The sequence below is a fragment of the Mustela nivalis genome (genome assembly GCF_964662115.1).
Source record: "Mustela nivalis genome assembly, contig: HAP1_SCAFFOLD_1506, whole genome shotgun sequence".
NCBI lineage: Eukaryota > Metazoa > Chordata > Mammalia > Carnivora > Mustelidae > Mustela > Mustela nivalis.
In genome coordinates, this window is record NW_028135158.1 from 152 (window position 1) to 72,240 (window position 72,089).

General features: G+C 38.7%; 1 protein-coding gene and 2 pseudogenes across 3 annotated transcripts; 1 reads left to right on the forward strand and 2 right to left on the reverse strand.

Moving 5' to 3' along the window:
• Nucleotides 1-4,075: 4,075 nt before the first annotated feature.
• Nucleotides 4,076-41,452, reverse strand: LOC309857877 (ankyrin repeat domain-containing protein 26-like). Its single transcript, XM_082750607.1, has 13 exons — nt 41,103-41,452; nt 39,027-39,141; nt 38,702-38,875; nt 36,042-36,148; nt 34,239-34,376; nt 32,088-32,155; nt 21,572-21,608; nt 16,074-16,149; nt 13,508-13,565; nt 13,201-13,400; nt 8,308-8,431; nt 7,948-8,006; nt 4,076-4,554 (listed from the first exon to the last, which is right to left on the reverse strand). Exons 1-13 carry the CDS (start codon nt 41,345-41,347, stop codon nt 4,324-4,326), a joined length of 1,632 nt encoding a protein of 543 aa, XP_082606733.1. The 5' UTR covers nt 41,348-41,452; the 3' UTR covers nt 4,076-4,323.
• On the reverse strand, nt 20,135-21,519 carry LOC309857878 (RAD51-associated protein 1 pseudogene; annotated as a pseudogene). Its single transcript has 2 exons — nt 21,495-21,519; nt 20,135-21,228 (listed from the first exon to the last, which is right to left on the reverse strand). The product of its transcript is annotated as an RAD51-associated protein 1 pseudogene (transcript).
• A 29,738-nt stretch (nt 41,453-71,190) lies between the features above and the next one.
• Nucleotides 71,191-71,619, forward strand: LOC309857879 (H/ACA ribonucleoprotein complex subunit 3 pseudogene; annotated as a pseudogene). The gene has a single exon. The product of its transcript is annotated as an H/ACA ribonucleoprotein complex subunit 3 pseudogene (transcript).
• The last annotated feature ends 470 nt before the right edge of the window (nt 71,620-72,089 follow it).

Genomic DNA, 72,089 nt, shown 5'->3' on the forward strand with positions numbered 1-72,089 from the left:
ATCAGAGCCAGTACAGAATAAATCTATATTAAATGAATAAACAAACAATCTTGGGTCCCTAGCAACCAACTCTGCTCATTACTTTACAAAAGGCATCAAGTGGGAATTATTCTACATGAACTGTTTTACGTTGCATGTATTTATTTTATAGTTTTTCTGTTCCATATCTTCCTGTAGGTGCTTTGTTTTAAAAGTCCTGCTTCTTGGATCCACAAAGCTCATGAGGAAGTAACAGGAGCATGTCACTTGTATAAGTAAATAAGTTTGAATTTATTGTCTGTATTCACTACTCTAGGAGATAATTGAAAATCTTTTGAAAATATAGTGTTAGTTCTACAAGTAAAGAAAGAACATAAAACTACAGGGGTGAAAAAAATACTGTACAATTTATTAGTACCAATCTGATCATATGACTGATGAAAGGCCCTGAGTTAACTGGTACATTAAGTAGAGCACAAATTAGATATGGTTAATCAATAGGAGAATATCAGGAGAATATTATTTTTAAATGATATAGTACTCCTGAAAACCAATATTCCACCTATTCATCAAAATTAATGAAGGGGGGCGCCTGGGTGGCTCAGTCAGTTAAACGGCTGCTTTCAGCTCAGGGCATGACTGGGTCCTGGGATGGAGTCCTGCATCGGGCTCACACGTCAGTGAGGAGTCTGCTTCTCCCACTTTTTCTCTCAATCTCTTTCAAATCAATAAAATAATTAAAAATAACAACAACAACAACAACAACAATAATAAAGGGGCATCTGGGTGGCTCAGTGAGTTAAGTGTCTGACTCTGGATGTCAGCTCAGGTCATGATCTCAGGGTCATGAGATCGAGCCCCGCATCAGACCTCATGATAAGCATGAAGCCTGCTGCTTAGGGTTCTCTCACTCCCTCTCTTTCTGCCTTCCCTCCCTGCCTCCCCAATTTCTTGCTCTCTAAAAAAAAAAAATAAAAATAATAAAACAAGGAGATAGACAATGCGTACATAGTTGAGAAGATGGTACTGTATACTAAATTCTCAGTGATTCCCATTATTGCTGGGAAAGCCAACTCTAAATAAAGTTGTAGAGAATATAGGAAATATTTTAATATTTGGCTTGGGAAGATGCTTTTTCTAGTAACATTGAATATAATTTGACCAATACTTGTAAATTTAAAGCTATAAATATAAGGCTAAGAAACTTTATTTTCAATAAGCAATCTTTAGACCTCTACCTAGTATTCCCAGCTGGGCACAAACATCTAAATATAATCCTGCCACCCACTCTCAAGTGAATGCTAAAAAAAGCCTAAAAGAAATTATTTTCTCCTAATTCTTTTCTTAAAAAATATTCTATTTATTAAAATTTAAAAAATAGGTATTTCAGAATTAGTGTCACACTTACTGATAATAAAAATTTTAACATTTAGGGAATAATCCTGTAATTCTATAGTTTCCAAAAGGAGTTTGGTTTGGTAGATCATATCAGTCTTTCAAGGTTTTTTGGAAACAGCTATCCTATCAAAAAATTAAATATCTTTACAGAAAAAAAGCCATAGCTTCCAAATCGCAATGAATAATAAATACCAACATAACCTCTATCTTTGATGTCCAATAGACCTGAGGAGGATGAATATGTGGCTATGATTTACCCCATGTCTAGCACTCCATCTGCTTTCAGTATTCTTTGTGGTGCTGCTGTGATTAAATCTGTTCTAGTGCAAATACCCTGAGGCCATCACAAGTGAATTCTCTGGAGTTTCCTGCTCAACTCCAAAACTTCTCAGCTAACGTGCCTTTCTTTTTCCCTTTTCCCATCACTGTCCCCTTCCTCAAAAATAATTTCTGAAAAAAAGAAAAAAAAAGTAGTTTCTGAGGACACGTGAATCGAGCCTCAGATTGCACATCCGGCTCTTGATTTCAGCTCCCATCATGATCGAAAGGTCCCTGGATAGAGTCGCACATCTGCCTCCAGGCTTGGAAGCCAGTCTCCTTGAGGAATCCCTACCCTTCTCATTGCCCCTCCCCTGATCACTCTCTGCCTTTCTCATTCTCTCTCCATAGAATAAATACAGAAATCCTTACAACAGAGTTACTGCTGGAACTATGGTATTGATTTTTCTGCTTTTACACCCCTTTTATTATGGATTACTTCCACCATTTCTCTCCTCCTTATTTAGCACTGATATTTTACATTTATGACAACTCCTTCTACATCCCCTTGCTCCTCTCAAGCTGAAAACATGCTTACAAATAAAAAGAAAATAATGATTTCCTTCATCCTGTGGTGCTTTGAAGTATCCAGGGCCTTTCCAGGTGTCTGTAGGTGGTAGTCTACACCCGTGCGATGCAGCACATGGCCCAAGGACCACTGGCATTCGCATCACCTGACAGGTCCGAATGCAGGATCCCAGACCTGTGGTCATACTGTTCATTATTTTTTGAAAGATTTTATTTATTTCTTTGACAGACAGAGATCTCAAGTAGTCAGAAAGGCAGGCAGAGAGAGAGGTGGAAGCAGGCTCCCTGTGGAGCAGAGAGCCAGATGTGGGGCTCAATCCCAGGATCCTGAGATTATGACCTGAGCTCAAGGCAGAGGATTAAGCCACTGAGCCACACACGCGCCCCTCACCATGTGCATTTTTAATAAGGTCTCCGAGGATTCAGTAAAATTGGAGAAATTCTGGCCCATACTGAGTCACTGCCACATTCTGTTACCTTAACTTCAACTTCTAGAGCAAGCCTCATGTTCGTCACTATCAATTCTTCAAAAGTGGAAATGTATTAAAAGTCATTAACTTTCTAAGCTTCCCTGATCCCCACGAACTGACCCTGCTCTCTTTCTCCTTCCAATTCTCTTTGTACTCAATGATACTACTTAGGAAGTACCACTGTTTTATAAGCCATTAAGTAAAGTAATTCAGGGGGCGCCTGGGTGGAGCAGCGAATTGGTCATCCAGCTGTTGATTTTGGCTCAAGTCATGATGGCACCATCTTGGGATTGAGCCCCGCATCGGGCTCTAGTCTCAGAAGTGAACCTGTTTGAGGCATCTCTCTCCCTCTCCCTTTGCCCGTCCCCCTAATCACTCACTGTCTCTCTCATTCTCTCTCCCTAAAATAAATCTTTAAAACAGAGTTATTTCTGGATCTATGGTCTTGATTGTTCTGCTTTTACACCCATTTTACTAGGGTTTATCTTCACCACTTCTTTCCTCTTTATTCAGCACTAGTATCTCACATCTATTACCTCTCTTTCTGCATCTCCTTGCTCCCCCCTAGCTAAAAACATGCTCACAAATAAAAACAAAATAATGCTTTTCCTTGATCCCATGGTGTCTTGAACTATCCACTGGCCCTTCCAGACTTTTCTGCAGAAACCCCTTGCTACAGAGCACATGACACAGGGACCACAGACACTGGCATCACCTGAGAGGTCAGAATGCAGAATCCCAGACCTGCTGCTCACAATCTGCATTTTTAGCAAGGTCTCTGATTACTAAAGTTGGAGAAATTCTAGTCCATACTGTATCTGCTACCACATTCCTTTACCTTAACTTCACCTTCTAGAAGCAAGCCTTATGTGCATCACTATCAATTCTTCGAAACTGGAAATGTCTTAAAAGTCGTAAGCTTTCTAATGGACTTCTTATCATGGCTAAAGTTTCCTTGATTTCCCCCGAACTGACCCTCCTCCCTTCTTCCTTCCAATACTCTTACTTTGCACTCAATGATACTATTTATGAAGTACCACCATTTTTATGCCATTAAGATACACACACTTATTGGTGACTAGAACATCGCTCTGCATCATCAACTAGGGCAGTCCTGAATGTCTTCCCAACCATGAGGAAAGCAGTAAGAGCAGGAAAATTTCGGTATCCTACTCTGACAGGTTTTGGTACTGGAAGCTCACCTGATATTATTCCTGCATTTCAAATAGTCTGCTCCTCATTTAAAAGAATTATTTTGGTGGGGTTATGGACATTGGGGAGAATATGTGCTTTGACCAATGCTGTGCAGTGTGTAAACCTGGAGATTCACAGACCTGTACCCCTGTAGCTAAGAACATATTATATGTTAATAAAAAATAAAAAAAATTTTAAAAAGAAAATAAAAAATAAAGAATTGTTCTACTTTACCACCTTCCACTCTGACAGCTGCTTATTGTCCTTCATTTACTCCCCGTATTCTTGACTTTCTCGTCAGTCACCCTTTTTATCCTTTCCACTTATTTCCTGGCGTTCCTTTGGTCTTAGAGTACCTTGACATGGAACCACTAAGTAAGCTCCTTTGTGGCACCCTCAATTTCATGTGTTACCGACACTGACACCTGATAAGACTTCAACTTATCACCTTTTCAATCTTTCTCTTTATCTCTAATTCAATAGATGATTTTCTTTGGATATTGAAATATGTCAGTGCTCCCATTTTACACCAATATTTTATCAAATGACTTTTTAATAAAATACAAGTCTTACCTTCTACTTGCTCATTTAATGTACTTTCCCCTTTCTGATCTGCATGCCCAGATAAATGATCAAGGTATGTCTCTGGGAGACTCTCAGAATTACTCTGTTAAAATGAACAACAAAAATGAGTTGCATAAAGATTTCCTAATCCTTTTCTAAGAAAATATCTGAACTTCCTACTTTCATAGTAATCAGACTCACAAATAAGAAAAGCATATACTGAAAACCAAAACATTTTAAAAACTCATATATGCTTTCTAAATTAAATATAATGTTTAATCTTCATTTGGCCACCGGCTGTAAACTGAGCATCAAATGCTAGAGTAAATATTTTCTTGGACAGAACACTGACTTATATGTACATTTCCACAGGAACTAACAAAACACCTAACTCTCCTTTGCATTCCCCACCAAATTAAAGGATATTAAAAATATGTATTTAAATAAATTCTTTAGTAAGTATATTTGCTACAAATTTAAGCTGTTCCGAACAGCAGAACCTTTTTCCATGTAAAAATAGGACACCTGACATAAGAAACCTTGGAGTAGATCATGTTGAGTATAAAGAATACAGTGTGGTAACTGCTGCTTCATTTGTATAAACAAAGGCTTGGAAACTTTATTGACAGGATAATGGTTAAATGCAATGCCAAAGTAGGAAGAAAAACTTTTCATGAAATTATGTTTAAATAATAGTAAAAAGTTTTAGATATAGGTATGAAACTCTCCAAAAAGTATAATAAGCTTTCATAAGGGAATAATAAGAACATTTATTTATTAATTACCTAAAAGGTACCAGGCACTTATTTTAGTATACCCATTTTCTTTTCTACAAACAACAATAATACCAATGGTTATGACAATGGGGTGGATCTTCCTGCTTCCTGGTCATTCCAAGACATTAGAGTGAAATGATGAACAGGTGTGATCCACGGTTCTGTCTGTCTAGAATGTCTAGAAGGTCTCCAAGACCTTCACACAACTGGTCCTTCTCATCCTTTACTTGACAGCTCTTGCCACACTCAGAGAGATTGTTTCTGACCAACAAAATTCTGCTTGTATTCTCATCCCCATTCTAACTGCAAACTCCCCCACTGTTCCCTAACCTAACATTCCTATTTTCTTATATGAACCACTAACAGTGACTTACAGTGGGTTGTTATTCTTCATTTTTCTGCATCAACCACTACAGCCTAACCCCTCAACTTGTACAGCCTGGTATATAGCTGGTATTCAATAACAAATATATTTAAGTTCAAAACACCTAAAATAATCTCACTGAGGAGTCACCTATATGGCTCAGTCAGTTAAGCAACTGACTGTTGATTTCAGTTCAGTTCATGATCTCTGGGTTGGGAGATTAAGCCCCATGTTGGGCGCCATCATGTGCACAAAGCCTACTTGGGAATCTTTCTGTTTCTCTTCTTCTGCCCCTCCTCACCCCTCTCACATGCTCTCTCTTTCTTTTTCTCTAAAAGTAACAACAACAAGCTCACTGAGGAGGTCTCAAGTACCAAGTCACTATACTAGGTATCGACCCTAGCACAATGCAAGGGTTAAGGGCATTGATAGCCGTGCAGTCCAAACTTCACATATAACTTTGGATTCCCCCAAAACTTTACTCATCTCCTATTGAACTTCCTACTTCAAAAGCAATTAGACTTAAAAATAGCAAAAGTGTATATTAAAAACCAAAATATTTAAATAGAAGACCTTAGATCTCTAGAGTAGAGATCATTAGATCTGTAGATCTCATCTACTTCTTAATCCTCATTTGAATATTGACTCTGTAAACTAAGCACGGAAGGTCAGAGTAAATTATAACCTAATGCTGACCTTATCAATAACGTAAAGTCAATGAACACATTTTGTATGTCCTATATATTATATACTGTACTCCTACAATATAAACTAAAGAAGAGGTTATGAAGAAAATCATAAGGAAGAGGAAAATACATTAACAGTACTGTACTGTATCAAAAAAATCTGAGTGTAAGTGGACAAACAATTCAAACCCATCTTGTTCAAGGGTCAACTGTATACCTAACACAATGTCACTGAAATTTAACATAGCCCAAATTAGAAATCCACCTGCCCATTCTAACTTTCCCCTTCTTTTCTTAACACTACTGCTATTTATTTTATTGCCCTTCAGAAATCTTCACATTTCAAAAAAGGGTCCTCGATATTTAGTAAATCACTAATACTGCTGTGATCATTTTTGTCTCATGTTTCTATAGTGCCCTTAACAGTTTACAAAGTGTTTCCATACTTGTTCATTACACATACCTGAGAGGTAGGTATTAGAACCATTTTTATGAATGAGGTCTGTGACATTCAAACAGGTTAAACAAGTTTTTCTGGGATCCCACAGCTACCAAGTGACAGAATCTGGATGCCACTGTATCTTTTGACTTCAAACACAGTGCTTGCCGTACTGTATAGCACCTACCTGTCCTAAGAGATCAGGCCCTTTTAAGCTCCCTCCATAGTCTGTCACCTTAGAAAAGGTCATCGTTACCTTACACTTACGTTTCTGTAAGTAAGGCTGCCACAAAGATACTCAAGGCATACTATTTTAACTATCTGAAATAGTTTTTACCTATTGAAAGCACCACTAAACCAGGGATGCCTAGGCATTTCTGGGATAGAGCCCCAGAAATGGGGAGTGGAGAGCCTGCTTCTCCCTTGCCCTCTGCCCCTCCCCCACTCATGCTCCCTTTCTCTCTCTCTCTCTCAAATAAATAAATAAAATCTTTTAAAAAATAAATAAAACACCACTAAACCAGTGGTAATAATACCACTAATACCATTATATTACTATAATTTTTATTATAATCACAATGCTCCTTGTAAATCTACTTAACAATCCAAATATAATAGTTTCAGGGGCCCCCCATGGTTCAGTTGAGCTCTGTGCTCAGACTGGAGTCTGCTTCAGATTCTCCCTCTCCCTCCCACTCACTAACTCTCTCTCTCAACTACATAGATACACACATATGCATATACATACATACAGATAGATAGATAGACAGACAGATAGATAGATACACTTTCAAGTCCCAGGTATCATCTTTTCAAATTCCAACTTGTGAAAAACTAAAATCTAAACTCTTTCTAGATCTCATTAGGAGTTTTGCACATCCATATACACCACAGAATCATATATCTGGCCATAAGCTGGCCTGGAGTAATTCTTTGGTTATTTAGATAACTTAATTTCAAAACACAAACTAATTCCTAATCATGTCTAAGCCTCCGTTTTCTGCAATACTACTACTACACAGTTTTCATTAGGTTAAGTTTGTAAATTAATAGAACTATATTTGCTGGATTATTATATTTAGCACAGAAATATTTTATCAATTACAGGTAAAAAGTATAAGGAAATAGTTTTTATAGGCAAATGCAGAGATGAGAGTGTAAAGTCTAAGCATCCCTTTTACGTTTGAAAATCACTCCTTGCTTTTATTTTAAAATAATAATAAAACGGTACCTCAGAATCCCAAGGTGATTCTTCATTTTGTTCTGCAAATCCTAATGCTGACAGCATAACTATAAAATACAGTCACAGATACATTAATGAGAACGTGTATTATGAATTTTAAACGTATATACAAGCCTATGCCCCCTTCATGAATACTTCAATAAAATAAAAGTAAAAGCAGTAAAGATTTTCAGAGGGTTGAAGAATTTTCAGGAACCAAAAGCTGGTATACTTAAAAAGAAAGACAGCAAAAAGAAAAAGAAAAATATCTTAATGAAATGGGGGAACATAACTGGATCTACATACTGTGATATTTCTTATACTAGCATTTAGGCCTAGAAAAAAATGTGGAGATGTTCACTAACTTACCATGTCTATCATTTTTACCTGCCCTGTCAGCAGAAGTCAAACAGTCATTAATTGTTTGTGCTTGTGGAACACTTTCAGTGATACCATCGTCCTTTGTTCCAATCCCTGGCCGCTCCTCTCCTTCCTATAAAAACAATACAAAACAAAAGCCCGACTTCAGAAAACATCATATCAATTCACGTGCTCACCCACTCACTCAGAAAGACAAATGCGTCCATCAAGTCATAGGCACTATCCTGGGAGAAGCTGGAAATATAAATAAAAGAGACTGTCATGTATCCTAGTAGGGGTAGAGATGGACAAAAACGAGAACAGAAGAGTATCATTTACTAGTTCTACAGGTGAAGTGAATAAAGCACAGTGAAGGCACAAAGGGGAAAACAGTTGTATATGGGAAGCTCAGGAAATGCTGCAAAGGTAGGGCTGTATCTGGAGAGAGAGACTACACAAAGACAGTGTGAAGGGCATTCTAGAAAAGGTAGAATGAGCAAAAGGATGACGTATGGAATAACACAGTAAGTGACTATAGCTACAGAAGGTGGCAAAACTGGAACACAATTTTTGGGAGTGGGATAGAGAGACAGAATTGGAAAACCAGGACTGAAACAAAAAAGGCAAGTGTGATGCTGGAATATAAACTTTCTCCTTCAGGTAATGGGCATCCACTAAAGAAGCAGAGGAGTTACATCACCACAAATATATTCTAGAAAGGTCACTCTCATAGCAATGTAGAGATGAACATAAAGGAACCCAAGGGGCACTTGGGTGGCTCAGTGGGTTAAAGCCTCTGCCTTTGGCTCAGGGATCATCAGGTCATGATCCCTGATGCGGGTGATCGAACCCTGCATCAGGCTTTCTGCTCAGCGAGGAGCCTGCTTTCTCTTCTTCGCTCTGCCTACTTGTGATCTGTCTGTCAAGTAAATAAATAAAATCTTTGAATTAAAAAAAAAGGAACCCAAGCCAGAAGAGGATTTCAAATTATAGGACAGAGAGAGAGGGAATTATATTAAGATATGAAAAATGGGAAGCAGATACAAAATAGTGCATGGAGAGAGTGACTGAATGTGGTGATTTTTTCTTTTTTTGCTTTTTAATATTTTTTAAAGGTTTTATATTTATTTGTCAGAGAGAGAGAGCACAAGCAGGAAGAGAAGCAGGCAGAGAGAGAAGCAGACTCCTCGCTGAGCAAGGAGCCCAATGAGGGACTCAAGCCCAGAGCCCTGAGATCCTGACCTGAGCTGAAGGCAGATGCTTAACTGACTAAGCCACCCAGGTGCCCCTTTTTCTAATTTAAATTCAATTAATTAACATATAATGTATTATTGGATTCAAAGGTAGAGATGTGATGTTTTTTTCTAAAAGATTTAATTTATTTATATTTAGAAGGAGAGGGTGTGCATGCAGGTGGAGGGGCAGAGGAAGAGAAACACAGAGAAACCTCAAGTAGACTCCCTACTCAGTATGGGGGCCGACCAGGGGCTTCATACCAGGACCCTGAGATCATGACCAGAGCAACACCAACAGTCAGATGCTTAACCGAGCAAGCCACCGAAGTGTCCCTGGATGTAGTAATTTCAGGGAAGTTTGGAGTCCAGGATTTTTCCTACTTCAGTGTTTCAGTGGTGCTATCTACTAGGAAGGGGAAAACAAATGACAGAGCAAATTACAGAAAGCCAGGGAAGAAGAAAGCATCAGAAACAATGTCTTCAATCTGGGACATACCAAATTTGAAGCACCCCAGAGCCTTTTTTTTTTTTAAAGATTTTATTTATTTGTTTGTTGGAGACAGGGAGTACAAGTAGAGGGAGGGGCAGGCAGGGAGAGAAGCAGGCTACCCGCTGAACAAGAAGCCCAATGCAGGACTCAATCCCAGCACCCTGGGATCAAAACTTGAACCAAAGATAGATGCTTAACTAACTGAGCCACCCAGACATCCTGAAGCACCCAGAAGACTTATGAAGAAATTTCTAGACAAATACATTTGGAGTAGGAAAAATGACTTTACTCATGATGTTAAAAAGATAAATATCGGGTGCCTGGGTAGCTCAGTGGGTTGAGCCTCTGCCTTCAGCTCAGGTCACGATCCCAGGGTTCTGGGATCGAGCCTCGCATTGGGCTCTCTGCTCAGCAGAGAGCCTGCCTCCACTCTCTCTCTGCCTGCCTCTCTGCCTACTTGTGATCTCTGTCTGTCAAATAAATAAATAAAATTTTATTAAAAAGATTAATAAAGATTTAACTGCAAAACACCAAGATTTTGTAGGAATACTCATTTTTGAAAATTAATCTTAAAAGAATTCTATTATATAAAAGAAATAATAGGATTTTAAAATTCTGAGGCATTTTTAAGTACTACTATGATATATGAGAAAAATATAAAACTCTATTTTAAAATTCACATCATTTTCTTATTCCACTGTGAACAGCATATTTCACCAGTAGGTAATGACCAGAGAAAGAATCTAATATTAAAAAAAATCATGATCGGGGCGCCTGGGTGTTTCAGTGGGTTAAGCCTCTGCCTTTGGCTCAGGTCATGGTCTCAAGGTCCTGGGATAGAGCCCCGCATCGGGCTCTCTGCTCGGCAGGGAGCATGGTTCCCTTCCTCTCTCTCTCTCTGCCTGCTTCTCTGTGATCTCCATCTGTCAAATAAATAAATAAAATCTTTAACAAATAATAATAATTATGATCATCCAAGTTGAAGGTTTTAAAGTCTCCAAATACATGTGTCATTATCAAGCAGGACCCAATATTCACATGAGGAAAGAAGAAAGGGACATAAATAAATAAAAAAAAAAAAATCACCAGCATTTCTGGATTTCAGATATGAAAGAATTCACATGATAAATTTAACAACTATGGAGCTCCTGGCTGGATCAGTGGGAAGAGAGTGTGACTCTTGATCTCCATGCTGGGTATAGAGATTACTTAAAATTTTTTAAATTTAAAAAGAACCCCCCAAAACTAATAGCTATGAATACTAACGTTTCCTGATAATATAAAATGTATCCACTGTTGGAGATATTTGAAAAAGTAAAAATCATCTTCCAGAAATAATTCTGTATACTCTGTTAGCAACCTTTGCTTCCTTATGATTCTATAATGACAACTAGTTCATATTAGGAAAAAAACTATAAATTGTTAGTTTATTCATTTGATCTGTGTGCATGTGTCTATTGCAGATACAATTAAAAATAAATCAGAATCAAAAAACAAGATGTTAGGGGCACCTGGGTGGCTTAGTGGGTTAAAGCCTATGCCTTCAACTAAGCTCATGATCCCAGGGTCCTGGGATTGAGCCCCACTTCAGGCTCTCTGCTGAGCAGGGAGCCTGCTTCCCCCCGCTACTCTCTCTGCCTGCCTCTCTGCCTACTTGTGATCTCTGTCTGTCAAATAAATAAATAAAATCTTTAAAAAATTATATTTTTTCTTTAAGAGTGTTGCACCTTAAAATTTATTTCATTTAATGGATAAAGATTAAGAACCTCACTTACATAGTCATAAATTTCAGTTTTGAGTAATGAAAAGACTACGTAAGGTGTTTACTTCTCTCCTCTCTTTATTCTCAAAAAGATCTAAAACTTTCCAAGATTACACCACACAGTACATAAATTAGAAGCCACAAGAAAGAGCACCTGGTTGGCTCAGTTGGTTAAGCATCTGCCCTCAGCTCATGAAGGTCATGATCCCAGGCTCATGGGATCAAGTCCTTCATCAGGCTCCCTACTCAGTAGGGAGTCTGCTTCTCCACTTCCCCTCCCCCTGCTCTTGTACTCTCTCTCACACACACAGAAAAATAAATAAAATCCAAGATGCCCTTCAACGGATGAATGGATAAGGAAGTTGTGGTCCATATACATTATGGAGTATTATGCCTCCATCAGAAAGGATGAATACCCGACTTTTGTAGCAACATGGACAGGACTGGAAGAGATTATGCTGAGTGAAATAAATCAAGCAGAGAGAGTCAATTATCATATGGTTTCACTTATTTGTGGAGCATAACAAATATCATGGAGGACAAGGAGTGTTAGAGAGGAGAAGGGAGTTGGGGTAAATTGGAAGGGGAGGTGAATCATGAGAGACTATGGACTCTGAAAAACAATCTGAGGGATTAAAGTGGCAGGGGGGTCTGGGAGGTTGGGGTACCAGGTGGTGGGTATTATAGAGGGCACGGATTGCATAGAGCACTGGGTTGGTAAAAAAAATAATGAATACTGTTTTTCTGAAAATAAATAAATTGAAAAAATTTTTAAAAAAAGGATAATGGCCAAAATTCAAAATTTATAATAAGTCTGATTAAGGCCTAAAACAGATTTCACTTTGCATTATCTATAAACACAGGTTTTGCTAAATTACATATACAATATCACACTTTATCAACTTAAAAGAATAAAATTTTCTTCCACTTCTTCATAGAAATAAGCTGTAATCATTCAGATGAGTGAGCATTTTTTTTAATTACCTGACTCCGTTTTCTTAATTCGCACTTAAAATAATTTCTACCATATTTTATAATGTAGAGTATCTGCTGTCCCGTAGCCCCACAACTGCTATTGTGTTTTTATAATAATCTCTCTCAACTCTGCAAGCTTTACAGTCATATAGCCCTTCTTAAATGAATTCTTTCCCTTCACCTCCTCCCTCATCTTCATATTCCATCTATAGCTGTTCTTTCCAGTTGCTCTGTAATTCTTTCCTCCCATAATGGCATACCTAAGAACTGTTCACTCCCACCAGACTTTATAAATCTCAATCCAATTACCTCTCTTCCAGTATGACACTGCTTTCTCTTATGATCTTGAGGACTTCCCTTTCTTCCTAAGATTCTTTTCATTAGAAGGATCAAGACGATAAAATATGAACGGGGAAAAAGTTTAAAATGAAACAACTTACCTTTGTAAGACCAAGGCCTAACGATGTGAAAGGAGGTTTTAGAATAGAATCAGGCGATGGCAAAGCAGGAGGAGAAGAGTCACAGATGTCAGCAGATGGTTTGGAAAAAACACCAACTGTATCTTCACATTTGTTTTCAGAATTATCATGCTCAGATAAAGTTTTATCTCCTGGTGATAGAAGGCCAAGTTCTATTTCCACTTAGTAAAAAAACAAAATAAAGAGTATATGAAAATATCTGTAATTTCAAGTTACTAACACAAGAATGGACAAAAATCAGTGCATAACAAGTCTTCAAACAGCTTACATTTCTTGAAAAGCTGAGAAGCATTCATTAATTTTCTTAAGTTTGGTTTTGAGGTGTTCTAGAAAAGAAATTAATAGTATTAAGGATTACAAATAACACATTTGGTAAAATAATTATAATATTCACCATTGTCAAATGAGCACCATTACACAAAGAACATGGGTTTTGGAATCATTCAAATGTAGATTCAAATCTCAGTTCTGCCATTTACTAGCCTACATTTTCTCCTGGGGTTAGGATTATGAGAGATGCGTGTGTTCCAAAATTCATTGTTTATGCACCACACCCAGTGCTCCATGCAATACGTGCCCTCTTTAAAACCCACCACCAAGCTCAACCAACCTCCCATGCCAGCCCCTACAAAACCCTCCAATTGTTTTTCAGAGTCCATAGTCTCTCATGGTTCTTCTCCCCTTCCAATTTCTCTCAACTCCCTTCTCCTCTCCATCTCTCTATGTCCTCCATGTTAGTTCTTATGCTCCACAAGTAAGTGAAACCATATGATAATTGACTCTCTCTGCTTGATTTATTTCATGCAGAATAATCTCCTCTAGTCCCATCCATGTTCATACAAAAGTTGGGTACACATCCTTTCTGATGGAGGCATAATACTCCATCTTGTATATGGACCACATCTTCTTTATCCATTCAACCGTTGAAGGGCATCTTGGTTCTTTCCACAGTTTGGCGACTGTGGCCATTGCTGCTATGAACATTGGGGTACAGATGGCCCTTCTGTTCACTACATCTGTATCTTTGGGGTAAATATCCAGCAGTGCAACTGCAGGGTCATCGGGTAGCACAGTTTTCCAATGTGGCTGCACCAACTTGCATTCCCACCAACACTGTAAGAAGTTTCCCCTTTCTCCACATCTTCTCCAACACTTGTTGTTTACTGTCTTCTTGATTTTGGCCATTCTAACTGGTGGAAGGTGGTATCTCAATGTGTTTTTGCTTTGAATCTCTCTGATGTCTAATGATGATGAACACATGGAACTGGCACAAAAAGAGACACATAGACCAGTGGAACAGAATAGAGTCCATATATGGACCCTCGACTCTATGGTCAAATAATCTTCAACAAAGCAGGAAAAAAAAAATACAGGAGAAAAAAGACTCTCTATCTAAAATTCTAAGCTCACAATTAAAGAATAGTAAAAAATAGATTGTAACCTTCTTTCTCATTTATTTCCCCAACATAATTCATTTGCACTTATAAATCCTAAACATGAAGAGGGAATATAAATTTTTAAATTATGTATTTGAAAAATTTTTTATATTTAATTATGACATATTATGCACATTACATTATTTATATAACATTCCATTATACAGAATTCCATCTGTCTGCTCATTAATTCACATTCAAAAAATATTAAAATTAATTCTTCAAGCAAGCTTTTACTCTAGGTGTTCCAGGAGATGCACAATTATGTTTCCTAAAATCCAATAGCTTATAATGATGCAGGAGCTTTTTATTTTATTTTATTTTATTTTAAAGATTTTATTTATTTATTTGTCAGAGAGAGAGAGAGGGCGAGAGCGAGCACAGGAAGACAGCGTGGCAGGCAGAGTCAGAGGGAGAAGCAGGCTCCCTGCAGAGCAAGGAGCCCGATGTGGGACTCGATCCCAGGACGCTGGGATCATGACCTGAGCTGAAAGCAGCTGCTTAACCAACTGAGCCACCCAGGTGTCCCATGATGCAGGAGCTTTATCATGAATATTTAAATAAATATAAAGTGACTAAAAGTTTGAATCTTAGAATCTGATACAAAGATTATGAGTAGATATTTTTGAAAAACTGTAATATAAAAGATTTCTGAAATTAGACATTTTACCATATGGGTATGAAAAGCCTCTGCTTCTAGTGTTAATTATTTTTTTAGGCAAAACGTGTATTCTTCACTTAGATAAAGAGTTTTAACTAAACTCTTTATGGAATTATTTTGAAAACACAGTAGAATGTGTTAAGTAGAATTTAAATTTCTAAATTTCCACAATTTCCAATCTTATTTTGGTCTAAATGTAGAACAAGGGAAAGAAATAGCAAAAAAAAAAAAAAAAAAAAAAAAAAAACCTTTCATAAAACTGTATGCTACCAAAATAAAAAATGTCCAAGAAAAAACTATCTGTAATAAATAACTGGGTCCACTAAAGATTCATTTAGGAATGAGTATTATAAAAGTCATGTTAGAAGAAAAGAGAAAGAGAGATAAAGAGAAAAAGAGAAAGGAAAAGAAAGAAAAGTCATGATAAGATAATTTAAAACTCACAGTAAGAATCCTTATCCTTGACCAAATGTCATATTTCCTCCATCATGGGAAAGCTTTTCCCAATATAATTTTCCTGTCATTATATATTTCCAGCCCATTTTTTCTAACTTTGATATTTAACAGAGTTAAAAAAAATTCAACTTGTCATATTTCTATAAAGTGGTTTGTCCTGACCAACTTTCCACTTCAAACATAAAATGATGATAGGCAGGCCACTGCTAAGTTTTAAGAGAAAATAATACACAAAACTAAATTCAGAGCAGAAAAATTAATTTCACAAGAGAGTATATTACCTTCATATTGAAACTTAAGTCTTCATCATCTGATGTAGGCCATGAAGCATTATCATCACCAGGTTTAACAGAAATACTTTAGAGCAAAAATATACAACAAAAACAAGTTAATGAAAAAGAAAAATCAAGTGAAAGGTCATCTATTTATTTATTGAATAAAGTTTCTTGATGTAATTGAACTTTAGCCTCTGTTTTTGTTATTAAGTTTTTATTTTAATTCCAGTATCACACAGTGCTGTATTAGTTTCATGTATACAATATAATGATTTGGTAATTCCATCACCCAGCGCTCAGCACGACAAGTGCATTCCTTAACCCTTAGCTCCTATTTCACCTGTTGCCCTACCCATCTCCCCTCTGGTAACCATCAACTTGTTCACTATGGTTAAGAGTCAGTTTCTTCGTTGTCTGTCTCTCGCTTTTTGTTGTTTTATTTTTCTTTGCTCATTTCTATTGTTTCTTAAATTCCACATATGAGTAAAATCATATGGTATTTGTCTTTCTCTGACTTAACTCCACTTAGCACAATACTCTCTAGTTCCCTCTATTTCACTGAAATGGCAAAACTTCATTCTTTTCTATGGCTGAATATTCCATTGTATATATATGTGCCACTTCTTTATCCATTCATCTCTCAATGGACACTCAGGCTGACTATTATAACTAATGCTGTAGTAACCATAGGGGTACATGTATCCATTCAAATTGGTATTTTCCTATTTTGGGGCATAAATACCCAATAGTGTGATTACTGGATTGTAGGGTAGTTCAGTTTTTACCTTTTGGAGGAAACGCCATACTGTTTCCACAGTGGCTGCATTAGTTTGCATTCGCACCGATAATCCAAGGGGATACCTTTTTCTCCACATGCATGCCAACATTGTTATTTATGTTTTTTATTTTAGCCATTCTGACAGGTAGGCAGTGCTATCTCGTTGTAGTTTTGATTTCCATTTCCCTGATGCTGAGTGATGCTGAGAATCTTCTTAGGTGCCTGTTGGTCATTGTGTGTTTTCTTTGGAAAAATGTCTGTTCATGTCTTCTGATAATTTTTAAATTGGGTTGTGTTTTTGGTGCTGAGTTCTATCAGTTCTTTTTATTTGTATACTAACCCTTTATTGGCTATGTCATTGGCAAATATCTGCTCCTATTCCATAGGTTGCCTTTTCATTGTGTGGACTGATCCCTTCACTGTGTAAAAGCTTTTGATTTTGATGTAGTCCCCACAGTTTGCTTTGCTTTTACTGCTCCTGAGGCAAGAGCAGTAAAAGCAAAAATAAACAGAAACAGACCCAGAAATACAGAGAATTCTGTATCACCAGAAGAGAATGGGGTGGGAAGATGGACAAAATGGGTAAAGGGGAATGGAAGGTTCAGGATTCCAGTTACAGTAAGTCACAGGGATACAAGTACAGCATAGCCCTACAACAAGTGCAGGGCTCAGTGGTACCCTCCAAACTTTTAAATCTTTAGCCTATGAAAGCAGATTCCCACAACAAGCACAGCATCAAATGATCAAGAGTAGAAGCCATTTCCTGCTAAACTGAAAGTCATCCTTGTAATCATCGCAATGTAGACATGTTACCAACTACCCAAATGAAGCTCTGTTACTGATTTGACAGCCAGTCTTAGCCCACCAAACTGTACAAGTACATGGGAAGGACATCAGAGTATTAGAAAAAGAGGTGGAGTGAGGAGACCCCTACCTTGGGCCATATATCTGTGTGCTTCAGAATCTCCATTCCCCCATTACTCGAGAGGATCTAATCCAAGATTGGGCTGGAAGTAGTAGTAGTACAGCATTCCTATATGCTGTAAAAAGCCTTCCCTGTGGCTCAAATGATTTTAATACCTCTCAACAGAAAACCTGAAGTATGCTAGTTCATTCAATTCAACCAACCAACAAAAAAACTGCTCATGACTCTCTTGAACCCTCTATTTTAATGTGCTTTTCTAAACTCCCAATATCCCATATCCTTCATTCCTTTCTGTGTGTGTGTGTCCCTCATTTCTGTAAGCCATCTTGATCTAACTTATAAGCCCAAATATTCTGACATCTTTTCTAAAACTCTTATTCCCATCCAACCCAGTGTCATTATTCTTGAAACTCGACCTCTCCTGCCAATTCCTTCCTTACGCACCTTCACTGTGTTCACTAGACCCACTCCCCATCTTTCTATTATTAAAACATTCACCTATTAAGATGAGGAAAAAAGGAAAAAACCTGAATGTAAATATCATTTCTGTCACTTATCATATCCAAGTAAGTCACTTTAGTCTCTTCTGCATTTCAAATTCTCCATTTAAATAATCACTTGGTGAGGATGTTAAACACAGGTTGTAGAACCAGAGGGTATTTTGATTAATTCATCTCTAAGATGCCCTAAAATCATGAAATTCTATGTGCTTTTGATTTTGTCTACAGAAAAACAGAGAATACTTAGCTGGCAGAAAGGGAAAAAATTAATGGAATAAAAGAAACACCAAGAAAAGCAGAGAAGAAAGAAAAAAGAAAAATACAAGAAAAGATTATAGAAAAGTCAAGAGAGAAAAGGAAAAAAATCTACAAAAAAAGAAAAGGCTTCAAGGAACTGGTCAAGGGACTAGTCTAAAGGGAAAACTAGACGGGGAAGTCAGTAAACAGGAATCATTTAGAAATATCCTCTAAATAGATGATAAAATTAATTAACGTATCATGGCCTACACCTAGATTACATATCCATCACTTCTGGAAAAAGCATTCATCTCAAGGAGAGCAGACATCTCTTTATCTAAGAACTTGCCTGATTAGGTCATGCTTATGTAAAAGCTATGTACTATGGCCATAGGTAATGAGAGCCATTCTAAAATCTTGGACAGTAAAAACAAGAGACTAGTTGCCACTGCACTAATTACCCCTAGTTATCACTAGTTGTCAAATATAATAGAACAAATGCTTGGACTAACCTGGTTTCTTAGGAAAACTCTAAATCAGCAAACACATAACTAAATCTGACTTTCTGAGCTGATCTGACTGGGATCTGTTCCTTAACCTCAGTGCTGCTGAGGGACAAAAGAATTGATGTGGGAGTCATGCAGGCTGACAGTCAATTCGTGGGTCTACTACTCTTTTTTTTTTTTAACATTAAATGATTTGTTTATATTATGATACTTCTTTTTTGTTTGTTTGCTTTTTTATTTTTTAATTTTTTTAATTTTTTTTAATTTTTTATTTTTATAAACATATATTTTTATCCCCAGGGGTACAGGTCTGTGAATCACCAGGTTTACACACTTCACAGCACTCACCAAAGCACATACCCTCCCCAATGTCCATAATCCTACCCCCTTCTACAACCCCCCCCCCCAGCAACCCTCAGTTTGTTTTGTGAGATTAAGAGTCACTTATGGTTTGTCTCCCTCCCAATCCCATCTTGTTTCATTGATTCTTCTCCTACCCACTTAAGCCCCCATGTTGCATCACCACTTCCTCATATCAGCGAGATCATATGATAGTTGTCTTTCTCTGCTTGACTTATTTCGCTAAGCATGATACGCTCTAGTTCCATCCATGTTGTCGCAAATGGCAAGATTTCATTTCTTTTGATGGCTGCATAGTATTCCATTGTGTATATATACCACTTCTTCTTGATCCATTCATCTGTTGATGGACATCTAGGTTCTTTCCATAGTTTGGCTATTGTGGACATTGCTGCTATAAACATTCGGGTGAACGTGCCCCTTTGGATCACTACGTTTGTATCTTTAGGGTAAATACCCAATAGTGCAATTGCTGGGTCATAGGGCAGTTCTATTTTCAACATTTTGAGGAACCTCCATGCTGTTTTCCAGAGTGGCTGCACCAGCTTGCATTCCCACCAACAGTGTAGGAGTGTTCCCCTTTCTCCGCATCCTCGCCAGCATCTATCATTTCCTGACTTGTTTATTTTAGCCATTCTGACTGGTGTGAGGTGATATCGCATTGTGGTTTTGATTTGTATTTCCCTGATGCCGAGTGATATGGAGCACTTTTTCATGTGTCTGTTGGCCATCTGGATGTCTTCTTTGCAGAAATGTTATGATACTTCTTCAACAGAAACACAATTCAAATATAAACACACTTGTAAAACTCTTATTCTCTTAATCAAACCTTTGTTGACTACCACACTTAGCTACTAGCAGCATTTGGATGCAAAGGTTTCACTTGTTTTAATCTAGACAAGCCAAAGCAGAGACTCTGATTTGGAGACTTAACAGACACCCCTGCCAGTGGGCTCCTGCTGCTGTTGCTGCTGCTGTTGCTACTTCCAGACAGCGCTGGTGGCATCTACTTAGGTTTTCTGCTTCCAGCTGAAGGTTTGCATATTTGTAATGGTTTCCGAGTGGCCTCTTCACTGATAAAGCCTTTTTTGGTGAAGGCTGAGATTCTGATTTCAGGGCAACTGGAGCACAGTCTCTTGAAGTCACTTCCAAAGTGACTTTGGATCATGTTTGGATTGAGGTTTCTTCTCCTTTTTTTCAAGTGGGGATTTTACTTTCACTTCTTTCTTTTTAATTTCTTCCACTTTATTTTCTCCCACAGTGAAGTTTGCATCATCATCTTCACTCTCCCTAAAATCAGACTCATCCTCAGACTCTCCACCAGGGGGTTGGTTCAGAGTCGTCAGCACTACCGCCATGACTGCCTTCCTAAAGACTCTTCCTCTGCTGTACCACAGCTTTTGATGCTGCTTTTCTTTTCCCTTGAGCACCGCACACATCATCTCCCTCGGTAAGCTTATCTCAATCTAAATCATCACTGACTACACTGCAATCGGAGAGATGGGGAGCCTTAGTCATTATCCCAATTTCGCTGCTGCCACATTTTTTGGTGCTTGTATCTCGAGCCTCTCCCACATCAATGGTGACCCCTGGAAGTTCCTTCACTGATAAAGCTAGCGCCACTTCTAAGTCTCGCTGGTAAAGTTCGTCACCTAAAGCCATCCTTTTTTAGGTGTTTTCTCTTGTAGTGGGATATCTTCTTTCTGGACATTCTTCAGTTTAGGTTTTCTTGTTTCTAGTATTAACTCTTTTGGTATTGTTCTGGGCTTCTAATTCAAAGGTGTGGTTGCAGAAACAAAGTCATCATCACATTTGAAAATTTGAAGAATTTTCAAACTGAGTAACTGACTAGTTTCTTAGGCCTCATGGGGGGGCACCATGGCCCCCTCCAAGACCAAAAATTCACAGTGTTCAAGCTCTTGTTAGCAGCAGTGGCGGTTTCTGGGTCTGCTACTCTTTAACTATAGAATCATAGGTCAATTAATCAATGTTCCTGAACCACAGCTGACTAAATAATAAAAAAATAGGCTGTAACAGCACATCTACTTTGTGATGCTATTGTAATGACTATATAATAATAAATGTCAAGCACATAATATAGTGCCTAACACACAGTAGGACTCTCAACAAATGCTTTTCTCTGCATTCCCTTGTTAACACAGAATTTGTTAAAAAAAAAAAATCCACAAAAATCCTACCTGCTTAAAGAGTCTTCTTCAGAAGTCTTATTCGCCACTAAAGAAAAAAGCAAAGTACATTTTAAATCAACAACAGAAAAATACAGAATATTCAAATTGCGAGACTGATGTTGTATTAAAAAGTATTCTTCGGGACCAAACCTGGCAACCACACTGGAGTGAATATTAATTATACTATTGGTAGGCAGTAAACTCGATAAAAAATGTTACTTTCTCCTCTACATTTACCAAATGGAAGAAAAGAATGGTATTTATTGGAATTTGATACCTACAAGTGGATGTTTATAATGACCACAATTTTAACCAAACCCTTGAGACTAACAGAAAATGGTGTCATTAGCAGAATCATCCTCATAGACTGACAAAGTCAGGATTCTTCTGGATTCTTCAGGACTTTCACTATGAGGTACAGTTAAAAGAGACTATAATTATTTTGCTGTAACACAACAGAACTTCTCCAGATCTCCAGCAGGGGCTGTTAAGTTTAGGGTGAAACACCTCATCACAAAGTTTGGTCTACAGACACTCTACTTTGCAGCATGGCAAAACATAGCAAACAGACTCTCTCTGGCCTTATTTCCAATTGCAAGGTAAGTATGAAAGCTTTTAGTGATTTTAGTGATTCTGGTTCTATAAAGTATAACCTCTTGAGTCGACCTACTTTCATTGCTGGAGAGTCTATCTGGATCCACCTCTTAGACCAGAATGGTACCAAAGATTAGTGCTAGGTAGCAGGATATGATGTCATTGTTCTCAACCTTCCCCACTATGTGACAAACATCTGTAGAAATCACACTTTTTCAGTCTGTAAGGCATATGTCATCAGATCCTACACTGATGAACATAACAAAGGACAAAGATTATCTTGAATCACTATATTCAATTACCTCGGAATTTTAATTTTTTAAACATTCGAGAAGATATCCACTGTATGATTGCAACTATATGACATTCTGGTAAAAGTAAAACTTTTTAAGTTAGGAGACAAGGGTTGTGACAAGGGGAACAGGCACAGCACAGAGAACTTTTAAGGCAGTGAAACTATTCTATGTGATACCACATGGTAGATACATGTCATCACACATTTGTTAAAACCCATAGAATGTACAACACCAAGAATGAACCCTGATGTAAATTATGGACTGTGGATGATAAAGATGAGCTAATATAAATATAACAATGTACCACTGTGGTTCAGGATGTTGACAACAAGAAGGCTACGCGTGTAGAGGAACATGCGGTAAATGGAAACTCTCTGTACTTTCTGCGATATTTTGCAATGGACTTGAAAATGCTGTAAAAAAGAAGGTCTATTTACTGTGAAGGAAAAAAACAAAAGGTATCCATTGAGACTGTTAAGTGTTGGTACAAACCAGGTGATTTATCAAGCATTTACTATTTGATTTCCTTCCGGGAACCATAATTTTGATATATGCTAGGGAGAAGATGCCTACATGATTATCACTTAAAGAAAACTGAAGGCACTGAGTATCTATAAGATTCTTGTATTGGCAGACGACATCTCACACGAGTTGTCGTGATTTAATGCTGGAGGAATTAAGCACACCCATAGGCCGAGGATTCTTAGAAGCCTGCACTTGGCTTCCTCTAGACTTCACTCCATGCACCTTTTCTCTGCTGATTTTGCTTTGTATCATTTCACTGTAATAACCGCAGGCATGCGTACAAATATATTGAGACGTGCGAGTTCCTCCAGTGAATAACCAAACCTGGGTGTCATTTTGGGAGCCTCTAATACCAATGCATCATATGCAATTTTTATGATTAAGGTTGATGTTTTAAGACACGATTACAGTTAGAAGGTTATTTCACAGAATACCTTTCCTTGAATCTGTTTTTCTTAGAATTTGCCTGGGGGACTACTGTATTTCTATATCCATTTGAATAAAGGCATAAAAGGAATAGATGAAATAATGTCAGAAAATAATGTGAAACAAGCAACAATCGTATTTTAATTGGGGAAAAAAAGAGAATTCTGCTGATTACCAATATGTCCTACAGTATAAAAGTTCCTATAAAAAAACTAAAAGGTCACATACATTTTCTGCAACTAAATAGGGCTTAATTCACTTCTATTGTAGTTATGAATCAATAAGGGATAATTATAGAAAAAATATATATATATTATATATATATAAAATATATAAAAATTTATAGAAAAATATATCATACACAGTATAATAACACACTATTGGTTCTAGAGGTTTTTTGTTTCCACTCATTTTATTAATTTCTTATAGAATTAGAAACAGTTCACCTATTAAAGGCAGTTGTTGACAATCTGCTCAAAAACTCAGAAATACTACATTCGAAATGTAGGATGAGTTATCCACTCCAGCCTGAAAATAGTGGATTTGATCGTTAGAGATCAACAGAATTCATTTGGGGGAAAACAAAGTGAGTTATCTTTTATACATAGATGGTTAAAAACTTGTCAATCTATTTGGCCACATATTCTTGTTAAGCCATAGTTTACCAATTTCTGAAAAAGTACAAAAGCATGTCACATTAAAACTGTTATCAGGTAAAAATTTCCGATAATCCAGAAAATGCTTTCAATCTTGGCTAAACATCATCACTAACTCTGTCACTGTGGTACAGGTACAAAGAAGTTAAGCACAAGAAACAACAAAATATGAAATACATTTTAGATGGGGTAGCCTGTTACCTTAGGAGGAAATATACATATAGTAGAAATGTGTTCCAATAGTGATAGATTCCAAGACAGTTTTCCTTAGTGCTTTCTTTACAGATGAAATTCAGAAAGAAGCAGTAAAAGTAAAGATATAAGAGGAAGGCAAATTAAAGAGGATGGAGAGAGACAGCACTAACAAAAATAGTCCAGTACTGACGTTTTTTACTGACACAGAATCCCTAGCAAGTGACAACTGGTATATTCAGCATATCACCTTATATTTCCTCCTTGATATTATACTAGTTTTCTGCAATAAAATACTTAACAGAGGTCAGTTTCTCCCAAACTGCAGGTCTGTATAAAGTATTTCTGATCAAATTTAAAACTGTCAAAAGACAGCTGCATCGTGATTCCATTTCAGAGATAGGGCCTGACAGCGGCTTCCTGCCTATTGCTTCCAGATTTTTGTCCTAGTATTCATCCACGAGAGTGTATCAGGGACTTGAAGAAAAGCTCAAGTATCTCTACACAAAACAGGTAAGAAAGAGAACACTTTTCCTCACACTTGACCCCTAGGTTTTGACAATTATGGAAAAATGTTGGCCAGTCTACTCACCAGGCCAGACCATATCCCCTTGACCCTGTCCAGGTAGATACTGCAGTTAGAAAAAATAACACTTGTTGTGTTATTTTTCCATATTTGAACACAGAATAGTCCAGTCACATAAATAACAGACCTTACAACTCAAAAATGGTTCTTTTGAAAAGGTTACCACCAAAGAACTTTTAAAAGTTAAATCCAACTTTTTTTAGTGATTTTGATACAATTAATACTCCATGAAATATTTTTTTTCAAATTTTTCAACAACATTTCCTCTAATTCCTCTCCTAAGTTTCCCCAGCCACTTCCCAGTCTTCTCTACCAAGTCTTACACCTCCATCCACACTTTATATACTGGTATTGCCAGGCTTTGTTCACTGGCCTTCGTCTATTTCTATATGTTTTCCATCATGGACAAGCTCAATCTTTGTCCAAGCTATGACTTAGCCTAATAATTCTAATCAATTTATTTCAAATCAGCACCTACAAACTTGAGGCTCTGTCTCCAGCTAGAAACTCCTAGTATTCAATTATCCAGTTACTAAAAATATTCTACATGGATAGTCCATCAAATTCAACATATACAGAAAATCCCTGGTCTTCCCTATTCCCACTGCACTCCGATAAAGTCCTACTCATTTTTCATGGGCAAGTTTAAATGTTAGTGCACAACCTGGAAAGATATGACTCTTCTACGATTTCTTCTTCCCCCTCCCCTTTTTTAAGATTTTATTTGACAGAGAGACAGCGAGAGGGGGAACACAAGCAGGGGGAGTGGGAGAGGGAGAAGCAAGTTTCCCATGGAACAGGGACCCCAATGTGGGGCTTCATCCCAGGACCTTGGGATCATGACCTGAGCTGAAGGCAGCTACTTAATGACTGAGCCACCCAGGCATCCCCCTCTCTCCTCTTTCTACATTCAATAATCATGAAACTGTATTAACTATACTTCTTTTCTATCATTGCTTTATATTTCCCCTGCCACTGCCCTACACAAACATGAGCTCTTAATTGAGGACTTCCAGAAGGGGAAAAAAAATAACCCCACCAACTAGTATTGCTATTTATTAAATGAATAAAAAGTTTTTAAGCAAAACAAATGGGAAAGGCAGCACCTTGGTGACTCAGTTAAGCATCTGCCTTCCCCTCAAGTCACGGTCTCAGGGTCCTGGGATCAAGTCCCATTCCAGGCTCCCTGCTCAATGGGGAGTCTGCTTCTCCCTCTCCCTCTGCCCCTCTGCCCCACTTGTGCTCTCTCTCAAATAAATAAAATCTTTTGAAAAGTTTTAAATTTTTAAAAAATGAGAAAGATATAAGGCCTAGAAAAGAACAACATTGTAAATTGAATAAATTGAGCCTCCTGACTTTTTGAGTATAGAGGAGTGAACATTTCATAATGGACTGATACTAGACTAAGGAAATATAAGCGTCCTTTATCTTCCAGTCTCTTTACATGGTTTTTTTCCAATCTATCCTCCACATGAGGGTTGACCAAACTATGGCCACAGGCCAAGTCAGACCAGTCATGTGCCTGTGCCCCCATAAAACTTTATTTACAGAACCAGATGGTTGGCTCTTGCTATTCACCTACGTGTTGCTACAGCTGCTTTCACACTATAGTGGTAGTTGTAGTTGAAAAACCACAGGGCCTAAAATATTCACTATCTGGCCCTTTAGAGAAAAATCTTGGTGATCACTATTTTGTGCCACAACCAGAAGACCCTAATTCAAATCTAATCTTGTTACCCTTCTGCTTCACATTCTCCAGTGAAGTACTGCTCCATCAAGTACTGCTCGCTCCCTCCCCAATAACCATGCCATAGTCTTCATTCTTGCTGGAAAACCACAACTTTATTTGGATATTTATTGTCCCAAACACGAAGCCGCCATACCGTAGCTTCAAAAGAAAAAAAGATTATTCTAAGCTAATCACTGTACCTGGTTTACCAGTGGCTGGTTTAGGAACAAGCATGTGATATAACCTAGCTTATAAGATGTTAGAGGAAAGTTGCTGCAAGCCTCGGAGTTTTCTTCCTATTTTAAGAAACATATAGCGGAGCCTGGGTGGTTCAGTTGTTAAGTGTCAGCCTTCAGCTCGGGTCATGATTTCAGGGTCCTGGGATCCAGCCCCACATCAGGCTCCCTGCTCAGAAAGAGGCCTGCTTCTCCCTCTGCGACTTCCCCCTGCTTGTATTCCCTCTCTGTCTGTCTCTCTCTGTCAAATAAATAAAAAAAATCTTAAAAAAAAAAAGAAAAGAAACATATAAAGAAAAACAGTCCTTCCAGTCACTGGATATTGTTGCTAATTAGCCAATCAGGAAAGGACATATAAAATAATGCCAACCTAAAAGCTAAAAAGAGACAACTGGCATCCTGGAGACATCACTGAACCATCAAAAGAATTCTGGTTCTGACCGTTTTAGTCACTGTTTGGTTAGGTTTGCTTTTTTTAGATTTGTTTATTTGACAGAGAGTGAACGCATGCAAGAGAGAGTGCACAAATGGGAGGAATGGCAGAGGAAGAGAATCGTCAAGCAGACTCCATGCTGAGCATGGAGCCCTGTGGGATGTGGGGCTTGATCTCATGACCCATGAGACTGTGACCTGAGCTAAAACTAAGAGTCAACGTGTAACTGACTAAGCCATCCAGGTGGCCCTGTTTTAGTCACTATTATAAGTCACCTGTTATTTGCAGCTTAAAGCATTCAACCTGATAAATTTCCCAAGGTCTACATGGTAAGATCTACACCTTTCTATGGTACTGAAAAACTTTCATTAGCTTGCCTTAGCTAAGTATTCACTCATTCCAACCATTCCCATAGCACACTTTTTGCACCAGCAAAACTGAACTGCTCATAAGTGCTCCAAAGTTCACTCATACATCTGAGCGTCTGCACTGCTGTTCCCTCTGCAAAACATGTAATCTTGATGGACGTTCCTCCTGTTAAACATGGTTCTTCTGCTTATTTACCTGGCAAACTTACTACTCAGTCTGCATACTATTGACTTACATATTAAATACGAATAAAAACCTAACAATGAGAATTATAAACACGAAGGGGCTCTGGCACATAGTAAGCACGGAATAAACTAAATAATTAAAATAAAGTAGTAAAAATGGAGTAGATAATAAAAATGACAATGATAATAACAAACTCCTGGAGGGCAAGGATTGTGTTTTTTGAATGTCTGTATTCTACATCAGAGTGACAGTAGCTAAAATACACTTGATAGTTATTTGCTAAGTGAACAAATGAAAATGAGTAAATTGCAAAACCGAACCAACCTACAGATTTTCTTTGATAAAAGTCTACTAAATTAAATGTTTCTTCATGCATTTCAGATTGTACAACACTAGGTGCCATTTTTAGGGACAAATGGTAGCATTTTTGTTATTGTGAATCATTTTTCTGCTTTTAGTATAATCTGTTGAGCCTCAGCTGCCCCATTTGAATTTTTATTATGATAATCTCTTTACTAATGGCAACAGAGTATCATGTTCTAACAAAATTACACTATCCCGGGGTGCCTGGGTGGCTCAGTGGGTTAAAGCCTCTGCCTTCGGCTCGGGTCATGATTCCAGGATCCTGGTATTGCTGCATACTAGCTAAGTTTTCCAGTTCATATTTTTTGCCATTTGTTTATGGTACCACGAATGTATTGTAGAGTTCCCAGTTTTTAAGGATAGCTCCTTTTTTAATGAGACAAATCACTATGTAATAATATTTACTAAATGTAATCCACTTGAAAAAATTAAAAGATCCATTTACATAACAAGTTCAATTTGTTTTAATATGCCTAAAGAGGAAGTATAAAACATACTAACTTAAAAATCTTTCTCTTATTGACACAAAGATATAAGGGATTTTAGGGGTCATGACTATAATAATGAATTTCTTTTCAAACAATAATGTCTTGTATTTTAAATTGCCTAAAGTTAACTTCCTTTTTTGTTGTTGTCCACACTGAGGTACTTTTTAAAAAAATTATGTTCAGTAGCCAGCATATACTACATCGTAAGTTTCGGATGTAGTGTTCAATGATTAATTAGCTGCGTATAACACCCAGTGCTCATCACGATACGTGCCCTCCTTAATACTCATCACCCAGTACCCGCATACCCCAATCCCCTCCCTTCCGTAACCCTCAGTTTATTTCCTGGAGTCCAGTCTCTCTCATGGATTTGTTCTTATTGTTCATGACAGTATTTAAATTCTTAAATAATTCTGAATACTGGATTATTAAGAAAGATATTAAGGAGGTGGGAGGTTGGGGTACCAGGTGGTGGGTATTATAGAGGGCACGGATTACATGGAACACTGGATGTGGTGAAAAAATAATGAATACTGTTTTTCTGAAAATAAACTAAAAAAATTTTTTAAAAAAGAGTGTCTTTTTTCCACTGTATATTTTTTCCTGCTTTGTCAAAGATTAATTGACCATAGAGTTGAGGGTCCATATCTGGGCTCTCTACTCTGTTCTACTGGTCTATGTGTCTGTTTTTATGCCAGTACCATGCTGCCTTGGTGATCACAGCTTTGTAGTAAAGCTTGAAATCAAATGTGATGCAGCCAGTTTTGTTTTTCTTTTTCAACATTTCCTTAGCAATTTGGGGTCTCTTCTGATTCCATACAAATTTTAGGATTATTTGCTTCAGCTCTTTGAAAAATACTGATGGAATTTTGATCAGAATGGCCTTCTGATTGCTCTAGACAGTATACACATTTTAACAATGTTTATTCTTCTGATCCAAGAGCATGGAATGGTCTTCCATCTTTCTGTGTCTTCGAGTTCTTTCATGAGTGTTCTGCAGTTCCTTGAGTACAGATCCTTTGCCTTTTTGGTTAGGTTTATTCCCAGGTATCTTATGGTTCTTGGTGCTATAGTAAATGCAATTGATTCTCTAATTTCCCTTTCTGTGTTTTCATTGTTAGTGTATAAGAAAGCCCCTGATTTCTGTACATTAACTTTGTATCCTGCCATGTTACAGAATTGCCGAATGAGTTCTAGTAGTTTGGGGATGGAGTCTTTTGGGTTTTCCATATAAAGTATTATGTCATCTGCGAAGAGAGAGAGTTTGACTTCCTCACTGCCAATTTGGATACCTTTTATTTCTCTTTGTTGTCTGATTGCTGTTGCTAGGACTTCTAATACTATGTTGTACATGAGTGGGGAGAGTGGGCCTCCTTTTCATGTTCCTGATCTCAACGGGAAGGCTGCAAGCTTTTTCCCATTGAGGATGATATCTACTGTGGGTTTTCCATAGACAGATTTTATGAAGTTGAGGAATGTTCCCTCTCTCCCTATACTTTAAGCGTCTTAATCAGGAATGGATGCTGAGTTTTTTCAAATGCTTTTTCCTGCATCAACTGTGAGGACCTCTTCTATTATTGATTTGCTCTATCACATTGATTGATTTGCAAATGATGAATCATCCTTCCAACCCAGGGATGAATCCCACCTGGTCATGGTAGATAATCTTTTTAATGTGCTGTTGGATCCTATTTGCTAGGATCTTGTTGAGAATCTTAGCACCCATAATCATCAGTGATATCAGTCTGAAATTCTCCTTTTTGGTGGGGTCTTTGCTGGCTTTGGGGATCTGGTTAATGCTGGCTTAGAGACAGTCTCTTCAATAAATGGTGCTGGGACAATTGGACAGCTATATGTAGAAGAATGAAACTCAACCATTCTCTTACATCGTACACAAAGATAAACTCAAAGTGGACAAAAGACCTCAACATGAGACAGGAATCCATCAGAATCCTAGAGGAGAACATAAGCAGTAATGTCTTCAACATTGGCCACAGCAACTTCTTTCAAGATGTCTCCAAAGGCAAAGGAAACAAAAGTGCAAATGAAATTTTGGGACTTCATCAAGATCAAAAGCTTCTGCACAGCAAAGAAAAGAGTCAACAAAACAGAGAGGCAACCCATGGAATGGGAGAAGATATTTGCAAATGACAGTACCCAGGATCTATAAAGAACTTCTCAAACTCAGCACAGACAAAACATATAACCATGTCAAAAAATGTGCAGAAGATATAAACAGACACTTCTCCGATGAAGACATACAGATGGCTATCATACACATGAAAAAATATTCATCAGCACTAGCCATCAGGGAGATGCAAATTAAAACCACATTGTGATACCACCTTACACCAGTTAGAATGGCCAAAATTAGCAAGACAAGAAACAACATGTGTTGGAGAGCATGTGGAGGAAGGGGAACCTTCTTACACTGTTGGTGGGAATGCAAGTAGGTGCAGCCACTTTGGAAAATGGTGTGGAGTTTACTTAAGAAATCAAAAATAGAGCCTCCCCATGACCCTGCAATTGCACTCCTGGGTATTTACCCCAAAGATATAGGTGTAGTGAAAAGAAGGGCCATCTATACCCCAATGTTCATAGCACAAATGGCCACAGTCACCAAACACTGGAAACAACCAAGATGCCCTTCAATGGATGAATGGATAAAGAAGAAGCGGTCCATATTCACTATGGAGTATTATGCCTCCATCAGAAAGGATGAATACCCACCTTTTGTAGCAACATGGACCGGACTAGAAGAGATTATGCTAAGTGAAATAAGTCAAGCAGAGAGAGTCAATTATCATATGGTTTCACTTATTTCTAGAGCATAACAAATAACATGGAAGACATGGGGATACAGAGAGGAGAAGGGAGTTGAGGGAAATTGGAGGGGGAAATGAACCATGAGAGACTATGGACTCTGAAAAACAATCTGAGGCTTTTGAAGGGGTGGGGAGTAGGAGGTTGGGGGATCCAGGTGGTGGGTATTATAGAAGGCACGTATTACATGAAGCACTGGGTAGAGTGCATACACAATGAATTCTGTTACACTGAAAAGAAATTTAAAAAACAATAGAAAGATATTAAGAAAGAAAAAAAAAATAGGGGCTCCTGGGTGGCTCAGTTGGGTAAGCATCCTCCTTCAGCTCAGGTCAAAATCCCTGGACCCTGGGATTGAGCCCCCCATTGCGCTCCCTGCTCAGTGGGAAACCTGCTTCTCCCTGTCCCTCTGCCTGTGCTCTCTCACTTTTCTCTCTCTCTGTCAAATAAGTAAAATTGAGAGGTGAGGGAGAGAAAGAGAAAGAAAGCAAGAAAGTGAACTTATACAATTTACACATTCAGGTTTTTTTTTTTTTCCCCCACTGTTCTTTCTTTATCAAAACTTTTTTACTCTGACTTCATCTATGTGACCACCAAAAGTACTTCACTCTGAAAAGTCTTACCTGGGTTGTTATTTTGCGAAAAATTTTTAAGTCTTTCTTCTGTATGTTTGGCAATTGTTTGGTGATTGCTACATATAAAAAGGGTGATAGACAACGTTACTATTTTAATACTGATATGAAAAATATTTACCAAATATATCAAATTCATAAGTGTATTTGAAATAATATCAGAGCTAATATCAAAACTTAAAATACCCCATATACTTCAAAGTAAGGTGAACTAGTCATGAAGTAGTAATTTAGCAATTAGTAGTGTTAGCTTGCCATAATGGAACGTGTTTTGAACTCAGTGGTCCTAACTCTCTAACCACAGCTATTTGCTCTTGGAGGAGCCACTTCTCTCTATCTCAAGTCTTCCTCTATAAAACAGGCATCTTACTGCCTTATTTCACAATGTTGTTAAGAGGATTTAATGAAATATTTTACCCAAAACATGGCCTCTTGGGAAAGATGATGCCCACCACTCCAAGAAGGTCAGTATGACACCTTTCATCACCTCATAAGAAAAGGCGCTCTGCAGGATTTAAATCAGGCTTGAGATACAGGCCTAGTAACAAAGGAGAAAGGAAAGCCCAGGCTCTTCCTGTAGCATTATTTGAACCTCTTTAACAGCTTAGAAGGGTCCCAACTATCATCTGCTAGCAGGATAGACAAGCAAAATCCTCAAGTGGTACTTCATTATGAAGGTCAGCACAAACATATGGGCTTCACGTAAGACTTTTGAGTGTGAAGGGAAGGGTATTTGTGGCTAAAGCCAGGGAGCCCGGCAGCCAGAACAGGGTGCTGGTGCCTTGGAATAACAGCTGAGCATATAAGCATATGTCGTAAACTAAAAAATGTTGTGACTTTGAAGTCTCATTGTGGGTCACCATGGAGACTGGGGAATGTGGATCAGCAAGGGCTTCCTGGGAGCAAAGGTCAATCATAACCAGACTGCAGGTGGAAAAAATTGCCTTCTAGAGAACAGGTCTGTATAAAAAGTTATTTGCAGGGGTGCCAGGGTGGCTCAGTCATTTAAGTGTCTGCCTTCAGCTCCATCATGATCTTGGGGTCCTGGAATTGAGCCCCACATCTGGCTCCCTACTCAACCTCTCCCCCTGCTCATGCTCATGCTCTTGTTCTCTCTCTCTCACAAATAATTAATTCTATATTTTTCTTTCTTTCTTTTTTTAAGATATTTATTTATTTATTTGAGAGAGAAAATGAGAGAGGGAGAGAGAGAAGATGAGAGGGGGGAGGGTCAGGAGGAGAAGCAGACTCCCCTCTGAGCAGGGAGCCCACCTGGGGGGACTCAATCCTGGGACTTCAGGATCATGACCTGAGCCAAAGACAGTCGCTTAACCAACTGAGTCAAGAAGGCACCACACAGCAATATTGCAGCAATAGAATCAAAGGAAACAAGGCAATGATAAGAATGTCCTTTTTTCCCTCCAAATGACTTGAAGAAAGAGGATGGTCTCTTTGGTCTTTGGGAACTCTTTAGGTTCTTGGAAAATTCAAAGGGGAAAGAATAGGAGATAACCCTCAAGGAAAAGGATAGGGCTTTCTACTAAACTGAGCATCTCAGGACCCAAGTAACTAGTTGGGGGGGCGTGATGTTGGGGTACCTAGGTGGCTCACTTGGCACTTGGTTAAGCATTTGCATTCAGCTCGGGTCACAGTCTTGGGGTCCTGGGATTGAGACCCACATCAGGCTCCCTGCTCAGCAGGAAATCTGCTTCTTCCTCTGTCCCTACTCTGCCCCTCTCTGAAATAATTATAACTGAAATCTACAAAGAAAGGAAAGGAGGAGAGGGAGGGAGGAGAGGGAGGAAGGGAGGGAGGCAGGAAGGAGTAAACACACAAATGTAACATTCTTTGTACCCCATGCATAACAGTTATCCTTGGAATGAAACAGATACAGTTAGGGTCCCTAAAGATAAAGGTCTCGATAGTCCTGAGATTAAAAAAAAAAAAAATCCCACACTCATTTTTAATGCTGACTAGTCTAGCCTTTGTCTTGGTTTCTGGCAAGTGACATGGGCTAACTCACTACAGTCCCCAAATTGCCGGAATCAAACTACGAACGCTCATCTGTTACATAAGAACTAAGAGTTCAATTATTTTAAACTTCACTTTAATAATAACTAACATTTTAATGTAAACACTTACCCATCAAATCCACTAAAAAGAGCATAGTCTCCTGCCGTCCATCCACGTTCATCTCGAGAAGAGGTATTAACACCTTGCTGAAGAAGAAGCCTGACTACATCTGGAGATGTAGAGGGTGCAGCAAGCATGAGGGCTGTTCTAAAATAACAGAGACATAACTTCACCCTTAGGAACTTAGGGTTATCTAAACAGCAAATTTCATATACTTTACCAGGTTAATATCTTTCCTGTCAGTACAGAATTGACCATTAACAACTTCAAGTGTTTATCTTTGTAAATTACCTCCATGGCTAAAATTAAAAGGCAAAAGAGAAGCCTCTTGTCCCACCTGGGTATGACAGTAGAAGTTGCTAGTTTAAAGTCATTTGATGAACAAGAAACTATGCTGAGGTCACTTAACTGAACGAGTGAAGATTTTAAAAAAGAATTCCCCATTTTTTTTCCTTAAGCTGATTCAGTGTATTTCCAAGTCTTCTAGAGGACAGGTCTGTATAAAAAGTTATTTGCAGGGGTGCCTGGGTGGCTCAGTGGGTTAAGCCTCTGCCTTCAGTTCAGGTCATGATCTTAGGGTCCTGGGATCGAGCCCCACATTGGCCTCTCTGCTCAGTGTGGAGCCTGCTTTCCCTCCCTCTCTGCCTGCCTCTCTGGCTACCTATGATCCCTGCCTGTCAGATAAATAAATAAAATCTTTTTTAAAAAAAGTTATATGCAGGGGTGATTGGGTGGTTCAGTCATTTAAACGTCTGCCTTCAGCTCAGTCATGAACTTGGGGTCCTAGAAGTGAGCCCCATGTCTGGCTCCCTGCTCTAACCCCTTCCCCTGCTCATATTATCTCTCTCTCTCTCAAAAAAAAAAATCTTTAAAAATAAAAAAAACAAAAACGCTACTTGAAGGCTTAAAATAACAGCATTCATACTAACAGTAATAAAAGAGTCATAGTTGCAGTTAATGGTACTAAAATAAGCATGGTTAGGCAGTAAATTAAATACTATATATATAAAATATTATTTACACACAACCCTTGAAGGATATATTATCCTTCTTTTCATATCAGAGAACGTATCAGAGTCACATATCCAGCAAGTAGGAAAGGAATTAAACCTAGTCTTGTGTCTATCTAAAGTCCATCTCTTTTCTCTTTATCATCAACCTATGATTTGTACTCACAAAAAGAAAAATCTATTTGATGAAAGTTATCTTTCATCCTTCTACCCTTACCAATGAAAACTCTCTCTCTCTCTCTCTCTGTATATATATATATATATGACATGAAAAAGGATGATAAGCCCACCCTATCTGGTAATAGTAATTAATAATCACTTAGGGATCACCTAACATCAGTATTCTTTAAAAAAAAAATTTAAAGCAAGGAGTCATCCAAAAGATAAAACAACTCCTATTTATGTTTAATATGCATCTTTTAAGGAGAATTTATATTAAGTAGAAGTTTCTAAAAAATACTATAAAAGGGTTAAGAAGTTTAATATTGTGTCATAAAATAAAAGGAGTGCACACTTTATAATAAAACTAATATGAAACCCTTTTAGGTAACATAAAATCATATGGCAGAAAAAAAAGGACTACAGATCACATCAGTCAATAATAGGAAGGAATATAAATTCTGTGTATACTGTTCTTCATGTTGCCCCATCAGAATAATTGCTTTCTGCCTAACTGATGACATGTTGACATTTTCACTATATAATTATAAATTAATCCTCTTCTTATTATGTTACTCTTTCTGACTTAATTATACCACCCTAGGACAATATACGGTTAAAAAAAAAAACACAACTACTGTACCTTTTAAACTTATCAACCACATGTACATCTGCTTTTTTTCTAATTAACAATTCCACCATTTCATGATTGTTTTCAATTACAGCAAGTAAAAATGGTGTGAATTCGACCTGTAAAAGTGAAAAAAACAATTTGTAATTTACAAAATTACATACTTCCATACTGAATTTTAAAACCTATAAAGTATCCTCTAACCTTAAACACATATATAAGTACTCTCAACCCCCCACCTTCCCCAGCCCTCCATCTTCCCCACCCCCTGCGACTACCCCTACCCTCCCCCCCCACCCCTCACCACCCCCTTTCATCAGCTGCTCCTTCTCTTTGCAATAGCCCTCCACAGGGGACCTGGGTGGCTCAATCTGAGGGTCTGCCTTCAGGTCAGGTCATGAGCCCAGGGTTCTGGGATCCAGCCTCACGTCAGGCTCCCTGTTCAGTGGGGAGTCAGCTTCTCCTTCTCCCTCTGCCCCACCCCTATGCTCACTTCTCTCTCCCACTCTCACTCTTTCAAATAAATAAATATTTTTGAGAAAAATAAAATAAATTCAGTTAAATAGTCCTCCTCTACCTCTTCAACAGATTAACTGTAGTCATTCTCCAAATCTTACTTCAAACATTGACCGGTTCCAAGAATCTCGGCTTCTCTCACAGTATTTATCACTGTATACACTACTTATTTTATTGCACCCATCGAAACCAAGAGCTTATTGAAGGAAGGGACTATTTTTTATCTCTATATCTCCAAACTCTAAAACATAGCTGTAAAAGCTTAAAGTATTTTTACTGAGTTAACAGCCTAAATGATTATCTCTGGTGTAGTGTTTCTTAAATTATATTCCAAAGAACATATACTTTGCAGGAAGGTGAGGATTGTGCCTCAATAGAAAGATTCAATGTTCCTTTATGTTTGAGAAATATTACAGAACTGCACATTATCTCTAGTGCAAAAGAAACCGGTTTAAATTTGCTTATCCCCATTTGACAATACTTTCATGGCAAACATTAACATTTCAGAAATTAGTTTCAGGGATACAGTGTCGAGAGCTTTCCAATAAAGGTGAAGCTTTTTTCCAGGTTATACCAACATGCTTGATTCTCTTCTATCAATGGTATCAGGATCCCAGATGTCAACATAAGGCTCTCTTGCTCCAAATGGGTCACTAAGGAGATGGGCTCTAAATTAAAAGAGCAGCTCTTGGGCATCTGGGTGGATCAGTCAGTTAAGCATCTGCCTTTGGCTCAGGTCATGTTCTTGGGGTTCTGGGATCCAGCGCTGCATCAGGCTCCCCTACTTTTCCCTCTCCCTATGCCCTTCCTCCCTACTCATGTGTGTTTGCTCTCATGCTCTCTCTCAAATACATAAAATCTTTCTTTAAAAAAAAGTTCGTTAAAGTGAAATCTTAAAACTTCGAATAATTGACTGACAGTTTACAGCACTGTTAGCCAAAGCCGGCCTCTTTCAAAACTTGAAGAAAACCAACACTTGGGTCAACAAAAACTTAATAACTATAATCAATTGTAGATAATTGCTGCATTTAAGAATGAAAATGTATCAAAGACTAGTATGAATATCAACTGAATGATAGAAACATAGATCACTTCTCTATCCCTATAACTAGATCATAGTCTTAGAGCAGAATAAGGCATATTCCATGTAAAATTACTCAGAATTACTACTTGAGTTAGAAGCATAGAGGCATAAAAATTCTTGCTATGTGAAGAACATGCTTCTCTTCTTATAAGTCTGTATATGTGCTTTCTTCCTGCTTTCTTTCTTTACAGTCCCTACAAAAATGTATTTCCAAAAAGTGCACTCGAGAAAAAAAAATCAAAAAATAAAAATAAAGTGAAATCTTAGACAATGAAGTTATTTCAAAATATTTTCATTGAGGGAATGCTTGAGCTTGTACGTATGAAAAATTGACCCTATGTCAACCAACAGTGCTTCCTTAAGGGCAGTGGTAGGAGGTAAGGCATGTCAAAGAAATAACAAATGGAAGAGTGAGTGTGGTCCCCCTCGACTCCCCATGCACAGCTACTAACCCTGAAAACCTACACAATGCTGAGCAGGAACTACTCTGTGAAATGGGAGACCCCAGTGCGGGACATGGCAGGCAGAGTGGCTATGAGCACAAGTAGATGCCCCTGGAGGATGTCAGGACCCGATCCCCGTGCTCTCATCTTCAGAACCTTGGGGCCTGGAGTGCCCGGGGATTGCAACCTGCTGCTTTCTCCTCCCACTCGCACTCACCCAAGTTACCCCACTAGGTCATGGTCTCCCACCCCTTCCCAGCAGCACCCATTTCCTAAGCCCCTGCACAGCACCCAGCCTCCATCATCATCTCATTCCCCATCAGGCCTTCAAGCCTTTGTGGGCTCTGAGCCCACCATCCACTCCCAAGCACTAATGGGAAGATTCTCCTCCTGGGGTGGAAGGGCGGCTGGGAAACAGAACTCTGCCCTTTCCGTGGGCTTCATCGTTCTCTAGTCCTCCCTGCCCTGGCTTTGGAGTTGTTTCCCTGGTACAGGACTTGATGTATAGAATTCAGTATTTATTATTTATTACATATACGAATAAATATGTAAATAAATGTTTTGTAGCTAAAAAATTTATATATATATGTTTTAAAATTTCAAATACTTTATAAATAATGTTGATGTACCTTGTTTCTTGCTTCAATATTTGCATGGAATAAAATCAGCTTCTCTACTATTGATGTGTTCTCACCAGCAACAGCATAGTGGAGGGCAGTATTGCCAAACTTATCCGTAAGATGTGGATTAGCACCATGTTCTAAAAGAATAGTTACACATGCCTCTTCCTGGTATTGTACAGCCTGTCAGTAGTATCCCAAGAAACAGAGTGTAAATTCTGGGAATTTAAAGCAAGCATGCTACAAACAATTAGTTACACTTAATTGCAATAGATTTTCATACTAAGTAATTAAATCAAATCCATCTCAGGCAGACACAGCTGCTACCACACACCTTCATTAGAGGAGTCCTACAGTCTCCATCATAGAGGTCAAGCTTGCATTTCCTCTCTACAAGAAAATCTACCATGTCAGCATGGCCGATGGTACAGGCCAGATGGAGAGGCGTCCTATGAGAGTGAAAGAATGTTTTAGGAAATTATAGTGCACGATTTCAAAACATGCAATTAATTCATGTAATTGTAAACTTTAAGTAGCATCTTATTCCTTTGACTCAAAAACAAAGATTTCATTTTCTTTTGAAGAAAGTACAGTATTTATTAGTGATCATTCACCATACTAATAAAAGAGCAGGCTATCTGACGAGGTAGAGCTTGACCTCAGGATTCAGCTCAACCTGGGTTTAATAGGATTTAAACTTAATAGTTATGGCTCAGCCTTATCCTCAATTTCCTCATCAAAATAGTGGAGAGAAAAACAGTTATCTCATGTTCCCTGCCTTGCTCAGTTTGAAGGTCATGTGACTCTTGACCTCAAGGGTCATGAATTCAAGCCTCACGTTGGCTACAGAGATTACTAAAAACTAATAAAAATAAAGTAAAGGATAGTTATCTCACAAGACCTCATCACCATGCTTAAATGAGGATCTATGCAAAGTTTGTTTCATATTATTTTTATGACTGTTACTATTGCTACTATTGTACAAAGACAACACTCCCATTAGGTAAAGTGATACAATTATGCCTATTTCTCAGGTATGTTTTAAATATTCACAAGAATACTATATATCAATGATTCTAGGAGGCTCATTTTGTCGCCTTTTAGTATCTCTGACACTGGAATGGGATTTATAATTCAAACTGTCTTACAACTATAATTGGCAGAATTTTTAAAGATTTCTTATTGGTATACAATATGGTGGGGCATCACACAATCAATGTGCCTTACGTTAAATGAAATAATGGTATATACATACAACAGCTCTACTGCAGTTCTAGTCACATGGTTGGCATTTAAATAAATTTTAGTTCTTGAAAGCACTATGGGAAAAGAGGACTAAAATAACGAAGAATTCTTTTTAAGTAAATCTACAATCTGATGTTCAAGAAACTTTAAGCCAAAGGAAGCTCAGGATTCAAATAAACAGGAACAGTTTTATTTTTGTACACTATGTATTTTATATATATTTTATATATGAAATAATATATATTTTATATATCTTATACATAAATATATATTTATATATGACATATTTTCATATACATTATATTAAATAATAAACGAAATTATTTTTCATTTTATTAGATATTTAGATTTATAGATCATATGAAAATCAAGAATTACCAATTATCAATATTAGTATTTAATACCATTATAAATAAACAAATAAATAGCAGATATTTCTGCTACTGCAACAACAACAACAAAACAAGACAAAGACAACTGCAGGCCTGTGGTCCTGACACAGGTGGGGATTTTCTAGGGGGACTTGAAGCCCCTGGACACCTAGGGGGACTCAAACCCCCTGGCTGCCTATGGGGACACAAACCCCCTGGCGACCTACCAGTGGAGGGAAGGGGCGTCCCCGCATCCACTCTAGCCCTGGGGAGCGTGGCTGCTCCAGCTTCTCCCCGGTGGGCCATACCCTGGAGCTCCACAACCAGATAGACAGGATCAAACTGACCGCTCAGGGCTATCTCTTGCAAAGAGAAGACCCCTCCCAGCCTGACAGACTTTTCTAGAGATCGTTTAGCCGGGCTATACACGGGTGACCAATGAGATTGTGATACACAGAGAAAACTGAACAATCATGCTAGGTCTGCCACACACAGAGAAAACTGCCCGGGCTTTCTATGTGTGACCAATTGAATTTCAATTTACCCTAGTAATATACGGATGGCCAACTGAATTTCAATTTACCCTAGTAGATATATGGATGACCAACTGAATTTCAATTTACCCTAGTAGATATATGCGCACCCTACTGATTGGATGTCTTCACCTGGCCAGACCTGCCCCTGTATCTAGCCTTTGCAAGTAATTTCCTCTGGGAGGGGCGGGGTCAATCTAAGTTCACTACATAAACACAAAATGACTCCCTCTGGCTAAGCAGGCCCTTAATGCCTATTACCTTTTCCTCTTGTCTCTTTTATTCACGTTCTTCCCACGCAAGAGCAACCGCTGCATTTTGAATATGTTGTCCATGACAGCAACTTTGTGGATCTTTTTGAGCTCTTTCACGCGGATGTTATACCGGGGCTGGGTCTCCGTGACTTCCTCCTTGTGAACCGATGCCCTCAAGTCATTCATCAGCTCCATGTCTAAGGTCGGGGATGAACGCACCTTCGCAGTCCGGAAACCAAAAAACTTCTTCATTGCAAAGCCTACAGGCTTAACCAACACTCCACTTTCCGCTCGGCTCTTCGCCGCTTCTAGACACCAGCACCAGTGCTAGAGATAAGCCAAACTAACCGAGCAACAGTTAGGAATCTTGGAGCACCTAACAACCGTAACCATGACGCCAAGCACAAATGCGCTTGCGCACCTCTGAATCCCGCGTGTCTGCGCCTGCGCATAAAGGGCAGCGCCTAAAGGTGCCCAAAGCGCATGTGCGAAGCCCAAGCCTCTAAGATCACATAGTGGCAGGGCCTCCGCTTGGCTCGCGGCTAGGGGCGGCGGGGCCTCCGCCCGGCTCGCGGCTTGGGGCGGCGGGGCCTCCGCACGGCTCGCGGCTTGGGGCGGCGGGGCCTCCGCACGGCTCGCGCTAGGCTAGGGGCGGCGGGGCCGCCGCTCGGCTAGGGGCGGCGGGGCCGCCGCTCGGCTCGCGACTAGGGGCGGCGGGGCCGCCCCTCGGCTCGCCGCTAGGGGCGGCGGGGCCGCCGCTCGGCTCGCCGCTAGGGGCGGCGGGGCCGCCGCTCGGCTCGCCGCTAGGGGCGGCGGGGCCGCCGCTCGGCTCCCCGCTAGGGGCGGCGGGGCCGCCGCTCGGCTCGCCGCTAGGGGCGCCGGGGCCGCCGCTCGGCTCGCCGCTAGGGGCGCCGGGGCCGCCGCTCGGCTCGCCGCTCAGGGGCTATAAATCTGGGTAATAATATTTTAAAGACTCTGAACACCTACAACAAACTAAGAAGTGTTTATTCATGAAAATTACTGAAGTTTGATTAGAGTTTTGTGAGTCTGTGCTGTGCTCTCAGTTCCCATGCCAGAAACCTGTCACTTAGAGAAGGGACTTTCCTGACCTGAGGCAGAGTAAGTCAAAGAGGTGGCCTCCATGCTAAGCAGACAGGGTTCTCTAGCCTGAGGTTGCAATGCTGTTTGGGGAAAACAAGGTAAGAGTAGCAAGGTACTTAACTGTAAGCTCTGAGAGGTCAGAGAGCCATCTGAATGTGATAAGCACTTGACAGAAGCTCCAGGTTTACCCAGGGCATGCAGTGGAAACTGAAGCTGGTTCAAGCCACCCACATACCCATGGTTGCCAAGCCATGCGCATACACGCAAAGAAGCAAAAAGCTTGTTAGTAAGCAAAAACCAGGGAGCCTTGAAAATGACCCAAATGTTGAATGGACTTAGAAGCCCACACAGATCCATCAGCAGAGGAGAAAGCATGAATAATGGGGTGTGCAAACAACATCTGCCCAATCTTTGGCTAAATGTGAAAGGATGCAGGCACAGCAGCAACATGTAGGAAGCAAGACTTAAAAATTTAAGAAATGAACAGAGACATCAATGGCTGCACACTGCAGGAGAGACAGACTTCATAAATTTCCTGGAGGCAAGTTATTAAGCAAAACAAGACAACCCCCTGGGGTGGAAATCAGAACCCCTAATTGCTACATCACCTGAAATTTAACAAGATTATAAAAAGACAAGAAAGGTGACCCTTCCTACAAAAAGCATTAAGGAGAAACCCATCTAAGTATTTCCAGATGGTAGATTCAGCAAAGATTTAAAAGATTGAAAAGCAGCTACATGGACATGGTCAAAGACTAATGGAAATAGTTTGAAAACCATGATGAAAATGACACAACACATGAAGAGTCTCAATAAAAAGATATACAGGGGTGCCTGGGTGGCTCAGTGGGTTAAGCCTCTGCCTTCAGCTCAGGTCATGATCTCAGGATCCTGGGATCCAGGCCCACATTCAGCCTCCTGCTCCGCAGGGAGCCTGCTTCCCCCTCTCTCTCTGCCTGTTTATATGCCTACTGTCAAATAAAAAAAAAAAGTTATAAAAAAATAAAAAGATACAAAGTAAAGAATTGAATGGGAATTATAGCTGAAAAATACAGCACCTGCAATCAAAAATTCAACTGATTTGAGATGACAGAAGAATCAGTGAACTTGAAGAATCAGAAATTAATCTCAAGCAGAGAGGGAGGTAAAAAACAATGAATAAAATGAACAAAGCCTGAGACCAGATCAACGATAAGTGTACCAACACATATGTAAGGAGACCCCCAGAAGGAAGACAGAAAAGGATTAATATATTTGAAGAAGTAATTGCCAAAAATTGCTTAAATTTGATGAAAATCTAATTTGCAGATCCTTGAAGCCCAGTAAATCTGAACTAGGAAATAGAAAAGCACATCCACACCTAAACATGTCATCATGGGTTCAAACTGCTAAAATCAAGGATAAGTAAACAAAAACAAAACCTTGAAATCTGCAAGAGGAAAAAAACCAATCTATCACAAAAGGAGACCAAAATTATGATTAACAGCTGACTTCTTACAAAAAAATAAGGGGAGCTAGGAGTCTATGGGATAACATAAATCAAAATTAAAAAAAATAATGGAAGCTAGGAGTCTATGGGATAACATAATCTAAATGATTAAAGATTTTAAAAAGGTAACCATGTATTCTATATCCAGTAAAACTATTCTTAAAAAAACAAAGGCAAAAATAAATGACATTTCCAGAGAAAGACTGTGGAAATAAGAGTCTATAAAGCACTAGTTATGTCACTGTATTGTTGAGCTGCTGTAACATGCACAGATATAACATATGGCACTAGGAGCACAGAGAAGAAAATGAGATCTACTGAAACAAAGTTCCTACATTTGACCAGAATTAGAGTAGACTGACAAGATGCACACAGTCATACCTAGATCAATCACTAAGACGTAACTCAAAAAAGGAGGAACAGAAGGATCTCTTGAGATATGAGAAAAACAGGAAAGAAAAAGCAAAATGGGAAGTGTAGAAACAAGTATATCAAAACTAAATCTGATTAACTAAACACTCCACTCAACAGAGATTGTCAATTGGATTTAAAAAAAGCAAGATTGATAAAGAACTTGTGTTCAGAATATATGATCTCTCACACCACATAATAAGACAACCCAAAAGGTATGTGTTTTGGTGAGTGCTGTGAAGTGTGTAAACCTGGTGATTCACAGACCTGTACCCCTGGGGATAAAAATATATGTTTATAATTTTCAAAAAAAAAAAAAAGGCAACCCAAAAGGGACAGTGAGAGTGCTCTGAGTGGATGTTTCTCCAAAGAAAATATACACACGGCCAATAAAACAGGAGAGGATATCACTAGTGTAGATAACCATATGTTAATCCATGAGATATTATTTCATTCACACCAGAATGACTCTAAGAATGACATTTTTATCAAAATGACTCTAAGAATATGCTGTAGAAGATACGGAGAATGATGCATTTCATCAGGTCCGTAAAAAGGTAAACAGAAACTTACTACATGACCCAGCAATTTCTACCTGAGAAATCTGTCTAGGAAAAATAAAAACATGCATCCACACAAAGACATGTATACACACAGGGAGAAAAAAGGAAGGAGAGAGGGACAGGGAAGGATGAAAGAGGAGAAAAAGGGGAAAGGGAAGTGGCCAATTAAAAAATGGGATAATGAATCTGGACCAAAGTTTGGAATTTAGATCAAGTTTGAAATTAGATCAAGATTTAAAGCTACCCCCCCCCCCAAAAAAGAGGCAAGATACGGTATAGCAAACTCCCTCTATCAACTTCTTCAATGAAGACCATATACAGCTTAAAAGTTATTAGAAAACTGTAGGTAATTTTAATAAAATCACTTCAAGAATATAATCTGGTTGTAAGGTCAATACAATGAGCTCTAAAATAATTCTCTTCAGTTAAATAAAGTCATCTGTAAATCCTGTAACAACATGTTCATATTCACAAAATCTGAATGAAAAGCAAATATGACTTTCCATAACCAGGAGGGTAATTCAAAGTTCACTTTGAAAGGATTGAGATTTGGGGTTAATCTTTCTTTTAATACTAAGCATACTTTTATAGTTATTCAGATTTTGAAGTGACTCACTTTTTATTTAACAAAATATTTGCTGCTCTGAAATAAAGTTCATTAGTAAGAATGATGGTGTTTAAAACAAACAAACAAAAAGACCATGAAAATGCAAGCTGCATTTCTAATAAATAAAATATTTAAAAATAAATAAATAAAAATAAAATTGTGATCTTTCCCTCAAAACTCCCAGTCTTCTTCATGCTGCTCCATATTTTTCCTTCATCACATTTGAGCACACTCTATTATTATTTCCTCATATGCAATATCATGGTTTAGTTTCTGTTATAAATGACAGCAGAGACTTATTTCTTCTGCCCCAATACCTAAAAGAGGGCTGGAGTATATGCAGCGAAGCTAAAACTTCCAAGGTTCTAATCACGGCTTCATTTTTTCTAGGGTCCAGCCCTACCCAGGAGTCCACCAGAGTGGCCTCATACAAATGACACTGCCATCACCCAGGAAGCCCTGTGTCAGATATCAGCATCAAAGACCAAACTGCAGAAGCAAAGATGCACTTAGTACTCTTGTCATTTAGGGAATAACAAGAGTTTTAGTGCCTCAAACTGGAGGTAGAGACCAATAAATATATTTTCTATTTTATACCTTTAAAATCAAATATTGGTCTTATATAATTAGATAATATTTGAAGAGTGCAGGGTAAACATTTTAACTGACTCCTTTAATATGTTCAAAGGTGACATTTTTCATGTGGACGGGATCTACTGCAGAATCAATCCCTGTTATCCAGAAGCAGACTAAAGAGAACAAAAGTAATTCTTTATATATTTGTTAGTTTCCTAAAATTTCAACCACCCTATTATTCAGATGTAAGAAAGTACAGAAAATTATATCTAAGTTTACATACATTAATTCATAGTGAAGAAAAGAAACTACATCTTCCAGATTTCTAGACCATGTTGAAGGAACAAATGACTCACATTAAAGTTACATCTTTTTTTTTAAGATTTTATTTATTTGACAGAGAGAGACACAGCAAGAGAGAGAACACAAGTAGGGGGAGTGGGAGAGGAGGAACAGGCTTCCGCCAAGCAGGGCTTCTGATGCGGGCTCCATCCCAGGACTCTGGGATCATGACCTGAGCTGAAGGCAGACACTTAACAACTGAGCCACCCAGGGACCCCTTAAATAACATCTTTACACCTTCCAATCAAAAATTTGAGGCACCTGTGTGGCTCAGTGGGTTAAGCCTCTGCCTTCGGCTCAGGTCATGATCTCAGGGTCCTAGGATTGAGACCCGCATCAGGCTCTCTGCCCAGAAAGGGAGTCTGCCTCCCCTCCCCCTCTGCCTGCCTCTCTGTCTACTTGTGATCTCTCTCTCTCTGTCAAATAAATAAATATTTTAAAATGAAAAATTATTTCCCTCTCCCCTCATCATATCTAACAAGAGAAATTTAAACCAATCATTCTCAGACTCAACTCTGCATAAAAATCACTTGAGAAATGTATAAATGCAAGTTCCCAGGCCATGGCCTAGAATTCTGGTTTGTAGTTCTAGAAAAAGGTCCAGGACTGTTTGCATTTTTAACCGTCACCCTAAATTATCCTGATACAACTGGTCAGGGATGTACACCACGAGATACACTGCCTTAAACCCAATATAAAAGCTAGCACTAGCATATTTTTTTAAGTGTATACCTTAAAAGATTATTTCACTTTTCATGCAGCCTCCTCCTCTAGCAACTGTTATTACTTGCCCTCAGATGATATATATCAGTAATAATATCATTAAGAATGACAGTGAAAACTTGGAAAGACAGTAAAACACTTCAGATCAACTACAGGGAACTATTACAAAACTATCTTAAAACCTCTCCCCTTTGGTTAAACTTCCCTACTGAACAGATGTAAGTGAGTAAATAGAGCAATTTCTAATTTCCTGAGAAAAAGACAAAAATATTGTCTTTAAGACAGAAATTTAGATGCAAAAAAAAAAAAAAAAGATCAGTAAGCAAAACTAGAGTTTTGCTGAAAACACTTAACATACCAAAATTACACAAGTTGTCAGAGCAAATATACACTGGACACTAACAGTTTTAGCCCACTACATTGTTTATTTAAGGATCTACACAGTGAGACTTTATAAGTTATGCAAATTAAATTTATAGCCAAACCACGTGAACCTTATAAGAAATTATAAGGCAGTGCACTTCATATTTTGATATATATTTTGATTTAATATAAGATATTAAGAAACATAAAACAATAGCCAGAACTAACCCCACCCCTCCAATATCGATCATATGGTGTCCCTACACTGGTTGTGTTTTGAAAATGAGGAGACAAAAGGTGACTAGCTATGAAAAGAATATTCTTGGGGTGCCTGGATGGCTCAGTCGGTTAAGCATGACCTCAGGATCCTGAAACTGAGCCCCACATCCGGCTCCCTGCACAATAGGGATCCTGCTTTTCCCTGTTCCTGGTGCTCCCCATGTTTGCACTCACTCTCTGTCAAATAAATAAAATCTTAAGAAAAAAAAAGAATATTCCTGGATGTTAAAATCTCATCTAAGTTTTGATGCCACAAAAACTTAAAATATCTGGGGTAACATGCAAGTTCTGGGATGAAGTCCTGATCCAGACCAACTGTTATTCTTTAATTGTTATCAGTTTTTTCTCTCAAGGTAACCAATCATAAAGAACATAGAAAACACGAGGTAAAAACTGAATAGCTGAGAAAGCAACAGGAACTACTTCGGATGGGCATTATTACTTCATTTTAGACTGGTAAAGTGAGAACTAGGAGAATCACTTGAGGCAATTCTTAATTATATACTAAATTTATATATGTGTGTGTGTGTATATATATAGATACATATTTTTTTTAAGATTTTATTTGAGATGGGGAGAGAGAAAGCACACAAGTGGGGGAAGGTGCAGACATCTCGATCCAAGACCCTGAGATCATGACCTGAACTGAAGGCAGATGCTTAACCAACAGAGCCACCGAGGAGCCCCAAATTTTTATATACTTATGTATTATATATAAATTTTTCATAAATTTATTAGTATGTCTTTGTATTCTTATTATACAATTATTCTACATGTTTTTAAGTTTTATAATTGGACAGGTTTAACTTTCTAGAAGTCTGGAAAACCAACCACTAAGCTAACATTTTTGCTCTAACATAATCCTTGGAACATTAACAAAATATTAATTATTTTCTCAAAATAAAACTTGAAATTCGTACAGTGTCTAAAGGAACTTTTCTTGTAACCCACAAAGCAATGTAAATATAATGAGCCCTAATAATGCACTTGGCATGTAACCATAACAGATTAAAACTTTTCTACTTCAATGCAAAAATCACCTCAATTTGAACCAATCTGTGAAGTATTGACTTAGGAAAGAAAGGCCTAGACACCAGAACAGTAAATGCTGGGGCACACGGGTGGCACCAGAACAGTAAATGTTGGGGCACCCAGGTGCTGGGACACCTGAAGCCTTTGCCTTCAGCTCAAGTCATGATTTCAGAGTCCTGGGATCAAGCCCCACATCAGGCTCAAGTCATGGTCTCAGGGCTCTGAGATCAAGGCTATCAGGCTCTCCGCTTAGCAGGGAGACTGCTTTCCCCGCTACCTCTGACTGCCTCTCTGACTACTTGTGATCTTTCTCTCTCTTTGTCAAATAAATAAATAAAATCTTTAAAAAACAAAAACAAAACAGAAAATACTTCTTCTCTCCTGTCTCAGGCAGAAAATGAAAAAAAAATGTTGAGTATTTAAAAGATTAAAAATAAAAGTCAGATAAATAAAAAGAGACTTTACCAGATAAAAATGGATTTTTTAAGAGTCCATAAATGCCAAACAGCAGCAGAATGAAGAGAATCGGATGAGTTCATCTCAGAGAATCTGGAGGAGGAAAAGAAAAAAAAAATTAAATCAAATAACAACAATGACAAATGACACCTTGACGAAAAGCAAGAATATGGTTATTGATGGTAATCATATTCCATCATATGCAATTTTGGAACCTGACATTCTTTTATATAGTTGCCATGATTTCCTTTCAGCACCCTGTTATCAAAAACCTCATGAAGGAACTCATGCTTCTGTCCTTGACTCTGGTTCTCATTTGAGAAAAGGGAGAGTGTCAACAGGTATTTCCATTTTGACACAGCTTAAGTTACAAATATAATGGAATATAACCAATGAAAAGGTACATATGTGTTGGAAAAAGTATGTGTAACCATTTAAAGGTAGGACTCTGACTTCCTTTTAGGTATTCTTCCCCAATATGGATGGTGTCTAATCAACTTACCATTGGTTTTTTCCTTAGGGCTTGAGCTTTCAGAAAACCCTCTGCAAAACCAGTTTTAAATGCATCTTGGTGAGCTTCAGGTATATTTTTGGTTTTCATGAGTTTGTCCAAACTTTCAACACCTGATCCCCTGTCCAACAGTAGGAACCCCTAAATACACAAACAAGGCATCAGTACTGACTTACTATATAAATAACACTGCCCTATAATATAATGATCACTTGCAATAAAAATCCCTTCAAAAAATCTAGAATTTCTAGTTTTTGTTGACCATCAGAAGAATTACACTAAGAGTTAAAAATAAATTACCTAATCAACGGCAAGGAAACTAACCCTGGAACTTACCCTTCCATCAGTCAATTAAGAAAGAAACTCTCTGTAAGAAAACGATATTGAAAACAATAGGTCACCTGTGGACTCAGGGTTCCAATGGTTTGATGTTCACACTCCTTTATCTCTACTAGAGGAAAAGCCTCATTAATTTATTAAATGTTTATTGAGTACCTTTTACAAACTTGGACTTGTATAGGTTGTGAAAATGTAAAGATAAATAACCAATGATCAGAATGTTTTCAGTCTACTGGGGAGAGATAAACAAATAACTAATTTTTTGAAATCATTTTGATATTATGTTAGAAATTCTAGGTCTAAAAAACAGAAAAAAAAAAAAGAAAAGAAATTCTAGGTCTGGGAGCACCTGGGTGGCTCAGTCAGTTAAGCATTCGACTTTTGGTTTTAGGTCAGGTCATCATCTAAGAGTCATGGGGTCAAGCCCAACATTAGGCTCTGAGCTCTCAGCAAGGAGTCTGCTGAAGATTCTTTCCCCTCTCTTTCCCTCCCCCACTTTGCTCCTCCTCTGATTGCATGCATTCCCTCTCTCAAGTAAAGAAGATCTTAAAAAGAAAAGAAAAAAGAGGTTCTAGGTCTGGTGGTAAAGTAAATGCTACCTCAGAAGTCAAGAGAGGCATCACAGAGAATAGGATTTCTAAACCACAGGGAACACAAAGCATAAACACTGTGACAGAGTCATGAAATAACAGGCCTTAGCAGTCAGGAATGGCAAGCGATCTTGTATGACAGGACTTTAAATGCCAAGAAACAAGCGGAGCAGAGGATCAGAGGGGGTGCCATATTTAAAGATGAGAACAGAAAAATGGTTGGCAGAGGCCAAATGGATACTACAGCAAGAAACTGACAAGAAAGCAGGGAAGGGGCTAGGAGAAGAATAAATGAAACAAGATGGGATTGGGAGGGAGACAAAACACAAGTGACTCATAATCTCACAAAACAAACTCCTTTGCTTTGGGGGGAGGGGAGTTGGGAGAAGGGAAGTGAGGTTATGAATATTAGGGAGGTATGTGCTATGGTGAGTGCTGTGAAGTGTGTAAACCTGGCGATTCACAGACCTGTACCCCTGGGGATAAAAATATATTATATGTTTATAAAAAATAAAAAAGAAAAAGAAAGCAGAAGAATACAATTATTACATTAAAACATTTTAGACAGATGGTGGGTTGGTGGCAGTCTGGAGGCTGGAGTCTGGAGAACTAGGCTGCAGCTCAGAGCTTTTTACCCTGCCTCTCTGCCATGCTCAGCATGTCTCTCATCTGCAGACTATTTCCCACGTCACAAGCTGGATGTAGCCTTCTCAGGACCCCATTCACACACAACAGCATTGAGCAGAAGGAGGGGGACTGCTTATCCAGGTGCCTCTGATAACAAGTGAAGAGCCTTTTCTCCAAGAACACGAAGGCCTCTCACATGCAGTGGCATGCCCGCATCAGATTCAATAACTGACAAGGAAACCGGGTCACAGTGACTGGCTTAGATCGATTAGAATTTCTTGCTGGGATCTGGATACTGTATCTTTCTCAAGGCACATGAGTTAGGGTTACACACTGGAATGCAATAAAGGCTCTACATCCCCAGAAAAGGTGGGAACAGCTTTTAAGTAGGCAAACAAGATTTTTATTTTGGGTAACACTTCTGGAAACTTAGACATGCTTCCCAATGTGTATGGAAAGAACACTAATTGCAACTGTCCACAGCCAATCTCAGACCACCTTGACTATCCTATAATGCTATCCCATCCCAGGAATAGTGTGAGGCTTCATCTAAAACTATGCTAAATTAACTTGCTCCATTTAGTCTGCTTTTTACATGGCTAGAGAGGAAATAAGGTGGGAGCAACATCTATTTCTTCTGAGAAATTGGGCTACTCTACCCACAACCTCTTCTGGAAGAACATACCCAGTAGCCTGCTACATCCCTTTCATGTATGCCATTGAAGGTTCTGCTGACCACTTCACAACAATGCTCAAGACAGCCCAAACCTAACAGTAATCACACACTGCTTTCTTTTAGATAGAAAAGTAAGTGTAAAGCAATATAAGAAATCTTTCATCTAACTATTTATTGAGCTCCTATTACATTCTCTTGCCTGGGACTATGGAATTAATAATTGGCAGACATAAGTCATGACCTTGTAGAGCTTGAATTGAGTAGGGAAGACAGGCATTATTGGCCAACAACAATAATAGAAGCAAATGTAAAATTATCAGTGATAAGCACCAAGAAAGAGCTGCAAGGCAAGTCCACAAAGGCAGACTTGAGGAGCTAAAGCTTGAGCTTATATCACGGAAGATAGGAATCCACCTGGTAAGTAGTGGAGAGGTAGAAGAGTGATCCAGACAGAAAAGCCTCATATGAGAAGACTCTCTGGGAAGAGAGAGCATGGCCAGAGAGGTTGGAGCATAGAGGAGTGAGGGAGGTGGTGCCGGAGAAAGCCAGAGTGTAAGGGAGGGGCCAGATCATATAGCCACTGGTGACTTATGTTTAGAAACTGAGCCTTTATCTTCAATGTAAAGGGGAAATTCTAAGCGGTGGTATCAACAGATTCATATTTGAAAGGGTTATTCTGCCAGGGTGAAGGTCAGATTGCATCCAAGAAAGCCATTTTTAAGGCTAATAATGCAGTATTCCACATTAAAAAAATTGTTATTCAGACTATGGTAGAAACTGACAGAAGAATTCCAAAGATGTTTCGAAAGTAAAAATTATAGAATTAAGTCGTCGATAGGATGAGTGAAAAACTAGCCTGTCCAAATGAATGGTGGTGCCAGTCAATGAAAAGGGAACATAGAAACAGGACTTGGAGTAGAGCGGATATCAAAAATACATGAAGATCTCATACAACTCAATAGACAAACAAAACAAAACACAGTCTGATTTTACAATGAGTAGAGGCTCTGAATAGGCATTTTTCCAAAGAAGACATACAGATGGCCAACAGGTACTTGAAAAGATGTTGGACATCATTCCTAATGAAGGAATTTCTAATATACATGCCAACTTTTCAGACATTGTGCCTTCTTAGTCCACTAAAAATGGATGATTGTCTATCTCATTTCCTTAAGACCAATAGGACAATTAACAGGGTAGAAATTAGTCCTTAAAGTCAGGCTTCTTACCTGCTTTTTGGTTCATACCACTCAGATAGAAGCTTTCCACAGCTTTGCTGTCAGAGTAAATGTTAAATACTCTGAGAATGCTGTGTAAAATAGTGTAGAAACTATCATTGTAAGACTATGATCAATTCTTTCAAACTAAGCAATCTAGTTTTCATAGTGAGGGGGAGGCAGGGGGACATTTTATTATAAGTCTGTTTCCAAGTTTTCCACAAGAAAACACAGTCATCATGTTAATATAATGGGTCAACCCATTATAAAATAAAATTAACCTAAAATATATGACTATATAATTAAACGTCTAAGTATTCTGTTGAGCTCTACAAAAGCTTCTAATACCCGGCACTAAGAATGTTTACCCAGAAGAACACTTCTTTTCTTATATTCTCCAGATTTGGCAGGAGCCATCTTCCCAGACACTCACTACAGAACACTTACTACACAACTTTGTGAGATAGAAATTAATGAAAGTAACTACATCTAGAGCTTTCATTATTGACACAATGACCACACATCAGCATAAGGAAACATCTCCAATTCCCTGCTTTGAACACAAAAATTTTAGTCCCAAGATTTCTGTTGGATGTCTCATTCCAGGATTCCGAACGAGTCCTACATACAATGGGTCAAAGGAAATCCAGTCACATTTGGTGATGGGGTGGGAAGGTACAGAGGGAGGGATAGAAGGAGGGAGAGGGGAAAAGACTGATTTTAGTTCAGGAGACTCTGAGACCAGAAATTCTTCTCAAGTCAACCTGCCCACCGTTACGCTTACCAGAGAAGTAAATGACTAAAAAGAACAGGAAATACTAGAGGGTAACAACAGATCAAACCTTTAATTCTCTCTAAGAGACTTTCCTCCTAGGTTGAAGATCTCCAAACTTAGATCTAGTCCTTATCCATAATTATAAGCTGTGCGTTTTCCCTGCATTTAGTAGATTAGTTCTTACTACATTGGGAACATTGGCCTGGGGCCATGTACCTATCCAGATACTTTCTTAGGACGATATAATGGGCATGGGTTACATTTATAATCTGTCCATAAACCTTTTCTTTTGAGTATTGCACCTTGTGTGGTCCATATAATTCTTGTGCTAAGTGGACACACAACCCAGACCCATCAATGAGGGTCTTTGTAGGAATACTGGGAGAGAAACTAATGGCTTCTGAGATTGATGGCTATGAAAATCGTGAATGTCTAGTGCAGTTGGGGCAGTCTATCCTGTAACCTGGACAGATGTGAGGAAGAATGAAGACAACAGGGGATAAACAACAACAACAGAACCAACAGTGGAACATCTACATGCAGCTGTTGGAAGTTATTCAAACCCTGAACTTTTAAGTCTCATGTGTGGATAAATTCCCTTGTGTTTAAGCTACTTTGCACTGGGTTTCTACGACTTATATCCAAAAGAAATTGGACTGATGAAGAGAAGGAAAACAGGGAATGAAGGGACGGTGAGGACAGGAAGGTCTTAGAACTATAGCTAGACAACAGCCTTACAACAGCATTTATGACAGGAAGGTAGCTGGTTCCCCATTGGTTCCCTTCATTTGTCTTTTGTAGGCCCAGGACAATTTGCTAAACCAGAATATGTTAACAGAGTTAGGTCAGAGCTGAAAAGTGAGTGGAATTGCCTTCTACTTTTTGCTTCTGCTTTAGGCACGCTTAGGCACACTGATCTCTTCCTTCTTCTTCCTCAAACACAACCTCAGTACTCCCCTCACTTCAAAATATCATTTCTAGGAGAGTTCAACTCTCAGCACAGCTGACATTCTTAGCCTCCTTCTCCTCCTGCCTATATTCTCTGCCAGCTCATACCCTTGGATCAGACAGGGAACTCCTGGCCAAGACCACTTTACATCTGACTTCTCGTGGTGTAACCCAGTTTAAGTTGCCCAATGCCCTTTCACTTACAAAACCCCCAGAGAAACTCCTTTCCCTTGGGCTGAGATTTCAACCATTTAAACCAATCAATCCCATGCATATGCGATGCATATTATAAACCTTATTCTACCTACAAATTCTTATTTAATACCGTAACTTTAGCCTTATAGTCTATGAGCCCGTATTTGAGGGAAAGTTATAACCAAATGTCCCTAAACAGCTTGTAATCTTTAAAAAATGTAAAAAAAAAAAAAAAATGAAAAATAGCAATGCCAAGCGTTTAAAAATAGAAAACTGGTGCCATCTTGTGGTTACAAAGAAGTAAAAATAAAAATTTTATCTCACTTTTTCAATATATTAAAGAAGCATTGCCAAAATCAGACCCACCTTAAACAATCATTTCTCTCAGTGTTCTGAAATTCCCAGATAAAACCTCATACTCCTCCTTTAGAATATTGTTCATGTGGAGAGTTTTCCTTGTCAATCAGACTTATTGCTATCTCAGCCAGGAAAATCTAATTTCCTGAAAAAATAGTTTCCATGATTCTACTCTACGACATTTTTTAGGCATTAAAATGTTAATCAGCAAATGTCTTTGAGAGATGATTCCAAGCACTGGAAACAACACATGACTGGATTTTTTAAGAGTCCATGAAAGTATAGGTTGACTTCCAGAAAACGTAATGCTATAAAAAGTGTTAAAATCCTTCTTCCCAGAAATGTCTGGGTTGACCAAAGGCATAAGATGAGCATGAGCTAAGACGTCCTCCCAAATGCTGCACATCTTATAGACTAAAGGAAAATGCCATGAGCTAACTAACAAGCATCCTTACTTTGAATACAAAATGTGCCATGGAAAGCAGAAGCAGACCTTTTGCATTGTAAAGGCATTCTGCTACTTCACATCTGTCCATGAAGACTAAAGGGATATGCCCATAAGCAATAATATTTGGGTGGTCTGCATTTAAACTTATAGGACCTCCTAGTATAAGTTGATACAGTAATTTAAATAGTTCATGTTTAAATTTAATAATATACCTCAACATGTTCGTGGGTGCCCGGGTGGCTCAGTCATTAAGCATCTGACTTTGGCTCAGGTCATGAATCCAGGGTCCTGGAATGGAGTCCCTCTTAGGGCTCCCTGCTCTTTGGGAAGCCTGCTTCTCCCTCTCCTACTTTGCCTGCTTGTGTTCCTGCTCTTGCTGTCTCTCTCCGTCAAATAAATAAATAAATAAAATCTTAAAAAAAAAAAAAGAAGAAACACATTTTTACATTATAGGACTAGCTTCTATAAAGTACAGGAGCCTGCTTCTCCCTCTCCCTTGAACCAACCCCCACCACTCATGTGCTCTCTTTCTCTCTCTCAAATAAATAAATAGAATCTTTTTTTTAAGTAAACACACAAATCTGCACTATTTGCCTGATGGGAGTTATTGACAGGAACAATGAGAATAGAAATAGTAGCAGACTTAGAGGATGATTGTGGAACTGACCAGAGCAAGAAGAAAAGAAAAAAAGTGAAGAATGAAAGAGCCAGGTTGGGGAGAGTGAAGCAAAGCAAAAAAGTATTACATAAGCATAGGGTAAAATTGTTGTGTGATGATCACATGTGTCTGAGCAAATTAAAGAGTAGTAACAATAAAAGCCAACATTTGTTGAACACTCACCATATGCCAGGTAGAATGTGAAATTCTGACTGTGTTATATTTAATCATCTTTGAAAAAGAAAAAAAAAAGTAGGTGAGCTTCCTAACACTACTTGAATTAGACAGCTACGTGGGATATTTTGCAGAATTTTTCTCTAACTTCAAAATTCCAGAGATGGCTTTTAATGTATATGACATTCTGCTTCAGAACCTTGCATGGTGTCCATACATTAACTAAACAAATATTCCAGACTTTTTTTAAAGGAGATTTGAAACATTTTTAAGTGTCCTAAGTTCAGGATAAAATGGCCATATACGCATACATTTTTGAAATCTCTCTCTTTCTTTAAAATTTATTTATTTAATAATAAATAGAGAGAGAGCAAGCAGGCATGCAAGTGGGGGGGGGGCAGAAGGAGAGGGAAGGAGAGAGTGAATCTCAAGAAGACTTCCCACTGAGCATGGAGCCTGACATGGGGTCCAATTCCACAACCCATGAGATCATGACCCATGTGATGACCACCTGAGCCGAAATCAAGAGTCAGATGCTTAACCAGCTGAGCCACCCAGGTGCCCTTCTTGAAATCCCTTTTGAAATCACTCTCAAAAGTGAATGACATGAAGTTAAAAAATAAAAACAGTAAAGAACAGGTCTTTCATGATGAAACAAACAAACAAACAAAAGGTCCAATCTTATACCACAACCTTGCACCAAATTAAGATATAATGTCAGGAATGGAAAACTGACTTCCTTTCCAGAGAAGAGTATGCAAAGGAGCAGTAAATGGGTAAATTCTGGAAAACCCACAGTGCTAAAGCTCAGGGGCAGAAAGAGCATAGCTGGTTTCCATCCTCTTTCCCATGCTGGCAGGAAAGGGCTCAAGGCCTATGCTTGTAAGAATGGCCAAATTTACCTTCCACTTTGGCCCAAGGAGAAAAAACTGAAGGGCCAAAGTCCAATCACTGTTTTTACACTCCTGGCAGTGGAAGTAGCAGTGATTCAGCTAGGAGAGGAAAATCCAGAACTATTTTTTTCACATTTGAATGTCTCTGTAATCTAACTGCTTAAAAAACTACAGCAAAAGAAATTTTCCATTTCCCAGATGGAAGAGTAAGTGATAATACAATCATCATTCCTTGTAGTTTTCCTTTACCTTTGGATAGAAGAGTTAACTTCGCTGTGTTTTTTAAAAATTGTATTCTAAATGTAGTTCTCTGTTGTTTTTTTTTTTTAGATTTCTTCTAAAAATTAGTCAATGAGTTATTATTAGCATAGAACTAATACGCAGTTATCATAGTGAAGAAAATCTTTGTTATAAGAAAATAACTGCCCTTCCATACTCATTTGTGGATCTCTCTGGGACTTTCTAGGACCTTTCTTACTGCTAATAGAATTGGATTTTTCTCTAGGCTCTGAAATGGGACAGAATGGTATATTAATTGAATGATCTCAGTGGCTGTTCTGAATTTAAACATGAATGTTCACTTCTTTTCTATTTCCCATTCCAAATTTTGCCCAGCTATATGGTCCAACGTAGCCTCTCAGAGTTTCTGCAATGAGGTCAGATAACAGCACTAAAACATTAAAATGAAATCAAATATTCCAAATTGAATTAAAATATTCCAAAAATCATATATCAACATACCATGATACTCCTAAATTCAATTAAAAAAACCCTCCCATTGTTAATTTCACAGTGATATAATTAAAAGATATAAATCTTAAAAAATTAAAATCCAAAATCTTTTAGTTGAAGTCCCAAAGGGGTAAAGTGTGAAAAAATTCTGCTGTCCATGTGCATTACGAATCCAAAAATTAAAGTCCCCAATTTCAGTTTAAAGTCTAAGTAATCATTCTCTTTAACTGCTCATTTGCTCAATTTCGGTTAGATGAATTTTCCATGTCTTCATTCTTTAAGCCGCTGCAGCCTGGACTGTCCTTCTCTAGACTGGCTGCACTTCAGGACCTCAGATTTTGTGTCTGTTTGCTTGCCACACAGCTCAGCAGCCTCACTATGAAGGATCTAAAGCATATAAAATTACACAGCAATTGTTTTTCATACCTACACATTAACAAAAACAATCCAGGGGTACCTGGGTGGCTCAGTTGAGTACCCAACTCTTGCTTTCACCTAAGGTCCTGGTCTCAGGGTCACTACACTGAGCTCAGCTAGGCTCAGTGCTCAGCAGGGAGTCTGCTTCTCTCCTTCCCCTTTGCCCTCTGTACCTCCCCACTGCAGTCTCTCTTTTTCTCAAATAAATAAATAAATAAGTAAATGTCTAAAAATAAATGTAAAGAATCCAATGCCATCGACTGATGAATGGATAAACAAATGTGGCTCATCTATGCAACGAAAAATTATTCTTCTAAAAACCAATGGGAGTTGCTACATGTTACAGTATGGATGAACTTTGAAAACATTATGCTGAAGTGAAAGAAGTCAGTCACAAAGGCTACACCCTATATGATTCCTTTTATATGAACTATCCAGAATTGGCAAATCTGTAGAGATAAAAAGTAGACTAATGATTACCAGGTGGTGGAGGTAGAGAGAAATATGACGGACTGCTAATAGATGTGGGGTTTCTTTTTGGTGTGATGGAAATATTCTGGAATTTGTTACTGGTTTTAGTTAATGGTAAACTGGCAATAGTGATAGTTAATATACTAAAAATTAGTGATATGTGCATTTTTAAACCATGAATTTTATTTATATTTATTTATTTATTCATTCATTCATTTTTAATTGGGGCGCAGTCATTTTTAATTTCAATCATTTTATTGTTTTAATTTTAATTCCAGTGTAATTAACATAGTGTTAAATTAGTTTCAGGTGTATAAGATAATGATTCAACACTTCCATACATTACTCAGTGCTCATCATAAGTGCACTCTCTCTTTTCTTTTTTTGTTTTAATTTTATAAATGTATTCGTATCCCCTTCATCTATTTCACCCATGCCCCCACCCATCCCCCCTCTGGTAACCATCTGCTCTCTACAGTTCAGAGCCTGGTTTTTGTAAACGAGTCCTTTTATATCTCAATTTTTAAAACTCTTGAGAGAATATCTCAAAAGAGGTTAGATTTGATACTATGAGATTTACCACTTTTGTGGGACAAGGATGTGGTAGGGGCTGGGAGTCACTCATTTCTTTTCTCAGGGATTGTCATTTGAGATAATCCTCTCTCTCTCTCTCTTTTTCCTTTAAACTGGCAAGGGAAGCAGTTGGCATCAGACCCTGAGAAGCAGCTCTTCCCGTTCAGTTTCCACTTTCCCTTGAGGGCCATCTTTCTGCATCAGTGTGGGCTCCCACGTGGTGACAGGGCCTGCACTCTCTCCCAGGAACCGGTGTTTTTAGTCCCGAGCCACAGTGGAGACTGCCCCTTGGTATGGAACATCTTAGGTCTGTGAACTCAGCTTCCCAGGGAATGTTCATGGCCAGAACTATTTCAGCAGGAGAACCACTTTCAGCAAGTTCCTGAAATAAAGGGGCTATTGGTGAAGTGTGCCTCTAGAGGCCTTGTGGGACAAATCCCTGTGTCATTTCTACGGGAGACCCCGCATTCTAGGGTTTGAGATGTTACAGGCTCTGGATGTTAAAGTGGGGAATGAATCTTAAAGGCTTTTATAAACCATGCATATCCATGGCTTAGTCCCTCCATAGATTCCTCCCTTGGCTCTGAATTCAGTTCAAACACTATTAACTGGGGCGCCTGGGTGGCTCAGTTGGTTATGCATTTTGCCTTTGGCTCAGGTCAGGATCCCAGGGTCCTGAGCTTGAGTCCCTGCTCAGCTGAGGGCCAGCTTCTCCCCGTCCCTTCCCCTCTGCCTGCAGCTCCACCTGCTTGTGCTCTCCATCTGTCAGATAAATAAAATCTTAGCAAATACAATCTAAAGGGGAAAAAAAAGCACAAAAGGAGAGCAGCCAACCCACACCTGCACAAGCCCTTTGCTTGCTAGTTATCAAGCTCATACACTTGATTAGCTGCATTAAATTCTTGGCCTGTGGTCCTGGTTGAAGATCAGATTGTAAAAGCAGCAAATAATTATCCCCAATCAAGATGCTCTTGTCCTTTTGAGTGAATCCTTGCCTCAGATGCACTTGTTACTGAGGTTCTGATGGCCCCCTGTCTGCAGGCAGTGAGACCATGTAAAGCTATTAAATACCAGTGTCATTCAAAATAAAGCTGTCATAATTCAAATTCTAAAGCCAGCCCCTGCTAGGCACCATGACCACCCACCAGTTAGTTCAAGACCAACATCTAAAACAACCACTTCCCTGTGGTCAGAGTGGCCATAAATCACAGTGACTCATCAAAGTCAAAATCTCAGGTTGCCTAAGACTTTAAGTGTTTGCCAGGGTCCATGAGAAGTTAGAAAGCAAAAACTTATTACAATCTCACTGCACAAAATAGGCCACTGCAAACTCCTAAGGATATGAATCCTCATGGCCTGGCTTTAGAGAAACCAGTCTGAATATCATTGTGTTCCTGATTCACAAACAGAAATGGATAGATTATCTCTAACTTCCTACATAACCTCAAAGCCCTCAAACCTTAATCAAACACATAGCTCTCTCTATATAATGATCTCAATGGCTTTAAAAATAAGCACCAAAATCCTATGCTCCAAAACAGAATATACAAAAATGATAATAACAACTGTCTTCAAGTGATTGGATGGTGAATGATTTCTATTTTCTAATTTTAATCTCTAAAATTTTTCTATAAAAGTTTCAATCATTTACACAATCAGAAAATTCCCTAACTGACTGTGTCATGGAAGGGCCACACCTCCTGCTTCTACCTTCAGAAACCAAGGGATGATTAGAATTCTGACACTTCCTAGAAACTGCTACAGCCTCCTGACATTGGAATGAGTCTGGATTTCACACTGTATCACTGTTAGCTCAGGAGCCTCTATTTCTCCCACAAAATTATGGGTTTAACATAGAATCACTGAAATTATAAGCCAAACAAAAATAAAGCAAAGTGGCCAAATGTTTGGATTTGTCTTCATTTACCAGATAGCCAGTAAGCTCACTAAAGCCTTGACTGTCTTCCAGAGAGAGTGATAGAGAACAGAGAACAGGACACAGTTGTACCTTCACTCGCTAAACAAGTTCACAAGATGGGGCTATGATCAATTTCAATTTAGAGCATTAGCTGAACTAGAAGAAATCTCAGCAGGCACTAAATAGATGTTTACTGTCATGGTGAAGTCTATAAAGATACATTTTAAAGTTAAAAGAATATTTGGTCAAACTAAATCAAACTCAGCATGATGTACAACATGCCGTATATGCACATACACAGCCCCATTCAATGTTTATCAATGTATGGATTAAAAAAAAATTGAGTCATCTCCCCATCACCTAGTAAGAAAAGCAGTTGAAGTAATAATTTGAAATTCCCTTCCCTCCACTGATGGGTAAACCAGCCCTCCCTCTTCTGTAAGCGTCCTGAAGGAGAGGAGAGAGGCACGGGCCTGCCTCCAACCCCACTGTCTCTTCTTCATCTCCCTTGTCGCTCCTTAGCTTTCCCCAACAAGCCACTGAAACTGCTTTTACCCTCCTGGTTACCAGATTCAATGGGGACTTTCTTGCCCTCAACTGTATTCAATGTTGACCCCACTGTCTTTCTGCCACCACATAGTCCTGGTTTCCTCCTCCCTTTTGGAAAATTTCTTCCTGGCTCCTTGGCTGGCTTCCCTACTGCTGAAACAATGAATGTTTCGGGGCTTCAGGGCTTCAGGGTTCAGGTCGGGTCCTCTTCCTTATACAAATTCTCTGCAAATGACTTCATCTAGTTGCATAGCTTGGAAGACCATATACAGACGCTGACTTATATTTCTGGGTCAGACTTTCATCCAAGTTCCAGTCTCATGGACCAAACTACTCAACACCCCCAACTGGCTGTCTATCGAGCATTTCAAATTTCCTACGTCCCTAATGGAACACTCCCTTTCTTTTTCCCTTTCCCATTTCAATATGTTCCTTTCTATTCCTCACCACCTCAGCAAATGATACCATTACATATTCAGCTATTCAAGCCCCAACCTAGGAGTCATCTTTGATTCCCCCTTTCCTGGGCCTCCCAGTCCAATCTAGCACTGTCTAGTTGACTCAGACCTGAAAAGATATCTTATCTCTACCCTAGTCCAAGCTATCAACATACCTTACCTGGAAAATTCCAATTGTCTTCTAAAAGATCTTTCACTTTACATTCTGGCCTCCTTATGTTCCAAAAGGCAAAGTTTGAAAACATAAATTCATATAATGCCACTCTATTGCTTAAAATCTTTCAATGACAGGCGACTGGGTGGCTTAGTCAATTAAGAGTGTAACTTCAGCTCAAGTCATGATCCCAGGGTCCTGGGATGGAGCCACACTTCTGGCTTCCTGCTTCTCACTCTCCTTTCTGCTTGTGCTCTCATGATCTCTCTCTCTCTCTCCCTCTCAAATAAATAAATAAAATCTTAAAATAATCTTTGAGTGATGTCCTATCATACTTAAAACACAAATTTTTAAAGATAGTCTACAAAGCACCCTGTATGATCTAGTTTACAATTTCATTTTCTACTATATATCCATATATTTGATTTTTTTAAATATATTTCTTTGTTACCTCAGATCTTTGCACTTTCCCCTTTTACTTTTGTGCTACAACTGAAGAATTTTTAAATAAGTCTTGAGATTCTTTTGACCAAACCAATACTTTAGATAACCTATGGGAGTTGTTTTCAAACCTTCATAAAAGTATGTCCAATTAAGGATCTATCCAAATTCTTTGGCCATGTCTTCCATTGGGAGCTATGGGGACTTCCTTGAACCTATAGATGGTAGAAATGTTTCATTTAGCTTCGTAAGATTACTGCTTCAACCATCTAATGACAACATGAACATTGGTTCCCCCCAAATCTAAAATTGTTAACCCTAGCTCCCCTGATAAATTCTTGGGACTCTTTGCAAGCCTCCAGTCTTGCTGGAATGGACAGATTCAAACTCTTAGTGTTTATGCTGCTGGCACTGTCTAAATAGTGCAAATATGGAAGGATCTTTAAATAGTGTAGCTTAATGAGGCCCACTATTCCCAATGCAGATTCGGTGTGGCCACTGCTGCCTTTCACTGACCCACCTTCAGAACAGGAGTCCCCTGTTGCTTATTTCTTCCAATGGTGTTTGCCAAGGTCTCCACTTTAGTGGGATCTCCAGCAGACATCCCCATGCTGTGAGTCTTGTACTGTACTCTTAATGGGTCAACATGAGTCAAATAGATGCTCTGCAGGGGCCTCTCTTGCTCTTCTGAGATGGTCTGGTGATAAGCTAGCTGACTTTGATGGACAGCGATGCCACTGATGACTCCTCAGACTGTGGTATGGCCTTCTAGAGCTTGATAAAGGAAATAATAAAAATAGTATAGCTTTAATTTCCAAAATTAATTATAATGGTAACAGTGATAATAAGTAAATAATGTAAATTTTTAATGACTGTCAATATAAGGAATTGTGCTAACTATGGATCAATAAAACATCGTTCTTGACTTCTCCCTCTGTTACTATGTAGCACAATGATTCACAAATTTTGGACTGAATTTAAAAATCTGGGAAAGTTGGGAGTGACATCACCAAAATATCAATGTAGGAGACCTCCATCCCTGCACAAAGATCAATAATCAGAAAGCTATCCATGAATATAAATGGCTCTGGGAGAGCTCAGGAGTCCTCTTAAGAAATTTTAGTAACACAGTAAAGCAAAAACACTTGAGAAAATTACACAAGAAAAGAAGAACGTTTCATTTTGCCTGCATCTTCTCACCCCTCAAGTTGGAACTGCTCAGTGCCAAGGGCCCCAGCCAGAGAGAGTTCCACTTACCAAAAAAGGAAAAGCAGAGTGAGTGACCAGCTTCTCCAGGCTTTCAGGGTACTACACAAAGGTCCCGATTCAGTTTTACCCCACCCAGAGACCAACAAAAGTAAGATATACAGAGCTGACTAGGAACAAGAAGAAACACAGTAGCTACTAATAGCAGCCACATAGCAGGACCCACTGCAGAGAAGCCAGGCAGGTTTAGCCAGTGAAAAATTCAATTGCCAGCTTAGCCTCCATGGAAGTAATGTCTCTTCCCATTAATTCCCCTCTTTGGCTGTGAAAAGAGCCTGGAAACTGCACCAGCAGGCAGCCCAGGCCTCTGTTGTTGCACAAGTGTAAGATGCCAGTCTAGACCCCCGACACTGACCCCACCAACATGTGTGCACTTAGGGCCAGCCTATCTAGCTGTGCACTTGCACACTGCAACCCTGACAAGCCTGATAATTGTCACTGGCCTCTGCTGACGTTTTCAGGCCTTGGAGTATGATTGTGGAGGCATAGGGGTGCACACCAAAAGCCAGGGATTCTATAATTGCTTGTGGGCCTGGATTAGGCCCTGTCTTCTGTCACTAGCCCCACCAGCTGTGCACCCACACATCCCAGGTTTGAATCCTGTCAAGAGTCTACATTGCTGTACACCCATGGTAATACCCAACAGCCACAGTAGTGCATGCCAGTGAGCCTGTAGCTGGGCCTGTCCTTTGCTGCCTTCCATGACCTCACCACTGCATGACATGCCCAACTGATACATGACATGACACAGGCACCTGCATCTGGACTCTGCAGCCAAGTATGCCACCACAAGTTCTGGCCACCACCACTACATGCCTGGTCCCTAACCATTGTACCAGGAAGTGTCACTGAGGACCCCAGGTGCCCTTGAAACCACTATGGATCCCTTCAAGGCTTACCAAGGACAACAGTGTTGTCAATGCTGTGGACCCTCGTGGCCTTAGCCAAAGAGAACCATGCCACCCACACCCCAACTTGGTGCCCTGCATCAGCATGCCCCCCTCTGAGGTCAAAGTCCTATATTACCCAAGTCAGGCCATAAAGTTCAGGTGACTACTTCAAAAGGCTATTGAAATCACAAAAAATTAGGAAAACATGACTCCACCAAAGGAATAGAGTAAATGTCCTGTAACCGGTCCCAAAGAAATGGAGATCCAAGAATTGCACAACAAATAATTCAAAACAGTTGTTCTAAAGATGTTCAGGAAACTATTAAAAAAAAACACATATAAACAACAAAATTGGGAAGACAATACAAGAAAAAAATGGAAAGCTCAGAAACGAGAAAACATTTTTTAAAAACACCAAGGAGAAATTTTGGACCTGAAGAATACAGTAACTGAATAGTTCAATAGAGAGCTACAATATCAGACTTGACAAAGCAGCATAAGGAATCAGTGACATAAAAGAGAGATTAACTGAAATTATCCAAATAGGGGAGCAAAAAGGAAAAGAATGAAAAAGAATAAAGAAAACCTATGAAAATTATGGGGCACCATCAAAACAAAACAAAGCAAAAAACAATGTAAGGATCACTGGAGTCCCAGAAGGAGGAGAGAGAAATGTGGTAAAGAGCTTAGTTAAAGAAATAATGGCTGAGAACTTCCCAAACCTGGGAGGAGAGATTTGGAGATCCAAGTTAATGAAGGTAATAATAAGTCACCACAAAATTTCAACCCAAAATGATCTACAAGATGTGTTATAATGTAACTCACTAAATCAAAGACAAAGAAAGAAATTTCAAAAGCAAGAAGAGGAAAAAAACTCTATCATACATGGTAAGCCGCATAAGGCTACAGCAGATTTCTGAGCAGGGACCTTGCAGGCCAGGAGAGAATGGGATGATATATTCAAAATCCTGTGAGAAAGAAACTGCTAACCAATAATACTTAACCTGGCAAAGTTGCCTTCAGAAAGGAAGGCAAAATGAAGACTTAGCCTAAAAAACAAAAGCTGATGGAGCTCACTACCACTAGAACTGCCTTAGAAGAAATGCTGAAAGGAGTACTTGAAACTGAAGTGAATGTATGATCATTAGTAGCATGAAAGCACATAAATACACAACACTGGTATGTTAACCATTTAACTCTAGTTTAACAGTTAAAGGACAAAAGTTTTTAAAAATAACTAGAGCTACGTATTGCCTGGAGCACTGGGTATGGTGCATAAACCATGAATTTTGGGACACTAAAAAAATAAAATGAAATGAAATTAAAAACTACAGCTACTATGATTTATTAATGGATACACAATATAAAAAGAAGTAAACTGTGACCTTAAAAATACAAAAGGGGAGCAAAAGTGTAGAGTTTTCACATGTGATTGAAGTTTAATTGTTATCAGTATGAAATAGACTGCTATACATATAGAAGTTTCTTGTAAGCCCAATGGTAAGCAAAAAGCAGAAACCTATGATAAATTCACAAATGATACGTAAAAGAGAATCAAAGCTTCCACTATTGGGGCGCCTGGGTGGCTCAGTGGTTTAAGCCTCTGCCTTCGGCTCAGGTCATGATCTCAGGGTCCTGGGATCAAGCCCCACATCGGACTCTCTGCTCAGCGGGGAGCCTGCTTCCCCCTCTCTCTCTGCCTGCCTCTCTGCCTACTTGTGATCTCTCTCTGTCTATCAAATAAATAAATAAAAATCTTAAAAAAAAAAGCTTCCACTATAGAAAATTATCAATTCAGAAAGGAAGGAAGTCAAAGACAAAGAAAAGTATAAGGGAACTATAAAACAGCTAGGAAACAATGAGATGGCATAAGTAAGTCTTTACCTATCAATAATTACTGTAAATGAAAATGCACTGAATTCTTCCAGGAACAAAACACAGAGTGGCTGAACAGATAAAATATATAAGAACCACATATATGCTCCCTACAAAAGACTCACCTCAGCTTTAATACACATAGGCTAAAAGTGAATGGATGGAAAAAGATATTCCATGCAAGTGGAAACCAAAAGAGAGCAGGAGTAGCTTTACTTACATTAGTCAAAAGAGACTTTAAGCCAAAAATAGTAACAAAAGACAAAGAAGGCCATCATAGAATGATGCAAGAATCTACTGATCAAGAAGATACAACAATCATAAATACATATATGCATCCAACACGAGAACACTGAAATATATTAAGCAAATACTACTAGATCTGAAGAGAGGGGCACCTGGCTGGCACAGTTGGTAGAGCATCCAGATTTGGGTTTTGGCATAGGTCATGATCAGGGTCATGAGATGGAGCCCCGCATCAGGATCTGTACTCAATGCAGAGCCTGCTTAAGACCCCCGTCCCCTCTGCCTTTGCCCCTACCCCATGCAATCTCTCTAAAATAAATAAATCTTGGGGCACCTCGGTGACTCAGTGGGTTAAAGCCTCTGCCTTCAGCTCAGGTCATGATCTCAGGTCCTGGGATAGAGCCCCGCATCAGGCTGTCTGCTCAGCAGGGAGCCTGCTTCCTCCTCTCTCTGTCTGCCTCTCTGCCTACTTGTAATCTCTGTCTGTGAAATAAATAAGTAAATAAAATCTTAAAAAAAATAAATAAATCTTTTTTAAAAAGTCTGAAGAGAGAAACAGACAATGCCATAAGAGTGGAAGACTTTAATACCCTATTTTCAATAGTAGATAAACCATCCAGACAGAAAACCAACAAGTGAATAATTGTTGGGGTAAAATGGGCAATAGTAAATACCAGAGCAGAAATAAATAAAACAGAGACAAGAAATATAATAAAGAAGATTAACAAAATTAAAATAGGGGCACCTCGGTGGCTCAGTGGGTTAGACATCTGCCTTCCACTCAGATCATGATCCTAAGGTCCTGGGATCAAGCATCTAGCCCTCTGCTCAGCAGGGAGTCTGCTCCTGTCCCCCCTGCCCCCACCCCTGCTCTCTGACTGCCTCTCTGCCTGCTTGTCATCTTTCTCTGTAAAAAAAAAAAAAAAAAAAAAAAACTGGGTTCCTGGGTGGCTCAGTGGGTTGGGCCACTGCCTTCAGCTCAGGTCATGATCTCAGGGTCCTGGGATCGAGTCCAGCATCAGGCTCTCTGCTTGGCATGGAGCCTGCTTCCCTCTCTCTCTCTCTGCCTGCATCTCTGTATACTTCTGATCTCTCTCTGTAAAATAAGTTAAATCTTTCAAAAAAAAAAAACAAGAATAAAAAATCTAAACAAAACTTCAGCTACATTAGAAGAAAAGAGAAGAAGACTCAAATAAATAAAATCAGAAATGATCTTCTATTCCTTCCTGATCCAGTTTTGGAAGATTATATGTTCCTAGGATTTTATCCATTTCCAAATTGTTGGCATATTATTTTTCACAGTATTCTCTTATAATACTTTGTATTTATGTGGTATCAGTTGTTACTTTTCCTCTTCCATTTCTGTTTTTGTTTATTTGGGTCCTTTCTCTTTTTTTTCTTGGTCACAAAATATCTCAAATAGACATAGCAATCTTGAGAAAGAAAAACAAAGCTGGAGATATCACCATACCAGATTTCCATAATCAAAACATTATGGTACTGTCACAAAAACATCAGTGGAACAGAAGAGAGCTAAGAAATAGGCCTATACTCATTAGCTCAATTAAAGGAGGCAAGACTACAAAATGGGGAAAAGACAGTCTCTTAAATAAATGGTATAGGAAAACAGGACAGCCATATAAGAGAATAAAAATGGACCACCTTCCAAAACCATACACAAAAATAAACTCAGAATGGCTTAAAGACCTAGATATGAAACCTGAAACCATAAAAATCCTAGAAAAAACACAGGCAGTAACTTCTCTGATATCAGTCATATCAACATTTTTTTAGATATGTTTTAGATATGTTCCCTAGGGCAAGGGAAACAAAAGCAAAAATAAACTCATGGGACTACATCAAAATAAAGAGCTTTTGTACAGCAAAGTAAACCATAAACAAAGCAAAAAGACAACCTACAGAATAAGAGAAGATATTTCCAAGAGACATATCCAATAAACGGTTAATATCTAAAATACATATTGAACTTCTATAACTCAACACTTAAAAAAAATCCAGTTTCAAAATGGGCAAAAGACTTGAAAAGCAGTTTTTCAAAGAAGACATACAGATGACCAAAGATCATGAAAAGATGCTCAACATCACTCATCATCAGGGAAATGCAAATCAAAATAACAATGACATATCATCTTATACTTGTCAGAATTGCTATAATCAAAACCACAAGCAATACCAAGTGTTGGCAAGGATGAGAAAAAAAAGAAAAAGGAATTCTTGTGCAGTGTTGGTGAGAGTGCACGCTGCTACAGACACTGTGGAAAACAATATGGAGGTTCCACAAAAAATTATAAATAGAAATACCATATGACCCAGTAATTACACGACTATTTACCCAAGAAAATGAAAATGCTAATTTTGAACATATACATCCCTATATTTATTACAGCACTATTGACAATAGCCAAGATATGAAAGCATCCTACATTTCTATCAGTAGACAAATGGATAGGGAAGAAATAGAAAATGGAACAAACTGAGGGTTTTAGAGGAGAGGAGGGTGAGGGGATGGTGATGGGTATTAAGGAGGACAATGGGTGTTATACACAAACAGTGCATCATGGAACACCAAATCGAAACTAATGATGGACTGCATGGTGACTAACAAAACATAAAAGAAAGGAACGGATAAAGGAGGGAAGGAAGAAAGAAAGAGAGGGAGGGAGGGAGGGAGGGAGGAAAGAAGAGAAGAAGGAAGGAAGGGAGGGAGGAAGAAAGAAAGGGAGGGAGGAAGAAAGAAAGAAAATGGAATTCTATGCAGCCTTAAAAAGGATGAGATCCTGCCATATACAACAAAATGGATGGACCTGGATGGTAATATGCCCAGTGAATTAAGTCATACTGAGAAAGACATATATGGGATCTAAAAATCTCAAATGAATAAACAGGAAAAAATGCAGAATTAGACCTATAAATACAGAGAATAACCTGATGGCTGCCAGGGCAGTAGGAGTGAAGGGATGGGCAAAAACGTATGAAGGGGAGTGGAAGATATAAACTTCTAGCTATGGAACAAATAAGTCATGGAAATAAAAGCCACAGCATAGGGAAAATAGAATTTTATGCATTGTATAGTTAAACATGAAAACTACAGGAGCACCAAAGTGACTTGATCAGTTAAGCCTCTGTCTTCACCTCAGATCATGATCTCAGGGTCCTGGGACTGAGATCTGCATTGGGTCCCTTCTCAGCAGGGAATCTCCCTCCCTCTCTCCCTCTGCCCCTTTCTCTTGGCTTGGGTTCTCTCTCTCTCTCTCTCTCTCTCTCATAAATAAATAATCTTTTCTTTTTTGAGTGGTTTAAAAAAAACATGGTAGCGACATTTGTGGTGAGCATAGCATAACGTATAGAGAAATTGAATGACATTGTACACCTGAAACTAATGGAACATTGTGGTGACTCTACTCAAACAGAAAAAAACAATTAAATAAAATCAGAATGAAAAAGGAGACATAACTGACACCACAACTATACAAATATCGTAACAGATTACTATGAACCATTATATGGCAATAATTGGAAACCAAAAAGAAATATATCAATTCATAGAAACATATAACCTATAAAGACTGAATCATGAAGAAATAGAAAATATGAACACACCAAGAATGAATAAAGACACTGAATCATTAATCAAAAACCTCTCAATGACAAGAAGACCAGCACCAGATAATTATATTGGTTGAATTCTACCAAACATTAAAGAAGCATTGGGAACATCTCCTTTCAGCGTTGTCATGTTTCTCCAGTAGTACCTCAATGAGCAGGGAGACCAAGTCTATACTCTGAAGAAGCTTGACCCTGTGAGACAACAGACCTGCTCGGTGCATCCTGCTCTGTTCTCCCCAGATGACAAATATTCTCGACACCGAATCACCATCAAGAAATGCTTCAAGGTGCTCATGACCCAGCAACAGCGCCCTGTCCTCTGAGGGTCTCTTAAGCTTCACGTTTCTTCTGCTACCCCTCAGAGACTTTCCCAAACCAAGCTCTTCAAACTGTGAGCCTTGAAGCCTTCTTACCACCCTTGCTGTTTGGAATCCGGTTTCATCATTTCCCTTGATCGTGCTTGTGCAGAGCAGTTATGGTAGCCTCCCTCTTAAGGGAACAAGTTTGAATTTTCTTTCCCTAATTTGAATCACTGCTAGGTTATTAAAATGATTTGAAAAAGCTAAAAAAAAATTAAAGAAGCATTAACATCAATCCTTATCAAACTCTTCCAAAAAACTGAAGAGGAAAGAACACTCCCAAATTCATTTTCCATGGCCAGCATTGTCCTGATACCAAAGCCAGATAAAGACACTACAAGGTGGGTGCCTGGGTGGCTCAGTGGGTTAAAGCCTCTGTCTTCGGCTCAGGTCATGGTCCGGGGGTTCTGGGATCGAGCCCCGCATTGGGCGCTCTGCTCAGCGGGGAACCTGCTTCCCCTCCTCTCTCTCTGCCTTCCTCTCTGCCTACTTGTGATCTCTCTCTGTCAAATAAATAAATAAAATCTTTTTAAAAAAGAGACACTACAAGGGAAAACAAAACAAAACAAAACAAAAAGCCACAGACCAATATCTTCTCTGAACATAGATGAAAAATTCACAATAAATATTAGCAAACAAAATTCAAATCACAATAAAAGTACCATACA

Bases quoted from the DNA above. Each gene is read 5' to 3' on its own strand.
- LOC309857877 (XM_082750607.1), bottom strand. From the start codon at position 41,347: ATGAAGAAGTTTTTTGGTTTCCGGACTGCGAAGGTGCGTTCATCCCCG. The intron at 36,149-38,701 runs GTACATCAACAT...TCACTTTTACAG, and splicing joins ATATTGAAGCAAGAAACAAG to GTCGAATTCACACCATTTTT. The intron at 13,566-16,073 runs GTAATATACTCT...TTTCTTTTCTAG, and splicing joins ACTTAAGTTTCAATATGAAG to AACACCTCAAAACCAAACTT.